This window comes from Pezoporus occidentalis, unplaced genomic scaffold (assembly GCF_034315485.1).
Source record: "Pezoporus occidentalis ecotype Australia unplaced genomic scaffold, CSIRO_AGI_Poc_V1 ctg3, whole genome shotgun sequence".
Taxonomy (NCBI): Eukaryota; Metazoa; Chordata; class Aves; order Psittaciformes; family Psittacidae; genus Pezoporus; species Pezoporus occidentalis.
The window spans coordinates 12767945-12825203 of NW_026914940.1; the positions used below are offsets into that span (position 1 = coordinate 12767945).

At 41.5% G+C, this 57259-nt stretch overlaps 1 protein-coding gene across 1 annotated transcript; it reads left to right on the plus strand.

The window, feature by feature from the left end:
- The first annotated feature begins 11083 nt into the window (after nt 1–11083).
- TNFRSF11B (TNF receptor superfamily member 11b) lies at nt 11084–27929 on the plus strand. Its single transcript, XM_062627124.1, has 5 exons — nt 11084–11465; nt 20950–21319; nt 24912–25106; nt 25417–25641; nt 26801–27929. Exons 1-5 carry the CDS (start codon nt 11436–11438, stop codon nt 27187–27189), a joined length of 1209 nt encoding a protein of 402 aa, XP_062483108.1. The 5' UTR covers nt 11084–11435; the 3' UTR covers nt 27190–27929.
- The last annotated feature ends 29330 nt before the right edge of the window (nt 27930–57259 follow it).

The following is a 57259-nucleotide window of genomic DNA, read 5'->3' on the forward strand; positions in this document are numbered from 1 at the left end:
AAGGGTGTTAGCATTTGTTAGCTTGAAAAATGTGAGGTATTATTTAATTTCCCGTAACTTGCAGTATAAAAATGAATTCAATAACAAGCGAGCTTTGCCAAGACAGCCATATATTTTTTCTGAGAAGTAATGTGGCTGTTTCAGACTAGCCCACATTTTACATGGCATTTGAATTAGTACTTTTTCCATGGATTTTAAAAGCCTTTTTCTCTGTTGTTCAACTGAATACTGACGTTTCAGTTCAGGGAGGTATTTCGTGGTGTGAGTAACTGTATTCAAAGCAGTGGGCTACCAACACACTTAGAGTTGGACATGCTTACATATCTCGGGAAGCAGGACTTGGCATACATTGAAACTAGCTGGTGTGTGTGAGACCTGCTCATGATTTGAGTCTCACCTTGTCACAGATGGAGGATGGAGTCACATACTTCACCCTCAGGAGAGGATCAACAATATATTTTGTTGATATAAGACAGCAAGTTAGCAAAGTTCAGTGCCAAATGCAGCTATGGTTTAACAAGATACAATGGGGGGTTGGAACTAGATGATCTTTAAGGTCCCTTCCGGCACAAACCATTCTGATTCTATGACTCTATGACTGACTTACAGTCACATTTGCATACCAGCGATATTTCAGTTGGTGCATACTTAACTGGCACTCAGCTGTTGAGCAAGACTAGGTACAGTGTTGTTACCAGTCTCCCCAGAGTCCAACTGCAGCCAGATGCAGCTATTACAACCACCACTAGTGGCTATTGCTTAAGCAGAAAAAGGGCAGGGGAGAAGCACACTGACACACACCTAAATTTTGATTTGATGTCTAAGATAGAACCTGCCAGTCTTAATTGGCATGTGGGATGCCACTGCCTCATGCTTGACCTTATCTTTGATCTTATTTATTCAGGTAACACTCAAGGTCACAGCCCCACTGTGAGTAGTGTAAAACAGGGAAATATAAAATGCAAATAATCCCAGGAGAAATGTCACAACACGCAAAGAAAATTAATAAGGCGGTAGCAGCAATCAACATCATAGTTTGATGCATCTTCCTTTATGTTGAAAGATGGGGTAACGTTGGGAAGGGAGGAGTGAGATGACGGAAGGCAGCAAGGCTGTTTGTAGATGTGGAGATGGGGATAAGGGATGGAAAAATCCAGCTATTCACTGTGGTGCAATGAAATCCACTCAAGAGTGCTCATAGGTCCTTGGTCTGGGCTCTGCTCTGAATGGATGGATTCACTGTTCCTTACTTGTTGAATCCATCCCCTACCACTGTGTGGCAGGGAGAAGGGAGATGGAGAGATAACCATCAGTGTCTGGCTTTTGCTGTTGCCAGAGTAGCTGATGAATCTCCTAAGACAACCTTCTCATCTTCATTGCTGGCTTTAGTTTCCTTTCCTCTTTTTTGTGCAGAGCTCTTGTGGAAGGCCATGGATTTTGACTCATTTGAACAGTCAGCTGACATATTCAACAGGGAGCTTATTTTGCTAAATAAACTACAAAGCAAAACACCAAGAAGCGTATTGCAATGAAATGAAATACAGACTCTAATTGACGCAGTAGTTTTGAATAAATCTTTCCATTGTCACAGTCAGCAAATAAAATGCCAAGTCCTGTCAGCACCACTCCGTAGTTACCTACCCAAGGTAATTATATAGCTCTTCTCACTGCAGAATCCAGCTGCATCCCAATTTGAGGTATTAATCTGCTAGTAATCCCAGTTTATGGCTTTTTACCCAAACAGAATATAAAGAAGCAAGTCAAAAACCAATGACAGGCTCCATCTTGCAAGATAGTAAGATCCCATCTCTGCTCGTGGAGCCAAAATAACTTGGAGATCACTGTAAATGTCTTGCTGGGAGTATGTGGGGGAGGCAGTGCCAGAGCGGAGAACTGAAGTCAGCTCTTTCAAGAGCCCCGCACTGGGCCACCAGTCCTTTTGTGGAGAAATGGCCTTGGGGAAGTAAACATTTGCAAACAGCCCATCCCACCCACATGTGAGGTTTATAAATAGTAAACATGCTGCGTTTAGTTATGGAACTGTGATGCTTTTCATCCCTTTACAACTTCAAACTGCATGTGAGCAGGAACAGCAGCTACTTTGTCCTCAGAGTTGCTCGAGTCTATATGGAAAAGAGGCATCCAGGGCTCACTTATGCTGAAACTTTACATCTGTCCTTCTGGGTGTTTCCATTATGAACATGTGAAATAATTTTATTGATGGAAGACAAGGAAAAATGAACCCCCAATTTATGGGAAATACGAGGCAGAGGGAACAGAAAAGAGGATGTCACAGATTGCAGTCCCTGCTATTGCAGGCCTCACATCACACGGTCCCTTTCACGGAACTAATGGTTTAGTGAAAAAAACAAATCTTGTGATACCAGCCTGGCCCCAGACTGTGTCCCGTGCACCTCACTGACTTCAGCTGGCATCTCTGGGCTGTATGTCAGACTGCAGTTAGGGCTTTGAAGTTAGAAGAAAACATTTGTGGCATTTTGTGCAGAACAGGTTTAAATGATTTCAGTATTTAGGCTTCCAGAACTGATATTACATTTGGGGAAAAAAAAGTCAATTTTAAATTTTCTCAGTTTTCTTCTGCTTTGCACAGGTGCCCCATTTCTGCTCTTCTCTTGCACTAAAGGGATAATATTTGTCCTGGTACATTCATCTGTTAAAAAACTATTTAGGTCAAGATTCTGCTATTGTGAAGAAATCACATTGTGTTTAACAAGAGGCGTTCAGGCAGGTCCTGTGAAAAAGTATTACTGTCCTGCAAAACCTGCCCTAAAACCTTTTAGAATTTATACATGATGGTCTGTAGGGGTTTTGTGGGTTTTTTCCCCCAAACTACTATACAGAGAGGTTGTAATTCTGCATTAAATTCTAGCAGCTCAAGAAGTGCATGAAAAGATTATAATTTTCTCTTAAATGCTGAAGGACTTTCCTCCATGAGGATATAAGCAAGCCCTCAGAATCTGGTAGTTATGCTGCAGAAGGATTTTTCAGGCTTAGAGAGCTTGCAGGAGGGCGTTTGAGGGCATTAGTATTCACTCCATGTTCTTGCCTGCTGTTCCACATGCACTGTTTTGTGCCTCCATAAACTGCTCTGGATGCAGATCAAAATTATTTAAAAGAATTCACAAGGAAAAAAAAACCCAGAGCAGCAGTTTCTGTGTATTTCCACATCGTCTTCATTTTCATTGACATTTAGTGTTAGCCTTTTTATAGCAATATGAAAAAGATGGCAGAAGCTGAGAAGGGAAAGGCTTTCTCTCCTAAGAAAGAGGTTTACATTTTAAGGAGAAGTTCTTGCAACAAATCAGAGCACTGTTAGCTTTCCCTTGTGCAGTCAGCATCAACAATTTAAAGCGGCAGCACTGAATTATTGAACTGAAAGGACACTTAAGGTTACTATTATTCTTTCTTGTTGGCAATATCTGCTTTTACACAGGAAGAAGTATGTTCATCCCTTCGGTGTTAATCCTTTTTAATAGGGTGAGCATTCACTTTCTCCCCTATTTTTCGCATCTCAAGACGCTTGAGTCCTAAGCCAGTCCAAGAGAAGACCTAGCCAGGGAGCTATGCTTTCATCTCCTTGAGTTAAAATCATAGCTGCAGGAACACTTACTGCAGGATTCCAAGGAACATCAGGGACCACCTGCAGTTCACGGCTTTATCAAGCAAGTTCTGCTTTGCTCCTGTTGAAAGAAGAATCTGCTTCTTAATAGCTTGGAGGGAGGAGCCTTTAATTTATTGTTGACTGAGACGAGCCTGGATCATGGCCCACCACCACTGACACTGGGCTCTGTCCTTAATATTTATCCTAGTGATATTCTTGAGCCCTGATTCAAAAGGAGCATGGTAATATGCAAACTTGCCACACAGGACAAAGATCTATTGCTTACTCAGATAGCAGGCCAGAAGAATTTTGTATCTCTTGAAATATGAATGTGTATGGAGATCTCCATGCAAAAAACAGAGCAGAGGCTAGAAAGCTGAGAAGCAAGAAAAGCAAAATCTCCCAAACACTGGGAGCAGACAAGCTTAGAAAAAAGCTGAGAGGGAAGCATTGAATTTTCTCAAAAAGCGGATAAAGGTGGATTCGGGAAGGAATGCATCATGCACGCACACACACACACACGGAGAAGTCAAATGTCCAATGTTTAAAATTCCTGTTGCATGAAACAGAGCAATTCTACAGCGCTGAGTGACAGTATCATAGATGCAAAATCTTTAAATGGACAGCATTCCCTTGTGGACAACATCCACTTGTCTCTGGGCAATCTCTTTAAAAGTCCTAGTCCCTGCTGGGAAAAGCGCTGGAATTTGTGCTATTCCTCTCAGGGTGCCACCCCGCTGTGCATATGCTGATGGAGAATAAATATGCATGAAGTCAACAGTTAGTTTGGCTTCCACCAAAGCTTAATTTAGCTCACTTCTTAGTGCTGAATAAGAGAAATTAATAACAATAATTAATAGTTCTTTAACACAGTGAGTAAAGAGCAGCATCTGATAAATATGCTAGATCTGGGGAAAATTCAGAGCTGGGAGAAAGGGATTGTGTGATGCATTCCACATTGCAGAGGAGGTACAACATACTTTGCAGGGCACTGATGGACTAAACAAGAGAAAATGTCTGGTCAGAGGGAACAAAGGAATGTGCTGGAGCATCCAAGTAGGATGTAGCTCAGTCCATGCCGGCTGGAATGCATCTCCTGAGGAGGCTGAAATTCTTTCCACCTTCTCCCCCCCTCCTGTTTTTGCTTTTCAACCTTCTCTGCCAAGAAAAGGACAAAAGTTTTATTATGCCTGAAGTTTGGCCACAAGAAAAAGTACCTAAAAGGTGCTTCAAAGCATTTAGTACATGAGAGTGTGCTATTTCTGCAGGGACGTGGCAAGCTTTCCGAGTGACTTTTGCCATCATCCACAAATTGCATATTCCTTCTGTGTTACTTCACAAAGGTCCCTCCTTTTTAACTTGGCTTGCACCACTGCCCTTCCTTTGAAGCCAGAAGCTGCAAAGCTGGCATCGTGCAAGGAATTCCAAATAAATTCTGATGATAGCCATTTTGGGGAGGAAACATTGGGTGTTTACTACTGATTTTGTTACTTTATTGTGACTGTTTCTTTGTATGGTCATAAGTGGGGCTTTTTGTGGGCGGTGCTGCACAAAATTCAAGGAAGAAAGCACATTTTCTGAAGGAATATTAAAATGTTTTTAAAGGTACATCAAGTAGATGGGAGAAGTAAATTTGGTGTTTACTATAGGTTTATACACATATATTACATACAGTTTAAAACAATCCTCCTGTATGCTAGCCTGGCCTGCCCCTCAGGCACTCATAGGTAGTGGGTTGCTCCCAGAGATGGTGTAGGGACTAGAAAGTAAAGGGTGTTCCAACTTCAGTCAAGGGTGACCTACGATCAGAGGACAGTACTGATGGAGACATATAGATGGTGGGAAAATGGGTGAGCTGAGGCTTGGTGGCATGGTGAAGGAAACAGAACCCACATGAAAAGAAACATGAAGACAATTAGGAAGGGAAAGGACCATGCGTCTCTCAAAGGTGTGGACAAGATGCTTTAACTCAGTGGGAAAAGGAGATGCTGTTGGAGAAATTCAAAGCAGCATGGTACTGATATGCCAGAGGGGAAGGTCAGACACTTTTTATAAATAAGGAGAAAGCATGTCTGAAATTACTCTATTTGTAATGTTATCTACATACCCCATATGTCTGACATGCAGATTGCTTGGTCTTTGAGCTAGAGGATACTGCTTTTTTTACCCAACATTTTTATTTTGCTTGGTTTCCTTTAAAGACTGCAATCTCTCTTAGTGCTTTTTTCTGTCCAATCTCAGTAATGTCTACAGTTGAGGTTCCAGTCTCTCATCGTACCTGTGTTTCAGATTCTTTAACATTCCAAGTCCCTTCTGTACCATAGAGGTTCACTGTCACAAGAAGCAGCCAAGGTCCTGTGCCAAGAAGCAGCCAGCTTCTTCTCGTAGATGATAACTGTCCTTAACTACTTTCCTGGTAGGAAGGGGAGAGTCTAGCAATCCACAGGTGGTGAAACCATTTGGATGTAAATTACACACCCTGTCCATCGAGCTTCACAAGCTAATAGCTGGTTCACAGCTGAATGAACTCGATGCCTGAGAGATTTAAATTCAGAGCATGTAGCAAAAGCACCTCAGATGTCCATGCAAAACTCATTGAAGGCTGAGCATAGCATCATTGCTGGCCTGACATCCTTGTGTATATGGAAAACCAGAAGGAGGGAAAATTGGTGCTATGTTAATACCACCCAAATATACACAATGAAGTCAGACTGAAAGCAATGAAATTACGGCTGCTCCTCATGAGCTAACAGGACCATTTTCCTTAACCAGTGACCTTCAATTACAGACTAGCAAGTAAATTAGTAGAGACAAAAAAGAAAAACCTGTTAGCCAGAAAATCTTACTGGCTAAAGCTTGTCTTGTTTCAGTTCCAGTTTCCGTAGCTTTCGGTAAAGTATGTGCTGTCTCTTTTGGAGTACTGGTGTTAACTGGAAAAGTTGATTCTGGGAACAATGAATTCCTTCTTATCAAATGGTTGGGGTTTGCAGCTGAGTTTTTCAGAAGATATTAAAGCTGTTTGAGTGCTCAAAGTGTCTGAATCATTGCAAGAAGCCCCTTGATGCCACAGGGCACTCCTTATGCTCATGGTTGGTTGCCTGTAGGTCGGGCTGAGAAGCAGGCTGGTATTTAAATTTACAGTGCAGCAGTTTGGTGGCCCCCACTCTGAGGTATGGGGCTTATTCTCAAGTACAGCCATCTGAAAATTAGGAGAGTGAGGAGTCTGATTCTACTTAGCTCAGGTTGCTTACATGTCCTGAAAAATTCACATATCCAGATGAGTGATGTGGTATGAATCCACTTTGAAAGGGAGCTAAAGAAGATAATGTTATCTGCAAGCTAAGGGTGTCCACACAGAGAACCAGCACTTCTCAGATTCACAAACTGACTTAATTCCCTAAGTAGCCAAGCCCAAACATATGGCCGTCTTCACTTTAATGTTGGAGGAGATGTTTGTATTCCATTGTTCACGGCTGGTAACTCTATACACATTCTGTGACTCTTAATTTTTCAGCTCCTCCATTGCAACCCTCAAATCCTATAATCCAAAACAAGTTTTGTTTTGGTAGGACAAGCTCCATCTTTCTTTCTCTGGATACACAGTTTGACAAGTGAGTTTCCCTTTTGGTACATTAGCACCTTGTATCTGCATCAGATTTATAAAATGAGCCAAGGCCTCAATCAAAAAAAAGAAAAATGACACAAAAGCATTTACAAGATAAAACAAGCCACACAGTTAAAACAAAGATAACCACTTGGCTATAAGTTTTCTTTTGACAACATTGTTAGCTAAATACCTTTTCCTTCAGTATATGTTGGCATGAAAGCTTTTCCCCAGGGATTCGGAGTTATATGAAAGGAAAGGGATGGGGAAATATCTGCAGGGGGTTTTCACCTACTTTGACAAAATCTGGAACATGCTTTCCTGCTACCTGCACCACTACACTGTGCAGATCATCAGGGTTAAGCCTCCATTTTCAAAGTTTTCCCAGGCTAGTTCAGATCATCAGCTCTCACAATTTAAAGAGAGAGATTAATTTCTAAGGGACTGCTGTAACAGCATGGCAGAATGCCAGATTGCTGCCTTCTTGCAGCTACTAATATGTTTGCTTTCAGATGCAATCGATCTTTTTGAGATCCCTCTTCCCCTTAGTTTGACAGAAATCTGTTAATGACGAAGCTCTGAGTGTTCTCTAAATGCAATGTGTGGTGAACTTCGAGTTCCGAGCCTGAAGCCACAGTCTTCCCACTGTTTGTTGCTTGGGTTCAATAAACATCACACTGATATATTGAGATGACTCAGCTACACAGCATTCACCTGCCAGCACCAACTCACTGGTCTGGACTTGTGAGTTTTTCCAGATAGCAGACAGGCTGAAAGAGCAAAGCCATTTATAGACCTGGTGATTATAATGATGCATGGGAACAAAAATAGATTTATAACAATCATAACATCCAGGACAGCAATACAAATAGCGAGGATAAAAAACAGGGAAAGATAAATACCTGTCTGGAAAAATGACCACTAACTGAATCAATAAGCTGATGTCCTACCAAAAGCACGTCATTACAGATTGAAAGCAATGTGGTTATCAGTAACTTTCAGTCTTCCCAATGAAAGCAGTCCTTTTTCTCCAGCTTTATGCACTGTTACAAGTTGCAGTGAACCATTTCTGTTAACTAGATGGCTGTTTCTGCATCACTCTTAACTACTGAGTTTTAAAACAAGCTAGTCATATTCCTGAAACATGGAATGGGCTTAACGCCTATATTCACCACTTTAGGTTTGTTAGTAAAAGAAGAAATCTTGATTTTTTTTATTATTTTATTTTCCTATTACATCTTGTAAATTCTATTATGGATAATGAATAACCAAAGGAACATAACTTTAACAAAATAACTTCAGGCTGTGTCCGTTCGCTGTTATGGCATATAGTCACAAACGTGGTTCTTTTAAACACTGCTGGGAACAGCTTGGTTGTAGCATGGACAAGTGTTTATTACAGGGTTTACTGCCTTGTCCTATGATTCCATGCTCTGGAAAGCACATCTTAACTAATTCCCAAAGGCAAAGTGGCAACGCTGTAAAGCACTTGTGAAAACATTCAAACTGCAGTTTAAAACTTGTTAAAGCACAGCTCTGCTCTGAAAAGTGACACTAAAAATGGCAGTGTGGGATCCTGTATTTATTGTCTATTTGTGATTTCCAGATCAAACATGCTAAGTACAACTCTATGGTTCCTTCCTGCCATCCGCAGCCAGCTCCACTGACTCCATAGAGATTAGATAGTTGAAACTTTCATGTTCATGTGTCATTAAGATGATGGTCTCCTTAGCATCTACCCAAACCTGATGTCTTCACTGAAACAGATACACCTTGGCCTCCTTCCACTGAACTGAATGAGCTCATGGAGGATCTGCTTTCTTCTCATTAAACTGTATCAGTTTTTTCACTGCTATGGGAGTAAAACATCTTTTCAGGCATCTTTTCAAACCTAACTCTGAACACAAATATACACAAAACAGATGTGTTGAAGAGAATGCCACTCTTAACCATAGCCACATTTTCAGCTGAAGAATCTTAATGGCTTTTTAATTTGTTTTCTGGTCTGTTTCATGGTATAAAATGTTTTGATCTCTAGAAAATTCTGATATGTACAATATTGTCACTTTAACCTGTCTAAACACAGGCTTATGAGCCACATTTTCATTACTTCAGAGAATCAGCTGTTGCGTATTTATGGCCAGTACCAGCAATGAGAAGACCCAGCCCAATCCAAGTTCTTCAATTAAACATGGGGAGCTTGCCATGAGCATGGTGCTTTTCTCTGTGTTGTAACCTAGCAGGAAGCAATCAGCCTCACCGATTTCCCAGGCACCTCTGAGCTGACAGTGGAGTCTGCTGTTCCCAATCAGGAGAAGTGACATATAGCTGTATCCAGCTCTTGGCCTCCAAGGGGTTAAAGCTAGTTTGGTTTAAATAAGTCCTGCTGAGGGACTTGCTGTAGCATTCTGGTTGACATTTAAAGTTGGTCCCTATATGGAGAATACCATACTCATGTACAACTACCCTGACATGGGCAATGACAGTCATTTCAAAACCAGTCCTTCTCCCTAACCCACGACAAAAATGCAGAAATGTAGGGGTAGGTCTTGTTTATTGGCACTCCTGTACCTGTATCTGGCCAGTATGTTCATAAATATATATAAGGATAGTGAAGTATTAAAAGCCTCTGAAAAGGTTACAGGAACAGTTACAGCATCCTTTCAAGGTTCAATACAAATCAAGTGGTGCCTACTACCCAACAGATGCCAGCAATACTCCACTGGTGGTAGGGTTTCCATGACAGTTTTCACATCACCTCTTACAAGGAACTCATCATTAATTCAAGTGTCTTGAATTTTTATCATCCTGACAAGTGTAATCAGCATCTGTTTTGATCTTAGGTTATGTTTAATGGGTGTTCAAACAGTTACAGATGTGTAAGGAGGAATGTGTGAGGCTGTCCTTGAAGACAATGGTTTCCTGACTTAGCATAGCTCAATTTCTGTGAAATGAGATGCAGGCTTTTTCCACCTCACTCTTTTGCCAATCCTGCACAGCCTTGTGACTTAAAGGGGCAAAACTGCACATCCCAGAGCCAGCGTGGGCCCCAGATTTCAAATGCTCAAGAGCTGGAATATCCAGACCTGAGGTTTTGGTCTGGCCTGTGAAAAGGGAGAGAAAACCATCTGTAAAATCTGAAGGCACTTCTGGGTTTGGCTTCTACCCCAGGATCCCACAAGCCTCCATAATCACTTTCTGAATATGTGTATGTTGGGAGGAGAAATCCTTTCTCCACACCTTGGAAAGCTGTGCTCAGCTTCACACCTGGTACACACAGGTTCCCCTGAGGTTTGATCCTTCAGGCTTTAGAAGAATGCCCTTTTCTAGCTGAAAGTGGGAGAAGGGGCCCTGATGGGTCTTCTCCCATGGCCAGGGAATTGCTGAAGGCAGTGAACATCACTGGCAAACCACAACTGCTCATGCAAAAGCCCCGTATCATTCCCACAAGGTGGCTCCTCCTTACAAAGCCCCTCAGGGCCAGTGATATCTGGTGGCCGCCCCAGGCAGCCGGACATCCATCCTGTTGCATAGGCCTGCCTTGGCAAGCGGCAAGGCCAGTGGGGCCATTCCTCGCATTCCTGCCTCAGCAGGGAAGGGAAACGAGCACGGATCCTCCTTCCCCTCACCCTCCCCTCCCTGGCCTTTGCTTCCCAGCCAGCCCCAATCCTGGAAACCCCTGGGGAGCAGAGCCAAAGGAGCTCTCTTCCTCCTGGGAAATGGCAGTGCCCTGGGGCTCAGGCTCCAGCAGTGATTTCTAACCCTGTCTCCCATGAGCCTGGGACTCCAAGGGAGCTGCTGTCATCCCGGGGTCATGGGTCTCCCCTCCAAGCCAGCTGCTCAGGGAAGAGGAGGGGGGGAACAGCCAGACAGCCAGACAGAGCCTAATTAAACCCTCCCCTGGCCAGCCCCTGACACTCCCTCCTGCATTTTCCAGTCTGTGGTTACAGCACTCAAAGGGTTCCATTAAGTCATCAAGTTTTACAGGTTCCTTAAAAAAAAGGGGGGGGGGAGAGCGCGCAAGAGAGAAAAGTTTGGTCATGGTAGGGAATGAGTGATCAAAGCTGAGCCAAGCTTCCTGTTACACCGGGACTATATATATATCGTGTCTTTAATGTTGGGCGATGTAAGCAGGCTGCTAGGAGACTGGAGAGGAGCTGACTCTCTGCCTGATTTCCCAGCTCGCTGAGGTTTCTTCCACTGACCACAATGAACAAGTTCCTGTGCTGCACGCTTGTGGTAAGTCCCTTCAGAGAGGTAGATAGGCTTTAAGATGCATTGCAGCTTCAGAGATCAGACTGTAAAGACATTCTTCTGGGGTTTCATTTTGTTTTTTTTTTTTTTGGGGGGGGGGGAATTCTTTTGTTTGGTGGGGGATTTTTTGCCTCCTCTCCATTTTCTTGGTAAACCCTTTTCATTTCATCACACCAAGCTTTCCTGGTGAGGTTTGGAGTGCGATGGACACGTCCAGCTCCAGAGAGGCAGCAGGGATTTTCATGCCATTCTTAAGGTAGTGGAATGATTTGCTTTTCTTTTGCCTTTTTTCCTGTTTTCCTCTCTCTTTTTGTGAGGCTTCATCAAACCAGGCTGACACAAAACCCTGACTCTAGGAACAGATTTAGAAGCTGTAGGCTGAGATGTTTGTTACAAAAGCTCCATCCCTGCCTGTCTCTGTAATCTCTGCTGCAGCAGCACTGATCAGTATCTCAAACACTGGGCTGGCTCTCTTACCCAGGAAAACTACTGTGAACTCCATTAAAGAAAGCACAGGCATGCGGTGCTTGTTTTGGCTTAGAAAATTCAGCTCCATGTGCAAGAAAGTGATGAATTAGTAGCTGTGTCAGTACCTATTACAGAAAAAGTTGTGTTATTAAATCTGGTATAAGCCCCTGCTTTAATAAGTTTTTGTTTACTTGGAGATTTAGCAAGATACTTCCAGATGCAAATACAGAGATGTTAGAAGTGCAGTAAATCTTTCAAAATGTCATTTAATCCATTTAGCCTTATGGAATTGTGTCTGATATCGGATTAATTAAAACCTGCGTACAGACAGATACTGTGCAACTTCTATTGGGAGGCAATTCATCTTCTGGATGAGAAAACATTCAAAGAAAAACATTCAAAAGAATATTCAGAGCAGTCTGTTCTGCATGCCTGCACAGTAACTTGCTCCTGGGTTGTTTTGGTGAGTACAGTGGCATTAATGTTGTGGCAGAGCATTAGAACTGAGATCCATTTATTTTGAAAGCTCTTTATAAATGCAATGAGATTTCCAGGATCCGATGAGTAATGCGGGTTTATTACTCTCTGCGCAACTTTCTGAAAGAGCTTTTTGAGAAACAAACCCAAAGTAATTAACAGTGCAAGGGAAGCAAAAATTGTCAGGCTCGTGGTCAGCAAACTGAAACACAGGAGAACTTCATCTCATGTATGATGTTGTGCCTTCTTTCATCTGTTTGAAAGCACAGGAAGTTAATCTGGGAATTTCAGCAATAGCCTGTTATCAGCTTGGCTTCTTCTCTATGGCTGTCCTAAAATAATCACATCAGGTTTTGATTTTGATTAAATGTAATGTGCCTGTTCATATTCTCCCATAAAGTAATAGTGTTAAGTGAAGTTCAGCATAATCCTCTGGCAGATGAGTCTCAGAGCTGAAATACGACTGCAGCAAGAGTACATACCAGAGAGCTTCATCATTCAAGTCCTTTTTTATTATTATTTAAAAACAATTTATTTGAAGTTATGGTGGAGTTTAAGTAGTATGAGTGAAGTTTAAGTAACTGTCAGATGTGCTAGAGCTCAGAAAAGTAGTTTTAGTACCTGTTGTGTAAGAACACTTGTAGGATGCACAACAGCAACTCAAAGTTGTATGTATTTGGCTCACATACCTTAAGCCTTGTTTGGAGACACCATAGCTAAAAAAGACTTTTTGGACATGATGTACTTTCAGTCTCGGCATCTTTGCTAAGGTTCCGGAAAGGGGACCTGCTGTGGTGGTGCACACATGTGCGTGTTGTTTGCTGGAACATTGGAACTGCTTACAAACAGACAAGCGTTATGAAATCAGACTGAATTGAAAGAAATTCCCCAGAGCTGACTCTTGTTACTTGTCACGTAACTATCTTGACCCTTAAACTTGACCTTTCTCTATTTTGATCTCCTGGTGCATGTGACTTGCTTTTTCTGGCCTGCCTGTTGGGTTTGCTATGTGTAGGCAGCAGTGGCTTTGCAGCCCGCGAGGGTAGGAGTTATCTTTCTGTCTGACTTTCTTTCTGACTGTCTGCATGTGTGTTGGTTAAAAATAAAGCACCAGGGTTACCAGAAGGATGTTTAAGAACTATTATCACAATTTAAAGAACACCCACTCTTCAAATCTCACAGAAACTTCCATCTTGTTCCTTCCGTATTGGACTTTTATGCTAGCAGATTTACTACTCCAGCTCTTCCTGGAGAAAAACACCTGTTTGCACATAATACTGGTCATACTGTTTCTCTACCTAAATAGTAACTCGTTAGTAATTCTGTTCAGTGCAAGGCAGACTGTAGTTAAGTCTGCCTTGCAGGTGGTACCAGCAGCTGGTAACATCCCATGTTTGGGTTAGCTCTAAATCTTGCTGTCATGCTGGCAAATAACGTTCCAAAATACGATTTACGGATAAGACCCCTCTTTTAGTGAGTAGCTGGTGTGTCTTTTCTGCTTTCTTCCTCCACAAGTTTCAAGGCAAATGTAACTTATATATATATCTCAAGACTTTCAGTTTAGTACATCTTTGGTAAGACATAAAACTGTTCCTCAGATGAATGTCATTTTCCTAGCACTGAAAATGAAGCACTAGTTTAGATTCCTAAATTGTTTTGCGAATGACAACTTTGTGCCTCATAAATTCTCTGTGAGGTTTGAGTTGTTGACATATTGCCTTACTGGCAGAGAAATGAAGTCTCGGTTGATAGCCTCAGTTTCAAATACAGAAGCATAGAACCATAGAAAAGGGAAGGGACCTCAAGGATCATCTGGTCCAACCTTCTTAGACTCAGGAGGTCAGTCAGAAGAGTCACTAGTCATATTCCTTATGTAAAAGAGAATCCTCCACTTTATAAAGCATCTTCCATACAAAAGTATGTCCTGTTATGTCCCAAGTGTGTGGATTGCATTGAAGCAATTGACAGAAAGGTGGAACAGCTTTATAAGCTAAACTCAAACCAGTCAAAACAGCTCCATTTCAGCTGTCATTGTGTTCCTGATGCTTAGCTGCCATCTGCCAAGAGGTGCTTTGTCTGGGCTGTGCTCTAAGTGAGTCTGCAGTAACTCACGGGACAAACAGTACTGCATGGCTGTTGGCCCAAAGAGGTTGAATTCTGTGATTGCATGGGGTGACCCAGAACAGTAAGAGGAGGAGAAGGATGAGAGCTGAGTATCTCCCAGATGGGTGGGAATCATTTCTCCCTCCTTGAAAAATATTTTACAGTGTTTATTTGCAGTAGACAGCTGTGGATCTGATCCAGCATGATGCTGTCATGAACTGGATCTAAAGATACTGTTTTGATATGACAAGTTATTGATTAGGATGCCATCATTAGTATCGTTAAGTGCTTTATTTTGCCACTGGGATTCCTCTGGGGTCTGTGCATGATTACTGTGAGGCATTCTGCCTAAGGGCTGAGGGTAAGCGAAGGCCTCCTGCCTTAACTTTGTTCAAATATTTTGTGTAGAAAGCAAAGTAGGAGAGTTGTGAGGTTTTACTTTGAACCCAAAGCAAACACAAGGAGCAATCTGACAGATGCCTTGAATGATTATTTATCACGCAGGAAAATATGCTTCGGAATACTTGTGGAATGCAAAACAGAAACAGATTTATCTTTCTCAGCAAATTAAACGTTCTCCTTTGGTCTACAACCAAAAACCACAAAGCCAAGCTATATAATAATATTTTCATATGCTAAAAAGCCACTTTCTTTTCTCTCACAAAGCAGTGATTTAAGTGGATGATGCTTGAAGGATTTTTACTTCATGCGCTTTGTCTTCCAGTTCATTTTAATTCAACAAGAAAAAGCAAGTGGCCCTTTGCCTTACATTTAAACATGAAAGAAAAGGGCGTGTACTTTTTCATGCCCAAGATCTGAAAGGAAATTTTACAATAACATTATTTCTCTTCCAAACACATCTTCTAAGGGCTCAGACAAATAGACTGCAAAGGCCTTTTATGTTAGCACTGTTTATACTGACATAAAGGTGGTATGGAATAATATAGCTTCAGGCTTAATGTGTTGAGTGTCACAATCAAAGAATTGCTTTTTAACCTTGGGTAACTCATTTTGAGTGAATTCTCACCATTTACTTGCATGACACTGACTTACACTAGATTTGTACTTCAGTAGTTATACAGAGACAGCCATCCCGAGCAGTACCCAGGGTTTGGTGCAGGGAGTTGGATCAGGACTGAGTTTTTCAGTCCTTTCAGAACTGAACCCATGACACTAGAACTGAATTTCACCCAACAGGTTGATAGCTGTAGTTAATGATACCAAATTTTGGTTTGGTTTTATTTTGTTGTGATTTTTTTGTTACTGATAGCATTTCATACTCATAGAATGTATGAACAAAAAAATTCAGCCTTTGGGATTGTTTTATTTTAACTGAGTCTTGCATTTCATTACCCCTAGGAAAACTATTTTCAATTGAGAGCACTTTGAATGAGACTAACAAACAGTTAAATTGTTGAGATGAACAAGCTATTGAGTATCACTGGCTTCCATCAGTGTTGGTTTATAAAAGGTTTGCTCAGGGTTTTAAACTGAAAGAAACTGCATAGATCTTTTCAGTCCATTCCTCAGCTCTTCCAGGAAACCAAATGTTGTATTTGCTTTCAGAAGTACATTAAGAGCTATATTTAAACTTCTTGGGTTTCTTGCACCTGCTTCTTAGTACAAAGCTGTTCCCAAACTTCCTCTGACGAGAGAATCCCCTTCTCATTTGCCGCCATTATCCTTTAATGGAGAAAGTTGTTCTTCCTTCGTATGTTCCCTATCTGTACTGATTCTATAGGTTCTGTTTTAACTTGCCAAGCTATTGAGCAAGATCCTCTTCAAGATGAAGCTCTCTAATTCCTTCTAAACATTCTCTGAACCTCTTACGGGCTGAATTAACCTTTGCTAAACAAGGACAAATGGGATTTCACTTAATTTTCTGAATGACAAATCCATGACTTTGGCAAGGTGTAGCATTGATAGACTTCAGCTTCAGTTTCTTAAGGGTTAAAGGGTGAACATGCTCATTGCCCCTACTGATTCCTGTAAACTGAAGCCAGACTTCTAGTTTCTTCCTCCTTTCAAACTGGAACATGCCTTCTTCTCCAAAAGAGCAAAACAGGCCAGTGCCAGCATGATTATAGGAGAAAGCCTTCTTTCTGTGAAGCTTTTGCGACATCCAATATTCAGAACTAGTAAGCTCTGATCAAGGCATTTCCGTGTGCTCAAATAGTGCTGTTTCTTTCACCAGAGATTCAGGTGTTCAGTACATAGCCTAACTTTAAGCACAAGTATTCAGGATTTATGTGGCTGACAGTATGCTACCAAGTTGGTCATAGCATAGTTCAGGAAAAAAAAACGTCAGGAATGACATAAAATGCATTTAATTACCATTTTAATTTGATTTGAGAATGTGATTTTGAAGGCTTTTCGTGACCGTCCTTATTTACTATATTTTAGTTTGCACATCAGGGCAGACTTGGAGTGCACAAAGAGGATTTACAAAAATAAACTGGGTTGATGAAAGTAAATCCAGAGACAGACTCCAGAGAGGCACCAGATGCACTGTAACCACTAATGCATGCTCAGTCAATGAGAGCAGACTGAAGTTAGTCCAAAATACCCCCTCTGAATCATGCATAATGTGGATGTCAGGTGCTTGGCACCATCTGTTTCACTCTACAAATCTGCTGTAGCAGGTGATCCAACTTGCTAATATAAGCACAAATTCAACATGTCTTAGGCCAGGAGAAAGAACAATTTAGTGACATTCCTGTCTAGCTTATTCTGTGAGCTGGGGGACAAAAATGGTCTTTTCATTCTGTTTGTGCCAAGATGCTGCAGTAAAACTATTAAAATTATACTTCATTAACTTCCACCATTCTTCCTTCATTTTTACAAACCTGAAAAATAGATTGTTTTCACTTTGGCAGTCGATGTAGGCTCAAGGATAACTTATGATTTGCAGGTGCATATTAATATTCAGAATACCCATGCATGGTAGGTGTTTTCAGTCGGACTGTCAGAAGACTATCCTGCAGGTCTATTCTCATAAGGATTACTAAGGGACCTACAGTAGTGTTATGATGAAGTGTGGTACTGCGGATTGGAGTCTGGAGATGTACTTGACAACATACTAATGGCTGTACTGGGTGCAAGAAAAAAAGGATCTAAAAAAAAAGCCCTAAAAAGACCCATATGCTGTCCATGGCAGGGGTTTATAACTGATGCATAGAGGAGATGGATAAAAAAGGCAGAAAAATAGTGATATTTTTTCAAAACACTCCTCCAGACTCAAGCAATTTGTGGTTTGGGATTTCCTGATCAAAAGGTGATGTTTATGTTTAATAACCCTTTATTATATTCCTCCATTACTATGTCAAATAACATTCTGGACTCAACCATTTACAATGACCTGTGGCAATGAGTTGCACAGATCACTGTACTAAGAGTATCCTAGTAGTCAAACAGTAACAGTAATGGTAATCTATGTTGAAAAGGGTGTATGAAATGTGCTGTTAAAATACTGAGGTATTGTTTTCATTTATAGCTTTAGTTTGACTGAAGAAACTTATGTCATAATTGTACAGTAAGTAGAGGAGCTGGATCCTGCATACATATGGCTCAGGCACTGATCTCTTTGATTACGGCAGCAACATAAGGTGTAGTTTTGGGAAAGAAGAGAAGACAGGTGTGATGTGCTTTTCTTTTAAAAACACAGTGAAAATATCAAATGCAAAGACTGATTTTAGTGATGTTGATTTATTAATCCTATTATTATGGTCATTGGTTATGCTCATTTAGATTAGTAGTATTCTGGTTGTCATTAATAGTTCATAGCTTTGGTACTTTCAAAGGCAAAACTTCGCATGGTTTCACACACGTATTGTTCACATATTTTTTTGCTCAATTTTTTAATCAGTTCCTCTCAAATTGTGTTGAATTGTTTTCAGATTTTATTGGCTTGCTTCACATAGCTGTAGATTCTTCAGGAAGTGAATGTCTCCATTTTTGTCAACAAAACCCCATGTTCTCACACTCTCATTATTGAATCTGAACTATTTTTAATGCTGAATCATCCCCTGCAGCAAAACTTCTCACTTGCCTCATATATGTTTTCCAATGTAAATAGTTGAGCAACAAAAACAGAGAAAATCTTCTTGTTCTTGCTCCTGCATGTTGTAGAGGGCAGCTGAACAGTCATGAAATGGTCCACCTGGTTCACCATCTGAAAACGTGTCACTAAAGGCAGAGGCATGACCTAGAGGAGCAGATTCTGCTGCAGTGATAGCTTAGGATTTGTTGTGAGCCGTGCATTGCAGAGCAGAAAAACTGGCATTTTCGTAGGAGGATGTGCTGCCTGCATGTCTGGTTGCTGTCCCTAATCATTTTCACATCAGTGATTTACATCAGTGTTGGGTGTTGTCTTGGGTTTTGACAGACATCTGCATGAAATGTGGGTTGATGCTTGTCTCTGTAGCATCTGCGCCACATGTTGCGGTCTGTTATGTTCTGTGAAGGAAGGGAATGCATGTGCCCATGAGAATCTTGGACTCTGGGATGCTGCTTTACCTATTACTGAATTAAAAACATCACAGAAAACCTGACTGTTCTCATCAACAATTAATGGGATTACCAGGACTTCCTTATTACTACAGTCAAAGCTGTAGATTTACTAAGGGTGGGTGCATTTTGCATCAGTAGAAAGCCATTCACTCTTTAAGAATGGGCTGCACCCTCTTGTTAAATAGATCATATGAAAGAGATACAGTCATTTAAGAAAAATGGAATGGTACATCAAACTTCTGTGACTAATAAGGTATTTCCCACAATGGAAGGGATTGTGCATCGAGACCACAAAGGAAAGTGGGATCTCCATGTGTAGAAATCACAGATTGGACAAGTTACAGGATTTAGTCAAGGCTAACTAGAAGAGGCCATGGGGAATATCCATACTATCTGCATTTCATTCTTCAGTGTATCTAAGTATAGATATATATCTAAGTGGATTCACAGACAGACAACAGGAGAATGCATTTAAGAATATTTGCTTAAGCATTAAGAGTTCCTAATTTAGGCATCTGCTATTACTTTGTGTGAACACCGAGAGGAATGATTAAACTGTACTTTCCAACATTAATAAGATTATCACTTGAGAAGTGCTATGCTGAGGCAGAAGTGAGGCCCGTAGATGAAGCCTCTTCAAGAAATACAGAGTCTGAATGAATAAAAAGAGTTCATCCCACTTATACTTCGAGGACATCTGCATTGGAAAAGAGGAAAATACATTCTTGAAATTGAATTGGCAACTCTGCATTAGCTCACTGGGATTAAAATAGCAACAAAGGCAAGTCAGTTGGATCTACAATTCGAATGGATACACAGAAAAAAATCTTTGTTTGAAGCCATTTTACTTCATCTTTATAAAACGTACAAGTTTTAGAAGAGAAGTGGCACATTGGTCACGTAGCACTGGGACAAAGCTGGGTTCTCAGTGGTGAGAGCAGACCCCATGGGGCTAAGGGTAGTACATGAGGAGTAAACCCAAGGGAATATTTTTTTATAGGCTGATGGAATCACAGAGCCAAGTTTTCAGTTGCGAGTCCAAAATGGTCTAATATGGAGGTTGTCTTTGCAAAAGGGCAGGTCATCCCAAATCACACCAGCAAAGCAGACTGTTGCAGGAAGCAGGAGTGTTATGATGTGTATCCATACCGAACAAGGTCCTCACAACAGCCGCAAGGCTGTGGTGTTCAATAGGAATTGAAAGCATTAGCCTGGCCTCTTCCAACTCTTGTGATTAAGACCTTAATGTATCCTTCGTAAACTGCAGAATTATTTTCCTCTGCCTGAAGCTGCATCTTCACAGTTGACCTAGCTGCCCCAGAACTCCTGTGTTTCAGTACAAGATTAAACAGAAGGCATTAAAAGTAATCTATATTGTTATAGCCATTCACTGCTGGTGGAAAGAAATATTGTAAGGAATCACCTTGAAATGTACCTGCAGTAATGGTGCAGCATGCTGCTCAGATTTCTATGGCCAGATACCATTTCTTTTACATCTGAAGTACCTGATGCCTAAGAATGCTGGAGTGCGTTATCCCAGCCTTGCTGTGCATCAGGCATGTTACCAATGAAAGTAACAGGCCAGTTTCTCTGGTGTCAGGTGGTAAAAAGTCATTGCCTAGTGATATTAATAGGGTGTAAATGAGAGAAGAATAGGATCTGCATCTCTGGGAGAACAAGGAACTACTTAGGTCTGGAAGATTTGCTGGATAAGATCCTACAATTTTCCCATTCTAAGACAGACTTGGGAGAGCCCGGAAGCTGGCTAATATTTTATAAATAGCTAACACAAACATTTTTTTGAATATAGCGATATGATTAGACTCATAAACTCATTAAAATGTGGGTTTCTTTGTGAGTCACGGTGTCCCCCAGCACTAAAGTGAGCAATGTTTTCTTTTCCTGTTGGTAGCTCTTGGACATTTCTGTTAAGTGGACCATCCAGGATGACTCTCCCCCCAAGTACTCCCATTACGACCCAGGGACGTCTCGCCAACTGCTGTGTGACCAGTGCCCTCCCGGGAGTTATGTGAAGCAGCACTGCACAGCCACCAGCCCGACGCAGTGTGCCCCGTGTCCGGACCAGTACTACACTGAAGAGTGGAACAGCAACGATGAATGCCAGTACTGCAACACCGTTTGCAAAGAGCTGCAGTACATCAAGCAGGAGTGCACCAGCACACAGAACCGCGTCTGTGAGTGCATCGAAGGCAGATACCTGGAGCTGGAGTTTTGTTTAAGGCACACAGAGTGTCCTCCCGGGTTTGGCGTTGCACAGCCAGGTACGTACCACTTGTCAATATGCACAGATTTAATTAGAGCTTGACCGCATGTCAGTGACTTGTGGTAGGTATAAGATTAGGAAAGAGGCTCATCCAGAAGAAATTACAGAACAGTAAATCGTAAAGCCAATTGAACCTGTTCCTAGCCTGCATCATTTGGGCTGTAGCCAATGGAACATTTCTCAGTGGAATACCCTGCTCCTACTGTAATATATAACTTAATGGCAGGAGCAAATGTAGCAAATTGCACTCTAATGAGAAACATGATGGATTGGTTCTTTTAAAGGAACATTATCTGGAATATGGTATTTGTGTGTGTGAATAATAACGTTTTTCATTTTGAAATCTGTTTCAAGCAACTGTGTATCTTGACAAACACCAGGAGCACTATGTGTTTGACACCAAGTGTATAATTATAACAATATTAATATAGCTCTAGCATCACAGCAATATGTGGTAATAATTAATTACCAGCATCCTAAGTGGAACTCTTAGGGAAACTGTTGCTATCAAACAAACAACCGTTTCATTGTCGACCAAGCTGGCGTTGTGCTGTATGTCTAGCAGGGCTCTTTTTAGTGGAGTGTATTCTTCATTTAAGACAACATACATTGTTGAACCAATAATAAGTTCTTCTCTCAAAACAAAACATGTCCTTTATCATTTGGTAAATGTCATGTCCCGGTTTAGCTCCAGTATTTAATATAGCCTGAAAGAATTGTATTCTGTCATTGTAACAGAGATTGCTAACTGCTCGGAGAAGAGCACTGAGGAAGGGAATACAGGAAACCAAAGTGTCTCGAACACAAACACATAGGCAACCAATCTCCAGACTACAGCATTACTTCCCTAGGAATTACATCTATACAGTGAGAAACACTAGGGCTGGCCTGCACGTCTTTCTTAAAGCTATGAAGAATGGCAGGTTGGGAGTTTTGGATTCTTGGGTTGTGAACATCTCATTGGAGAACAACTTGATGTAAGGAGTAACGTCACTGCTGTAGCTGCTCATTAGTCCCTGAGAAGTTGGTTAACTGAGCATTATCCTGATGCCCTGACCAACTGCTAAGCATTTCCACTGGCAGCTATCACATTTCTGTATTATAAACCTTCATTAACCTAAATTATAATGCCCAGGGGCTTGGATTAATGAGGTTCCACCACACCTCAGCAGCAAGTCAAAAGGGGCCAGAAACAAAGTTCCCAGAAAGACTGGGAGATGAACAAAGAAGTATAAATTGTGTGAGCAACCAGCAGGCTGCATCCCTGTGAGCACAGTGAAACTACGGCAGACAAATATGAATCCCTCAGTCCGAAATGAAACAAACTTTGGAAGACGATAAATTGTTGAATGGTGTCATTTATTGGAAAGTTGGTTTCCAAAAGACCATCAGAATGAACGAGCTAAACCCAAGCAGACCTCAAATGAGGAATGAAAACATTGTAAAAATAATTGCATCCCCCTGTGTCAATAGTCAGTTTTGAGGTAGGCATCTGCTGAGAATTTAATAAGCATGGACCATATTTTTATTTTGGCCATATGATAGCCTTGAACTTTCCAATGATGCAATTTCAGGTGAAATAAAACCTAACTGCATAAAATTATGCTTCCACTGCCACACAGGGAGATGGTGTGCTCCAGTGTCTCATTCAAAGCTTAAAGCATTAGCAGGCTCTTTCCCTACTGCTCATGATTACGTTGGGCAGATCACTTTACTTTGGTAGTCCCCTTTTGTGAGTGCAGATTAAGGCTTTGTTCTTTTCTGCCGCGGTTGGCCTGGCACATGGCTTTTTTTAGCAGCAATGTGCTGGGCAAACAGCACTGCTACCAGGCAGCGCCATTCCCAGATGCTGGTTCACTGGAGAGAAGGGCGGATTCCAGGCAAATTGGTGGGAGCGGTGCATGGGTGGAAGGGCTGCGGCAGTTTGCGCCCTTAACAAGAGCAGCCAGATAAGCAGCAAAGAAGAAGCTGGTAAAGCTGGGGGGTGACTTTATGCTCAACCCTGAGAACACTGATGGATTACCTGGTTTATTTCCCCCTTGTGCTGCAAAGGTTATAGAGGAAGCTCTGAGCAGAATGACTCACTGTTTGCAGGGACTCTCCTTTCTTCCCATTCCTCTCTGCCATGGCACAACAGCAGCGAGTCAGCAGCAGGGAAAAATGCTAAAAATTTCGATGTCCCAGAAAAGCTGATTGCTGCCGGCTCAGGTGCAGGTGTTGACTGGAGTTGGGTACAGCCCGGAGCCGCAGAAGTGCTCATTGTGCAATAGAGGGCAAGGGCAGACACTGGTGCTGCAGGTTGGACACTGCTGCTGAGTGCACAGGATTTGGGTGAGGGGGTAGCAAGCTACAGGGTCTCTGACTTTTCAGATGCCCAGCAACTAAAAACTGCTCCTTTGTTTTCACTTGTCTGATGAAGCAGTGCTAGGTCAGGTGTATGAAAGTATTATTCTTTATTTCACAGCTGGTTGAATACTTGAGATTTGTACCCTTTTTCTCTATGAAAATGCCCCAAATAAATAACATTTACTTAAAAGTTAGCATTAAAATAAGCATCCACATGTAAATACTTCCAAAATACACTAGATGGAGTCATTTTCTTATTCAAATATAGTTTCCAATTATTAAAAAAAAATATATTTAAGCATGTGCTTAAGTTCATGTTCAATAATGCAATATTAGATATTATACTTTAGGCATTTGCTTAAATGCTGGGTCAATAATGGTGAATTAAAAGTGACTATACAGCAATTACTGGGGCTCTTATTTTCCTGCCACTGGTGGTTAGACTGCGTTGTTTCAGAAGTCATGCCTTTATTTCCTTCCTCTTTGTCAATGTCATAGAACCATATGTTGTCATTCTATTGTTGTACCATACTAAAACTATGCATTATAAAAGCAAAACTCCAAGCAAAACATATATATGTATGTTAAGTATTTTTGCTCTATTGGATAATCTACTTTCTTTGCTTTTAATAATATTTTATTCAAGCCCAGAAAAAAGCTCAGAAATATAACCAGAATTACATTTTCTGGTATAATTTAATATTTGAGAAGGGAAATTAGTTTACAGAGGGCCTTTAGTTAATATATTAGGGCGTTATATTTTTAGCTAGAACTGAAGTAACCTGTTTGAGTAAGTTCTGGGCAGATGATCTGGAGTACAATTTAGAGTGGTTTCCTATGCCACTATTTTACATAATATTCATACAGTTGAAGGATGAAGGTCAGACATCATGTAATGTCTGAACAGATTCACAGAATCACTGACTTAAAGGTATCACTTTACTAGCTTACTGATTTAATCAGCAACTACTGACTTTAAAGTTGGTGTCAAGTGTATGTAAGTACTATTTACTCTGTGACACCAGCAGGAGCATCATACTCTTAAAGGATCTTTTTTGTCTTTAAAAATTAGAGTGAGGTTTGTTTCTTTTTGTCTAAATGTGATGCCTTCATAGACCAGAAACGTAAAAAGCAGAATGCCAATTTGGAGAAGAACATTTTGTTTTATTTTTGTATTCTTGGGGTTTTTTTTTCCACAGTTGAGGTTATATGTAATTGGATGCATTGTTTTCCTGTTCCCACAGGTACCCCGGAGAGTGACACTGTGTGTAAGAGATGTCCAGAAGGATTTTTCTCAAATGAAACATCATCCAAAGCAGCCTGTCTAAAGCACACAAACTGCAGTGCACTGGGTTTAAAAACAGCATTGAAGGGAAATGCAGTTCGTGACAACATCTGTCAGGAAAATACAGATACAACACCTCAGAAATGTGGAATAGGTATGTATCCTGTTAAGGAAGAGTGCTTTGAAAACATGCCTTTTAGTTAAAATGAATCCATCTGCATTTATGGCACAAATATCTAGCTTGCTTGCCGTTTGCCTGCTATGGTGATGGCCATAGTGGTTTTAATTATTGTAGGTCAGACTGAATCAAACTCAAGCACAGAGAGCAGCAGTGCTGTAAAGACCACTTAGTTCGGTTTTGAAATGTTTTTCCTTACCATTCTTGCTGCTTGCTCTTCCTTCTGAGACAGGGAAGGTAACAGGCTAGAGCATTTCATGCATTCTTTTTCCCTTTCTCATTTCAGATGTAACCCTGTGTGAGGAGGCTTTGTTCAGGTTTGCTGTTCCTACTCAGCTCACACCTAACTGGCTGAACATACTAGCAGAGAGTTTGCCCGGGACAAAGGTTAGCACAGAAAACATCGAAAGGATTAAACAAAGGCACAGTTCTCAAGAGCAGACCTTCCAGCTTTTGAAATTATGGAAGCAGCAAAACAAAGAACAGGATATGGTCAAGAAGATCATTCAAGGTACCTTATTTTGATAGCACGTATATTGAAAGAAATCCTCTAAATGGCATTTTAAAGATTGCTTGGGATCAAATACCTCCTGGTGGTGTGTTATGTTCTGAGGACCCGCAGGGCTTGGCTGAGCTTTATCAATGCAGTAAGCACAATGAAATTGAGGGGAAGCAGCAAGAGTTCAGCTTCCCCTGATCAGTCAAGGACTGAATTCTCTCTAGACTTGTAGCCCCCCTGGGACCATGTGTGGTGCCACAGCCAAGATCCCCTTTTGAGACTGAACAATGTAGGAAGAATTTTGATCAAGCAGGTAAATGTTTCCCACTATTATATCTGAGCAGTGGCTCTTGAGGTTAGAGGGAGCTGGATGCCTGCAACTGAGTGCAATTTGTTTTCTGTGGAGACCAACAGATCAGACTAGGACATCTATTCACCGAATGGGGTATGCATGAGAGTGAGGAACACACTGACAGGCTTCCCCTTCTTTTCCCCTGCTGGTACCTATTTCTCATGCCAGTTCACTGCTTGCTTTGTGCTGAATCTGCCAAGACAGGTGTCAAAGGTGAAATAGTGCTGCAATGTTAACACCAAGGGTTTTATGAGAGTCAGGCCAATTCTTTTCATGTAAGCTACCATCAAAAGCTGCCACATTCAAATGACCTTTTGTCCACTCAGAATAGATTTGGAAAATGCTGCAGAAATTGTTTGGTTTCTTCCCCTCTCCTGTTTAGTATGTATGTTCATGTGGGACTGTGAAGTGTCTGAAATACTTCAAAACCCAAACTGACTATTTTAGCAAAGCTTGCCTAGACTTCTGAAGAAGAACAGCAAAATTTTCATCCACTGGAACCAAATATTAGGAGTCTTATCACATATATAAAACATTTCACAAGATAGATGGAACTAGCATATAGCAATAAATACTTGCTATGAAGTTTGTTTGCAATTTGGGGCTGTTCGTATTGCAAAGGTAATTAAATCTCTGAGTGCTTTTCGTAATTGCACCATAAAAAAAAAAAAAAGCCTTGCTGACATAATTATTTGAAATAAAATAAAAAAAAAAAATTGGAAAGGAATCTTCACCTTGAAATTATGGAACCTTTTTGGCAGGCCGTGGCCAAGTTGTAAGGCATTGTACTTACATCTCTTTTCTTTTTACTTTCTATAGATATTGATCTTTGTGAAAACACTGTCTTAAAGCATATTGGCCACCCAAACCTCACCTTTGAACATCTCAACACACTGATGGCAAGCTTACCAGGCAAGAAAGTGGGAAAGGAAGATATCGAGCGCACAATGAAACTATGTCAACCTACAGAGCAAGTTCTGAAACTTCTCAATCTGTGGAGGATAAAGAATGGTGACCAAGACACCATTAAGGGTTTAATGTATGGACTGAAGCACTTGAAAACATATCACTTTCCAAAACGAACCATCCAAAGTCTGAAGAAGGTGATTAAGTTTCTGCACAGATTTACGATGTATAGATTATACCAGAAACTCTTTTTGGAAATGATAGGGAACCAAGTTAAATCAGTGAAAGTAAGATGTGTCTAATTCAAGATATTTTTCATCCTCCACTGACTATTTTTCCCTAATTACTGCCAGCAGTAATTAAACTGGAACGTTGTTTCCCTACGTTATGTCTTACTATTTATAGAAATGCCTGACTGGAATAGCTCTAAATCTTCTGCAGTGTTTTTGGAGGGTTTTTTTCTGTTAAACAAAATCACTTTTGTAAAAGCTATTAACCTGTTGGTAACACTAAGAGTCTGATTCTGCATTTTTGCACATTCAGAGTTGAAAAGCCCCACTACAGTCACCAGATGAGAAAAGAATGCCAGACCAGGCTCTACTCCAGTATTTGCTGTTTATATTCTTTGAGGAATAAACATTTTTGTTGTACATATTTATTAAGTTAAATGGAAATTGTATGAGACTGAATTCTAGGAAGAGAAATGCAAAGCACATTGTATATTTTCTAGCTAAACAAAAAGGATCCCATATATTTTTCTGGCAAAATTTTGTAGCATGCTCTAAGAGTTATTAATTTCTTTACATTTTGTATTTAAAAGAAGTATTATTGCTTAGTTTTATTTGTATAAGTTGTGGTATCTTTTGGTAGGGATGTTTTAATTTATCCAATGATTTTAACAAAAATACAGTGAAAATATAGCATAAGTGACCTGAATATTTAAATATTCTGTGAGGAAGTGAATGTACCATATTTAAGAAGCTGGATTTTTATATAGAATTTCATAATCTTATTTTATAAAACAATTAAATTTTTCAGTTTACTTTTTGACTGGTGTTTTACTCTTAGTTCTGAAGTAGGAACTAACAACAAAGACAGACCATGTGGGTTTCACACCTTATCTTGGACTTGGCTCTCTGCTACTCCCTGTCTGGTCTCGTAGTTAATATGTGAACCAAGTAAATATTGACCAGCACTGGCTTTCATGGTCACTGTACAGGTGTAAAAGAAGGTGAAAAGCACTAAAGGTTCTAGTTTAGAGGGCCCAGGCAGTTGTGATACAACCGACTACAAATCCATAGACACATTTGGCCCAGCATCACTCTTGGCCTGGTGTCATTCTTGGAGAGCTCAACAACCTTTGCCCTAACCACAGCTTGTAATTTCATGGAGGAAAGATGATGCAGAGCCCTTATGGGTTTGGAAAACCTCACATACTGCTACTATGAATAAAGGAAGGGAGCACATAGAGGTCACATAAGGAAAAAAAACATCATTTACCATTGCCCTCAGCTACAGAAAGAGGCACCTATGAAGAGATGGGCCCGAAAAAAAGGGAACAGGAATTGTATGAGTGTCTTTATCAAAAGCTCACATAACTTCAAGGACCAGTGATCATCCAAGGTGCAAGCCAAAGGCTTTGGTGGCTGCACAGACAGACTTTACTCTTGCTTTCTTCCTTTAAACCATGCGAACAAACTTGAGTATTCAACACATTCTTTTCCCTTGTGTATAGGAAAGAAAAAACATCAGCATTTAACCTTGTATGACAAATATCCCTTTTATTGCAGATGAGAGGATCTTAAGCAAAGAATGAGATTCCTAGTAGATATGATGGGTGCTCATCAGAAGTGCTCTCCTTACAGAGAGTACATATGGGACATACTGCTTTAAAATACTTGGGGTTCATTTTTCACTGAATTCTCACATCACTTTTTGTATCAAAAGGAATAAACTCCCTTTTATACTTCACATGTTATTAGCATCTCGTTTATCAGTGTAGCTGAGAAATGGTGCTGCACACACACAAAAAAATTCTAGTTTTGTTGATTCATTTGAAATAATTTGCATACTTTTATAACAGAAATGGAGTTTACATATAATTAAAAGATTATAACAACAGAATCTCAAATTTGCAAAATAGAGACCAGATGTTTCCGTGACTCTTCCAGGTGCGGAGGTTTGGGGTGTTGCAGGTATTAAAACAAGAATAGTCATCTTACTGCCAGCAAAATGAAGAGGATCCCACACACCTCTTATAAACATTTCCATCCTAATCCTTTCTACATTAGCTCTGTTTAATACAACACTTTAGCAAATGATAATAGTGTAGTTATAGTATTAAGTATTAATATAGTTAAAAATGTATCAGTGGAATCACTTTAGCAGCACTATTGGCTAGAGAAAAGCACAGTTCCTTCTTAGTACATGGTACTGGTTTTAATTTATACATCTATACTTCCATATTACAACTAATTATATGTAACTCTCATTATAAATAACATTAAATGTTTGTGATGCTTCTGGAATGACAATACTGAGGAAGGTGCTCAGAGCCACGTAGTACAGCTTATGCTATAGCCACCATAAGAACATGCTCTACTTCACTACAGTAGAGCATAGCCTTGACTGGATTTCCTGGGAAACTTTTGTATTAAACTATTACCTGTGCCTTTTAAAATTGGATTTTTTTTTTTCCCCTAAACATAAAGTTACACCTGTTTAAGGAATTACAGCTGTTAAAGCTGACTCAGCTAACCAGGTGCCCATGCTCAGGTAGACACTTCCCAGCCAATTTATGCCTCATTTATCTATCTGGCTTCACTCAGCTGGAAGGAATCCAACACTTCACATCCTGAGCAGGAAACACGTAAACTGTATTCTCACCCCCAAAGAGCCTCCAGCCCAAAATAGCCAAGACAAACAAAAGCGAGACCCAGGATAATGAGGGAGAGGGTGAGGCAAACACAAAGTGGGAGGGTTGATTGGAAAAAATGTGGGTTTGGGGGTGGTAGTTTGTTTTTCAGGGAAAGCTGCAGGAGGAAAGAGGAGATACGTGGCGGGCAGCACGTGGGAGAGGGTCCCCATGTCCGTGACACAGGAAATGCTGCTGTGGGGAGGCAGAAATGGGGGATGGAGGGAGGTGCAAGGGCTGGGGACAACCAGCCAGAGCTGGGCCCTATGGGTGATACAAAGAGGGATTCTGTGCTCTGGGTACCCTGACCTGCACTGGGAAAAGGAAAAGCAGCTTCAGGGATACTTGAGCAAGACGGTGAGAAGGTATATAAGGCAAGTTCTTCAGCTGTCATCTGTCCAGCTGTGCTCTCGGAGTGGAAACAACCCTCAGCTAACAAAAAATACATGGGTTTAAAGCAGAACCTACGGTTTCAAAATCTGCAGCAACCCTATTTTTTAGATCATTTTTATATACACATGTCCTTCAGGGAGGCAGTCTGCTGGGTCCCAGAAAACACACCAGGTTTTGGAGTAGGAAGGAAATTAAAGAAGGAACTAGATATTCAGCTCTTTAATCATCCTTTTTTTTCTTTTACATTGAGCACACCACCAAGCACAACAGATTCCTGGTCCCTGACGGTGATTCATGGATGCTTTCTTAGTAAAATTACTCGTCAATAGTATGGTCTGCTATAGACTGAACGTTTTAAAAACAAACGTTTGATTTTAAAACTTACCATAATGAACTGGGTATAAAAGGTTTAAAGAATTGGAATCTGCACGTCTGCAGCCGAACATGCACACAGTTGCACACACTCACACACACACCATACAGTGTGAGGACAGCTTGGACTGGGGACTTCAATAGGCTATGGTGATGAATTAATTTCAACCAGACCCTTCATCGTTCCCAGACACCTATCCTGCTCATCCTGGTACAGGTCACCTCCAAAGCAGAGCTACCTGGTTTCTTGTAAAGCATTTGCAAAGTTCCTAAATTTTCAGCCTTAAAGTAATTTAAAACCATGGCTCAGAAATAAGCAAATATCTTTTCTACAGAAAAAAAGAACCAGCAATTTCTGCAGATTGTCAGAAATGATTTAATTTTGGACAATATAGGAAATATTCACTCTCCAAAATATTTCTTTGTTGAAATAATATGAAGAAAAAAAAATGGACTTAAGAATAAAAAGAAATGAAGAAAAAAAGAAAGTTTTGCTTTTTTTTTTCCCTTCACCTTAATGAGATGGTAGAACCAATATTGGCAATAAGATGAGTAGTGAAGGGTAAAAATATCTACAAAGCTAAGCCTGTGGTTGTTGTGCAAGTGACGCACAAAGCTATGGGAAAGGGCTATAAGAATGGAGTCCGAATTGCAATGAATTGAGTAATTCTACTTTTATATTAGAGTTTTGAACCGAACAAAACTTGAGACAGAGCAAAGCAGGTGAACGCAACGTGGACTTAGTTTATTCCACTCATCCTCATCCTCATCCCTTGTATTTATGGCAAGTGTGCGTAGGAATCCTCTGTTTGTCTTTTTGCATTTAAAAAAAGTCCTTTCATACTACCAGGTTATTTTTTTTTTAATCACCCTGACCTTTAGTACCTAGGAGGGTGTTTAAAAGGAACCACATGATGAGAGATTGTGGCTTTGGCAATATTTCTTATATGAAGAGGACGGGGTGTGGTTCAATAATGGTGAAGACAGAGCTTTCTGGAGAGTATTTTTCTCCTTTTTCTTTCTTTATCTAAGAAGGGAAGTCTTCATCCACTTCTAAAGAAATAAACTTTCTGGCAACTAGGGCATACATCATTCTGGATGTAGAGCACTGCGTCAGCATACAAAATGAGATTTCTGCCTATTGATAGTATTGGTGGTTTGGTATTTGTGTCGTGCTTCAGCTCTATGGCACTTAAGATGAGTGAAATGATACGTACTAAAGGATGATTAGTCCCACCTAATGCAATGAAAACATTGCCAGTAAGAGACAGGTCAGGTCTTTGTGCTCTTCGAAGCAGAGACGTCAGAGATCCAGGTACCTAAATACGAGGAGGCTTGCAGGACCCGCAATCTTCTGGCCGCAGTTAGGGAAGACCAACATAGACCCAGGTTTTCGGGAAGGGTGTCCACACTCAGGAGATGTGTCAATGCTTGAAGAAGGGTGTGTGTTTTGGATTGCATCAAAATAAGCGGAGAGTGGCTGGCAGGCCAGTGAAGCCAGCGGGAAGCCAGGCTATTCCCGTCTCCTGGAGGTAGAGAGCTTGGTTTTATGCCGCGTGGGTTGAGAACCAGCACAGGCATACAAGGAATGGGTAGTTACTGCTGCTGAGACATGTTTTTGGAAGTCTAAGAAGACTGACATACTGAAACCTCAAGAAACCAGAAGAATGATGCAGGAAAATTACACTTGGTGCCTCAAAATCAGACTTTCTCTCTTGAAACAGTCACGAAACCCAAGTACTCAGAAAAGAAGAGGTTTCTTCAGCAGCTAATGACAAAGACCCTTCAGCAGCTAATGATGAAGACCCTAACTGGGTGATTTTGAGTTGGCAGAGGATGCTCACAGGCAACTGATGGCAGCACCAAAACAATTCACTGCCCAGCTGTAGAAGTAGTGATGCATTGATGCTTCTTGGCTCCCTCTGTACCCTGCAAGGACCTGGACGCATTAAACTCAGCACAAGGATACTCAACCCCACCAAGGAAATTGCTGCAAAGGTCTGTGTGTGCTGAAACTGGGTCCCTCTCTCCCCACCACATTGCTGACTCTGTGAAACGTGGTCCCTTAGCCTGGATCTCCTTGTGTGATCCACCCAAGCACCCTTTGTGTGCAGACAATTGCTTCACCTTCCTGGCACACCTGGAGCTGCTGGTGCCCACCTCTCCTTGCCCAACAGCACAGACAGGGAGGAGGCAGCGGGGTGGACTTCCTCCTCCCCAGCCTCAGGTGCTCCTGTTACACCCGCTGCCTGGAAGGGGCTCTGGCTCATCCTGGAGACAGGGCAGGACACACCAGCCTCCAGCCTGGAATGGGGCCGTGCCAGCAGCCAAGTACGTATTAAACACTCATAGAAAATGGGCTGGCAGGGACTGCATTTGCATCAAACAGGCATAGAAGGAAGTGCAGGCAGAGACTGTGTTTGTATTGACCAGGAACAGAAAAAGATACCTGCACAGACAGAAAGTGATGGCCAGGACCGACAGTGCTCTCCTCTTCTTCCCCAGGCTCTGAGGACAGCCACCGCATCTGCAGGCTATGAGATGTGCCTCCCTACAGAACCCATTATTTACCGCCTGTATTCCCTGCCTCCAAACAGAGGGCTGGAGGGCTGTGGCCATGACCCCATGGTAAAGGATGCAGCTTTCTATCCCTGTAGCCCAAGGATGGACTCAAGCCATAGGGCTGGTGGGTGCAAAATGAGCCTGTGTAGAGTTGGTGCATGGGGCGACATGTGCTCACCCAAAGCACTTTGCATCACAACAGCGCTGCTCACCGCTGGGTGCCTGCAGTGACCATGGGCCTGTTGTCCCCATGGTTTGTGTCTGCACAAATGTGGAGTGACTCCAAAGAGGTCAATGGGAAAAGAAAAGCATGTGAAGCAAAAATCTTATCCCAGACTGCCTGGGAAGTTCTTCAGAGGCAGGAAAGTTGTCTTTCACTCAAGGAAGGGTGGATTTATTATCAGCCAATAATTATCTCAGCTAATTTTGTAACGCTAATAAAACAATAAATCTGAAATTACCCCACATAGTCAATTTTTATTAATAATCCCCTGACATACAGCATATTCTTTTCAAGGGAGTCTGTGAAGTGTTACTCAACACACAGAGGAGTTCTTATTCTAACTCAGAGGTGTTAGCAGAGGAGCAAATGTTATATTTCACCCAGCTGCACAAATCTGAAGGATTTTAAGGCCATAAGTTTGCCTTTTTTCTTTCAAAGATAAAGAAAGAAACCCTTTTATTTCAAGCATAATAACCTCAGAATAACTCCAGAAAGTTCTTAGAAGAAGCAAATCTTTCCCTGCAGTCATCAAACTCCTATCAGCACACCTGCGGGGAGTTGTTTGACAGATTAAGCACGCAGCACTGCAAGAGGTTGCAATGGGGCCTGAGGTTTAATTGTCGTTCTGCCTGAGGAAGTATCAAAACCCCTTTGCAGAGGACTGTGAACTCAAACTCCAAGTCAGCTACCTTAATTTAGGGTTCTCTTCAGTTAAACTAATTGTAGTGCTTCTACACGTACAAAGAGAGGCATTTCGAAAAGAACATTGGGTGAGACACACACAGGTCTGAATGTTCACGTCCCATCATCCTTGTTCCCTTAAACCCATTCTGATCACACAATAGCTCTGTTACTGCTGTTTCTGTTTCCTTGCTGTTCATAGTTTACTGATGTAATTCCTTCCTTTGCTCTGGCAGGGTAAATGGCTCTGCTGTTACACTGCATTTTACCCTGCTCCCATCCAGCCATGCTGGAAACCTGCAAGGCACAAACTGAGACTGCAAGGAGCAGCATTAGCCCCAGAGCCACCCCACCTTAAATAACTTACGCTATGAAGTATATTTTGTCACTGCAGAGGCTCCATCAGCAATGAATAGGATGGCAAAGCACCATGCTATTGCTCTGAGCTACTCTGTATTTACAAGCTGCTTGGGAAGTGAAGAAATTGCACCTATTCCCACACAAATCTCCCTGTTCCTCTGACCCCATGGTAAGAGGGTGGTTACTAACATCCCGCAATGTAATCCCGAAGGGTATAGGACAAACTCAAACTCCCACAGAATACAGAATGAAACGACTCTGACAACCAAAAAGCCTGGATTATATGAAGGGTAATGACTAGGAAAACCCTTAAGCTAGGAAAATACAGTCCTGTGAAGAACCATCATTGTTCCCAAGGTGCAGGTATTATAAGACACACGCTTCAGTTTTGCTGGAGCAACAATAAACCTGACACACACACAAAAAAGCATCAGTCCTGTTGCCTGGTTAGCCTTCCTCGAGGCTAAAATACCTACAAGCCCATTCAGCACAGGAAGTTTCCTGGGTTTGCACTCATTGCCCAGAGATACCATTCCCATGGGCAATTTCACTGTAGAAATAAATGTATACTTCCAGAGCTGGCTAATTAAAAAGTAAATTAAAATAATTACAATAATAAGAATAAAGATGTCTACATTCTTTAATAGCCACCTGTGTTCCTCTTCTGTAGAAGAACACTGGATTTCAAATTCAGCCCTGGAGATACTATTCCCTGTTGCACCTGAGTAAGTTAATGTTCAGTTCAGAGATGCCTGGAAGGAACCTCTTGCCAGCACTGGGGGGAGGCTTAGAGTAATTTCCCTACCTCCTGAGCAGTTTACTGCCTTCTTGGTAAAGGTATCCTTTGGGGAGATAACGGCACCTTGGCCTTCATTTGCATACTGTTCAGTGGTGGGGGTTTTATGTTCCAAATGTAAGGTGTTTTCCAAAAAAATTCCCATTGAGGCATAACAAGCTGGCAGTGTTTCCCTGAAAAATCCCAGGTACTGAATCTTGTGAGAAAGGATGCTGACTCACTGATGGCTCAATACTGAGCTCTAATGCAAAGAAGTAGGCAGTTGCATTACTCGAGCAGGAAGAAGAAAGCTATAAACATGGTAAAGTAAGAGGAGGAAAAGACAATTTTATGTTTCCTTATGATTGAAGATGTACTGCATGAAGGGTGAGTTTAGATTCATTTGTCATACATCGGTTTAGCTGATCTGCATGAACTTGTTTTATTCAGGTTCTCTGTGCCTAAGAAATACAAATTCAATTTTAAATTGTGGGGCATCTTAGCCTATTCTTATCCCAAGCCATGAAGAAAGTTTCCCTCTTCTTTCTCTCCACCAGACTTTGCAGACCATGTAATCCTCCTTTCTCTGGGTAAAACCTGAAATGGATGAGAAACCACTTATTTAAAATGGGCATTTTAGAACTGCCCTTTTTGGGAGGGCATCTGATTTATGGTGTGGTACCACTCATGACTTCAGTTGAACAGCTTAATGCCCAGAAGTATCAGGTAATCTTCACTCCCATGTCAGGCATGAAGAGATGTGTCTTACTTTTCACATTTCTTTTTAATTGTGATTTAAGGTTTGTGCCTTGTATTTTTTGTATGTCCAAGCTTATTTGTTGCTCTTGGACTTGTAAATGCTTTGAAGAACTACTGAAAATATAAATTGCCACAGACAAGCAAAATAGAGTCAGTCTGCACCATTGCCAGCATAGTCAGTCACTTGCTGCGAAAGGAAATGCTTTCAGTATGACAGGTACAGTCTTCAGACAAAGAATTATAAGGAAGAACACTAATTTGGGGTTTATTCAGAGTAAGGAAATCTTGCTTCTGGAAAGATGGGTTGAAGAGAAATGGATAGAATTTAGTTTTAGTTCAGCCATACCATGCGGGATTACCCAAGCAATAGCCACAGGAGCTGGGAGTCAACCCAGCCACCCAACATCCTGTCTTGCAGGCATCTAATGCCCTGAAGGCAACACTCAGCACCAACCAGAGAAATTCTTGTGGAAGCTCAGATTTCAGATCCTCAGGCTTTTCACTTCTCCCTTCCAAGCAAGTTTTTGCTGGTTGTGCTGGAGGGGAATTTTGAGCCCACAGAAACAGGCACCTGATTGCCCAGAGACCTTCTGGGTTATGCTAACGTCTGGTTTCATTCTGGTCTCCGTAGATTTTCTGTGAACTCTGTTTTGGTTCCTCTTTTCTTGTGAATCAATCTGTGAAGAAAGAAACTGAATCTTTCAGTGGATGCCTGATTCTGGTCTTGCTTGGAGTGGTGCTGCACAGCTGTACATCCTGATCTGGAGTTGTATTTACTGAAAGCTTAAGAGAATGACTGGGCTCTGCAGCCTATCCCAGATCAACATCTGTCTTGATGCTGCTACTGATCCACCAGAGAATAGGGGCCACAGGCAATATGAAATACTAGCAAATGAGGTATCTAGTTCCTGGAGATGAGAAAACGGGTTACCACTAGGAGCAGCAATCTGGGAACTCCTATTGTTATTACTGGAAACAGCAGGAAGCTCAAGGGAAATGGTTAATGCCTGCTTGCTGATGGCAAGAGCAGGGAAAAAAAATAATCCCAAGTTATCTAAATCCATGGGTCACTTCACAAGTCTTACCAAGAGTCAACAGTTTGGTTTCCTTTTGAATGCTTGATTAAAATAGTATCAACATGCTACAAGTGGAGAAGCGAAGTATTTCATATTGTCTCTGTCAGCTCCTGTTAACACTTCACAATTCGCTGCTCAGTCCAATGCCTTTGTGCTCGGGAAGATTTGGCACTGAGGTTTGTTTGAATATGGCAAGAGAGTGAGCTTTGGCTTGGTTATTTGCCAGCTGCATCTGCCTGGCACGATGCTCTGCTCCAATCCCACAGCCACAAAGCCACCTCCCATGCAGAGCCCACTGCAGCCACAGATGGGCAGAACCTAAAGGGGTTCAAGCACTTCACCCGATGTGAATTTTCCCTTTGCTCTGACAGGAAGGGCTTAGGGAACCCCAGCTGTGAAAGTCAAAGGCTTTAGATCTTTCACAGGGAAAATCTGAAAGCACTCTCAAATTCAAAGCAAGGGGTTAAAATAAGCTTATCCTACTGAAGAAATTCATTTATTTGAAGACATGCAGGCAATTCTGTCTCCCCCCACCCCCAAACCAAACAAAAGCAAATGTGATATGTTCAATTTAAAGCATTTTAAATTAAAACAAAGGAGAAAAAAACAAACCCTTTCCATAATCCTGCTTTTATTTTCTAAGCATAAAAGAGCTGAGCTGAGCTGAGCTAAACTGAGCTAACATGGATGTCAACCCCACTTGACTGCAGCAAGTGGAATGGTTCCAGTTCACACAAAAGCTCTATATGCCTGTAAAATCACAAGAGGGGAGTGGGGAGGAAGGGGAGAAGTATTTAAACCTTCAGAAATAATTAAATCACATTTATGGTTAAACAATGGATAGTTAGATCTGATTGTTTAGAAGACCGGAGGACAGAAATTAAAGTGTTATCCTCAACTGTGTAAATATATTATGGATATCTTTTTGAGATTAATCAGATGCAGAAATCATTTCCTTCAGCAGGGACTATCACAAATGATTTGTGGGGCAGGGTTAGAACTACTTAGTTCCTCTGTGTAAAAAGGACAAAAAGTACTGGCATAAAACTGCCTCCTATGAAGAAAGACTAGAGAAAATGGGGACTGAAAACTTCTCTAGGTTCCTGACTAGAGCAGCTCTCTTCTGCTGCTGCCTCCAGCTCCTGACTGAGAAGGTGGTGGGGAACAAAACAAATCTTGGGTTTCCCTGTGGCTTAGATTCATTTTTTAAAGAGGCCCCAGTCTGTTACATTATGGTACCTGTAGGTCCCATGTCCTACTTTCTGCCCTGGGGCGTCCCTGTCTTTCTCTGGTTTTTGTGGGACAGATGTGTGCAGCCCCTTAATGAAGTCAGATTAGTACATCAAACCCACCAATCATCATATCCAAAACAAATAGGGCCCAAAGATGCAAAGTAAGAAGGATTTTTCCTGCAATCCTGCATCTCTTCAGAAGAGAAGCCAAACTTTTAGGAGACTTGGCAGGAGGCATTAAAAGGAGCTTTTCTTACCAAGTGAGAGCAACAACAGGGTGTTGAAGCGATTACCTTCAAAACAGCTCAAAGACAGACTTGCTTATTCAGCTTTTTTTTTCATCTGGGTTATCCATTACTTTATTTAAGACAAAAATTACTTGATTTGTGTTTAACAAACGGTGAAAGAGGGCTTTATTTGACATTGCATAAGATTGTCTATTACTCAGAAGTGTAGCTCTTTTTTATGGCACAACTGAATAATTGTGACTTCTGCAGAAATTCTGGAAAGAGCATGTCAGAAGGAAATCAGTTATTTAGCCCTTTCTGGAAGGTAGGCTCTTCATTTCTTAGTAATTGCTGATGTTCTTGCTTTAGCAGCCCATGTGCATTCATATGGCCCTGAATCAGAAAGGGCCTTTACACTTGGGGAGTGTAACTTGTCCTTCTCCCTGTGGCACAGGAATAGATGGTGAGGAATGATACAATGAGGAAAGGCTTCAAGCCGACACACTAAAGAGAAGTGAGTCCAGACCTGTATCCTAGCTCTTGATTCTGGCACAACTGTGATTAGGGTCCAGGCTTTCAGCTCTACCCCAGTGCCTATGACCAAATACACCAAACCTTTTCTCTCCCATCCATCTGCTCTTTAACATGGGGAAACAACAAAATCCATATTTCTAGTGTGAATTCTGATTGGATTAATGGACATGGAGAAGAAGCATGAGATGTGTCTTCTGCAAGTAGTTCATCCATTGCCCATGCTGAGCAGCAGCTCCATGGCTAAATAACCTCCTGCAATAAAATGCCCTAGAAGCAACAGAGGTCTGAGGTAAGTGGGGGAGAGTAGGACCACAAAAACAGGGATTCAGAAAGAGGAATGGTGAAGGAGTGAGTAGGATAAAATAGAAAACAGCATCATTAAGGAAGTGGTTTGGTGTAGCTCTCACAAGGCATATCTCAGGCACATTAAATACCCCGCATTACTATGTCTTCACTTATGTTGGTCATGAAAGAGCTGTTCCTAAGGGGGCTGCTGGTGACCTCCATGCTTAGAGGTGGAGACCGCGACTGCACCCTGAGAAGGAAAACCTGGAAGAAAGCAGAAGTGACACATACTGACAAACTGAACCAGAATCCAAGCAGAAGGAAGAAAGCGGAAAACTTCACCTTCTTTCACCAAAAATACACAAGATGAATATGCAGACTTTATACCTAACTCGTTTATGGTATGACTTCTGTTTTCTGAAGGTTTAGCATCCACTCAGGAGATCAGAAAAGCTGTTTATTACCCTTCAGTGTGTCAAAAATCAGGAATCACCTTCCATTAACATCTGAGATTACTCAAAGCCTTCACAACAGCAAAATACCAGACTGTCCCAACAGGCATAAATGGAAACCCAGGAGGTTCCCTCCGAAAGTCACCTTTCTTTACTGTGAAAGTGACTGCACCCCAGGACAGGTTATGCAGGCAGGTGATGAAGTCTGTTTTTAGAAACATATGAAACATGTCTGGACATGGTCCAGGGCAACTGGCCCTAAGTGACCCTGCTTGAATAGAGGCGGTTGGACCATGTGATGTCCAGAGGTCCCTTCCACCCTCAACCATCCTGTGAATCTGTGATTCTGTGAATGCCACAAGGTATGTTCATGCTATGAAACCTGTTGGACCTTGGACAGAGAAGCAGAGACAGTAAATGGTGTAGGGCTATGTCCCCAAGGCCCACATCACCTGGAACCATCTCCAGAGAGGTTGTGGTACATGGTGGAAGGCTTTTGTCCTTCCGTGGAAGCAATAGTATAACAAGGCGTTAAAGGCATCTGGTCTTGCTTTTCCTCTGCCTTGCTGGGACTGGTTTTCCCCTCCTCAGAAAAGCCACTTGCATTCACTTTTAAAGTCTGTACTTGAAATATTCATCTGTTTATTACAACAAAGTGGACTTGAAAATAGACGGCGTGCATGTATGCTTAGGTCAGAGGTGCACCTGCCTCAGCTGATAATTATTCTGTATTTTTAGCATCAGGGTGGACAAATCTTCTATTTTCTCCATTGGACAAAAAGAAAACCCAACACATTTATTTCCTTCCTGTTACACACCCAGAACTCACAAGGATTGCTATTCTGACAGCACTGTCCACTTCGTTAACACATGAGCCAAAGTTGCTTTAAAGCAGCCAGACAAATACAGCCTGGCTTTATTTTAGGCTTTTCACTTTTATACTAATGTGAAATTTTAGTTCAGTTGAAGTAATTGCTAAAGTTTGCAGTCCATGATTCCTCAGTTCAAATGCTGCAATTCTAACATACATCTAATACGTTCAGCTCAACATTCAGAAATACACTTAGGTACACTCAGAATTGTGCTATTGTTTGTCTTGATTTTGCTATGAAATAATCCTCAAATTTTCAGTTTTGGTAAGTTTAATTTACAAGAAAATCCCTCATTTACTTACATAAAACAAGCTTAAGTAAATATCTTTAAACTACTTTCATGTTTTCTTTGTTTTATTAAGATAAAGTAGTGATAAAAATGAATTACAAATTAAATAATTCCTCACAAAAACCTTTTTTCCAGACAGTAGAAGCTTCCAGATATTTAAGATGAAGGGATTCTACCTCATTAAGCAGCTAAGTCTTGTCAATCTGTTTACACAGAGAACAAATGAAATACAAGAATTAAAATGGTTTAAGAATTCAAGTGAAACAGCTCCGTAAAATGTTACAGAAAGCAATGCCATGGAGCTTTCATTGAAACTTCTATTTATTAAGATGTGACAAATCCTGTTGTCTGGAAAAGTGACCCCAAATCTCAAGGTCCCCAGTCTGCTGGTAGGAATTTCTCCCACTTAGCCCTCTGTGGCAAGTATGACCTTGACTGGACTGAAGCCCTTCTCAATGGCACTGAATGACCACAAGGCTTGTGCCAGCTGACTTGTGCCAGCTCTTTGATTGGCACCCACAGGCCAGGTGGATGTGGGAGCCTGGAGCTCTGGACTGTCCTGCCCACAGGTTTAGATATTGGAAGAGAATTAGATCACTTCCCCCTTCCCCTCTGTATGTTAGTCTTTCCTCCATTTCTCAGCACCTCTCTTTATGAGTTGCATTTAATAACACCCCTGGACGGTTTTTAAAAACATGCTGGTTTAATGTTTCTTTAACAAAACACAAATTCCCATCAGACAGAATTTTATGGCCTTACTGCTTATACAAATGTTGAATTCCCCTCATTATTTCTATTGACCTTGGCTTTACTTAAATCCTGTGGTTGTGCATTAGTGCTTCTGCATAATATAAAATCATTTCCCTTTGGTAAGATTTATACTACACTGCTTTAAAAATGATTGAATATCTCCTTGTTCTTGAAAGAAAGCAAATAAGGTGTCCTTTACCTGACTGTCTGTTCTTATTTGTTTCCAAATTAAACAGTCCTCTGATTATTTGCTTTTATGCTGTAGCGCTTTGCATAGCCCGTGAAGATCATTTGAAGATTAAAGTGGTGGAGTCACACAGAAGATGATGGAAATGGACTGGAGAGAGCTGAGTATGGAGGAGAAAGGTTACAACTGTCCATTCAAACTCTTTTTCCCTGTATGTTCTTTTGACATAATATTTGTTTCCAAGTGTCAGTGCATGCATGTCCCCTAACCTGAGCAGCAGGTAGCCTCCAGTGAGGAGGGTAGAGAAGCAGGGCAAAGAAAATTGGATCAGGATTTGCAAAACTGGGGAGGGGAGAAAGATCCGCTGCCTGCCTGGGGCAGAAGAATCTAAGGATCTGGTTACCCTGACAAATAAAGGTGGGAACAGATCAACACTGTATGAGATTTTGTTCATCAGAAGTGAGCATGAAATTCAGACAGAAATGTGACTTGTCACCTTGTCTTGCTGGTTGACAACAGTGCTCTTGGCTCTGCATGTTATGAATGCTGTGTCTGCAGTCCACTTTCATTTTGTCTTTTGGGGGCTGGGGCTATTTTTCTTCTCAATTTCTTGAGTTGCTGGGCACTACTGCACTGTCTAGTGAAGCAAACTGCACTTACACATCATCTCTGCAAGTTCAGAACCAGCATGGAATTTTCCATTTTGTTAGAAAGTGTGTATTTGTCAAAACCAGCCCATTTCAGTGGAGCACACATGCCAGCTTCCTCAGGAAGAGTTTTGCAGTGCCTAGCTGGAATTTCCACTGAGAACAGCCTGCTTGGTCTTCACGACAGTCTGTTTGTCAAAGCACATACTTGGGGTATGAGAGATCCAGAGTCGAGTTCTTGGCTCCAAGAAAGATACCACTGGTGGTGTAAAGCAAAATAGCTCTGAAAGGAGAGACTGAGAGTCTCATAACTGAAGAAAGACAAGAATGTGGCATGAAGGCACTCACAATGGAGAAGAACAAACTTCAAGGCCATAGTCTGAATACAAAATACAGACATCACTGAAATCTGCCACATTTAATGTGCATTCCTTAGGCTCCAAGCTGTTGAATTATGGTAGTCCATTTCAGTTAAAAACATTTTAAAAAATTCAACACCTCCTATAATTCTGAATTATAACCTTCCCCAATATTCCTTGGTAGTGGCCACCATGCACTTTGGGATTTAATGTCTTTTCTGTATAAGAATAGAACACAAGTGAGCAACAAAACAGACCAGTTGAGATTACTCCTCTCTGAGAAGGCAACATTTCAGAAACAGCATACACTGAGAGCCAAGAGCTAGATGTGTTTGTGATGATAAAACATTTATGTCAGCCTTGATGTTACTAGCATTGTCTTTTTAGGTAGGAAGTCTTTGAACCGTGTGTTCCACAAAAAACTGATTTAAATTTAACACAACGGCATAGCTGCCAATTAATAGTGATGTTCATTTAGTTTCTTTGAGATGCCCTCAAGAAATGTAGTATGGCTTAATTCATTGTGCCTGTCTCAGTCTGAGTTGGTTGTGCCTGCATGTTTCCAGCTCTTCCAAAAGATAATTCAGTCAGCTCTTCCAACAGCCAACCCGTCCAGGGGCCATGATGCTTTTCAAGCTTTTACTATTGTACAGTTCCCAATAAAGTACTGATGACTGTTGTCAAAGCACCACCTGCCTGCACGGAGATTTGTTGCAGCATTTTCTATGTTGCAGGGGGCAGTGTAGCATGGTTCCCAGCTCCATGCTTCCTCTCTTTACCGGAGACACTGAAGGGACTGAACATTTCTCATTACCTTTATGCGTTGAGTCCGTTGGCAATAACCATGGGCAGGTGCAAATACCAAGGGGTTTCTGTTAAATTAACAAACACCCTCGGCCTCCACCCAGACACCTGGGAAAATCAGATATTTTCCCCAGACACCATGCCAGTCTATACTTCCCCTCTCACAAGCTCTATACCTGACTGTAATCAAAAGGAATGCTTTTGAGGATGAAAAGGAACCAGAATTAATTTGGGAGAATAGAGTGGTGATAAACACATTTTCTACCAATGTTTCTTACATTCCCATCCTCCAGCATGTTTAGCAGTTGGCTTTCCCCCTGCTCCCACCAGACTGTGTTAATCCCCATTAGATAGGTCTCCTCTCAGATACTGTTTCTTGCCTTTCCACATACCATTCACTTTCTCATCAGATCCAAAAGATTTTATCTTCTATGGAAGTGGTGTCTAATCTATGACTGGTCCTTCATACCCTCCCCTGTCAAGCAATCACTGCCCAACTGTGTCTGGGGTCCTGAAGAATCTCATAATCCAGGTGGTAATTCAGCCTAAGAAACCAGATCGAAGGTAAAACCTCAGCTGCTGCCTCTAACTGCCAAGAGCAAGCCAGATTAAAGCTGTAGAGATGTGAACTAAAGGAAGTTCATAATTTCTACCCTGTTTCCCACCATGATGTCAAACTTCAATCATCTGGTTCCTAACTCAGCTGGGAAAAATGGCAAGTATTCACATCCTCACCAACACTCATGCAAGTGTCACCACCTTGTACAGGCACCATGTACAGGGAAGAAGAACCATTGTGTAGAGTCCCTGCATCAAAACTGCAACTATTGAAGTCTAACAAAGCTAAACAGTTAAAATAGTTGTGTGAACAGAAGGGGATGTCACCTCTTAAATGGAGGAGGATTCATTGTCCAGGGCAGCACAAGAAAACAGAAGAGTTCCTTTTTCTGTGAGTTCAAAAAAGGTCACTGAAGATGCATATTTTTTGCCAGATAACATACATTTCCAGGCAGCAGTAGAAGCAGACATGGCTCCACATCAGACACGAGAAACCTGGCTGTTCTTTGGAAGCATGTTTGTCTGCCGGTGCCTGCCACATTTCCCCTTCGCTCCTGTGTCCCTTTGACACAAATCAGCAGCAAAAGACCAGAGGAAAAGCAAAGCAATGAAAACATCCAAAACAATGAAGAACATACACCCGAACACCAAAGTCCATAGCCTGCCCTTCTGGGCCAGGCTCAGCCCTCCTGCTATCACCACAGCTGGTGGGCCCAGCCACAGCCCCAAGTCTTTCCTCAAGGTGGATGCCCCATACAGGCATGGTCTCTGGCACTGGTGGCCTCCAAGCTGCACCCTGGCCTCAGCTGGGCTGGTGACAGCCAGCCCTGGCTAACCCCAGCTGGAGACATCACAAGGAGTGGGAATAATGGGTGTCCAAGCCCAGCCCAAGGGTGTTCGGTGTTGCTGGTGCCGTGGCCTTTCCCTTCACATCCCCATTCACCCTGTCTCACCTGCACACCGTTTTTTCTTCCTCCCTGGCCTGTAGGCTGAGTACTTACTTGCAGAGTCAGACCCCAAGCCCAGATGAAACCCCCACACCTCACCGCTCCCACCTTCCTTTTTCCCCTTCCAACACACTACTTGTCAATCAGATACCCAGTCCCAGTGTTCTGAATAAACTAATCTCAGTTTGTGTTAATAGTGGTAAATAAGATAAACTAACCCAGATTTCCCCCAGAAATTTGTCTTTCCACATTTCTTATACCTCAGCTGCCTCTCTTGTCTACCACTGGTCCTTACTCTGCACTCTGCATTGCCACTGGATACCCTGCCGCCCCATGTGACCTCCTCTGGAATCAACATGAGGATGAGTAGTCAAACACCCCCAAGCAAACAGCCTTTTTAACATTCACTTCTCAATTCAGCCTAAATAGCCCCAAGGTGCCCAGTGAGCACCCCCCAGCAAGACAGGGTTGCTGTTTGGCCTTGGTTGGTGTCTGCTCTCCCCAGCATGCGGCATCCCACCATCCCCATCTTAGGGTTGTGCATGAGCATGGGGTCAGGATGAACAGAGGCACAGCACAAATGGACATTCGGGCTGCACAGCCAAAATCACCCCTTTCTGCAGAGCAGTGGTTATGGACGTATTTGGTCACCATGGCAGGGAGCTCACCTCTACAGACTCTGTAGGCCAAAATTCAAATGTTCCTACATTTGTGTTCCTACCTACAGCTGTGAAACATCTCTCTTGTTTCTTGTGTTCTACAAGGGACTGAACAATTGTTATTTGGGCCAAGATTTCATTCCACTGTTGGACAATGCACCATAATGACCTGAAGGTGTTCAGGGTTTGGATATTTTTCCGTAGCAAGCCAGATGGACAGAGAATAGTGATTTTTCCTTAAGGATCTCAAAGGGAAAATCAAATTTTATTAAAGATTCCATAGAGAATGATTTCTTCTTTCACATTTTATTGCTTCACTCCACAACAACAAAATATATGAAACTAGCCCAACCACATATCTAGTCATACAAAAGTAATAAAAAGCACATTACAAATAATATATGAGTCAACACAGTGCAATATCATTAATAATACAACTCTAATAATCCCAGAAAAAATGGAATTCCACAGCCTATGAGATTTTCCTGATCTGTGTGTAACAGCAATTGGACTCGTTTTCATCCAGCATTGTCTCTATGAGCTTGAAGCAAAACAATATTAAGTTCAAAGAGGAAGCAGGACTTACTTACTTAGAGTATGTGTCTCTGTATCTACACTTACTGTTGTAAATGAAGAACGATAAACTACACAAAAGTAAATTTAGAATCAAAAGAAAATTAACAGAATAAGGAGGCCTGACGGTAAATCAGCAAGTTTGGCGTTTTTGTAAGTCTGTGCAATAGCCCAACAAAATTGAAATCTGAAAGTGATGGAAAGTGTTCATTTTTGCCATCTGGCAAGTCTGGGGTCCAAAGACAATCCTAGACCTTATTAAAGTCAGTGGTCTGGCTGGATCATCTTCCAGGTACAACAGAAGAGAAATTAGAAGCTCTGAAATGCCTCATGTTTTCTTTGAACCAAGCAGTAAATTGAGACAACTCCTTACTTGACAAGTCTATGCTGCTCATTTCCCGTGCTGGCAAAAAAATCACTAATAGGCACAATTTAATGGCTATGCACCCATGACTGCATTTGAGCAACATCATACGCGACCTTTGGTTACAAAATCCTGTAGGGAACTGCCTTTAAAAATTGGGAAATGCGTGGCAGAGAATGGTGGTTCAGTAAGATGGATACACAGCATGAGCATGTGTTTGAGTAGAACTATGTTTAATGTCCAGTTCTATGAACTATTTGCTGATGGTACCAAACTGTGAGGCGCTGTTGACTCTCTCAAGGGACAAGATGCTCTGCAGAATGATCTAGATCGACTGGAGCACTGGGCTATCATTAATGGGATGAAATTTACAAGTCCAAATGCTGGACTCTGCACCTAGGACAGAGTAATGATGGGCATCAGTATAAAGTGGGAAAGGAGTGGCTGGAGAGCAGCACTGCAAGAAGGGATGGGGGGTGCTGATTGACAACAGGCTTCATATGGGTCAGCAGTGTGCCCTGGAAGGCAAGAGGGCAAACTGCATCCTGGGGATCATCAAACACAGCATAGCCAGCTGGTCAAAAGAGGTGATTATCCCACTGTATTCAGTGTTGGCACCTTGGATACTGTTTGAGCTCTGGGCCCCACCGTTTAAGAAGGATGTGAAAGTCCTTCAGTGTACCCAGATGAGGGCAACAAAGGTGATGAAAGGGGTGTAATGAATGTCCTGTGAGGAGCAGCTAAGGACTTTGGGCTTGTCTAGTTTGGAGAAAAAGAGGCTGAGGGGTGTCCTCATTGCTCTCTACAGCTTCCTGAGAAGGGGAAGCAGAGAGGGAGGTGCTGAGCTCTTCTCCATGGTATCCAGTGAGGACGCACAGGAGCAGTTCAAAGCTGTGCCAGGGGAAGTTCAGACAAGACATTAGGAACCATCTCTTTACTGAGAGGGTGGTCAAACACTGGAACAGGCTTCCTAGAGAGGTGGTCTGTGTCCCAAGCCTGTCAGTGTTTAGGAGGCATTTGGCCAATCCTCTCAATAACATGCTTTAACTTTTGGGCAACCTTGAATTTGTCAAGTAGTTGGACTAGACAATTACTGCAGGTACCTTCCAGTTGAAATAGTCCTGTTCTGTTCTGATGTGTTGTGTTCTCCTCTATGCTATGCTGTGCTATGCTACTCTATGCTATACTATGCTACACTAGACTGTTCTACCCAGTTGGGTGCACCAGTGGGAAGGATGCTCAAGTAACCTACCATGTGCTCTACCAGCAGTGTCCACATCCCCAGGTCGGACATTTTTTGGATGCAGTGATTCAGCATTTAAACACAAAAGCACTGTGAATATTTTTCATTGTCTCATTGCCAACCCAACTTCTGTGGTGGTGCAATGACTTGAAGGGATGAATTCTGGTGCAAACTGCAAGACTGGCTGTTATAGGCAATCAGCTGAATTCCACATCCTTAGTGTAAAGGGAAAAACCTGAAAGACAGAGTCTTAGACCAGAGAGATGGAGGGAAAATAGTAGCAGAAGGCAGGAGCTGAAGGGAAAGTTGAAACGCAGCCAACCTTTGCTGAAAGACAGATCAGTGATCCCTACAACCTCTAAAAACTTCCCAACATGTTGCTTCAGGCTACAGTTGGATCCAGCAGAGTCCACAGTGTCTGCAGCAGTGACGCAGCTGGACTGAGGCCCACGTGCAGGAGCATGTGGGTGCCAAGCTGGGATGAGGTGGTGGGGGTAGGTGTGGGTAACATTTGTGGCTGGCTGGAGGGCCCCATTTCATTTTTTGTGCCAAGGCCCACACCAACTGTGCTGCAAGACTACCCGGAAAATTATATTTTGAAGCAAGAACAGAGCCTGCTTAATCCTGGTTAATGCAAAGCCTCTGTTAAAAATGATGTGCACATTTTTAAGAGTTTGTTTCAAGCTGACTAAACCATGAAAAAGGGACGTTCATTATTACCATTTCTCTTGAAGCAGATTAATTTCCATTCCCCCTGAAGCAAACCTTAAGGGAGTGAGGAAGAATCACAAGAGCTAATGGGGAAGGCGTCGTCTATGTAACACCACCAAAAATATTCAGTTACTCTGTCCCCACAAAGCCACTGGGTAATTTAAAATAATAAAGCATCAGAAAACAGGGCAGCTTGCTTCTCTGTAATTTAGGAGCATAAAAGGGAACTGATGCTGTAATTACAGACTGAAAAACCAAAAGCCCCATTTTTTAAAGTTGTTTCAGTGGACTTTTTTTTTAATTGCTATTAGTTCCTCCAAAGCAGAGGCAGAACCTCCAGTCCAAGGCTTTGTTCAGATTTTAATAGACCAAGAAAAAGCAATATACCCCAAGAGGTGCTGGAGAGAACCCTGGCAGACCAGAAGTGGCTAGTACGCCACAAGGCAGACATCCATGCTGAGACTAGGATTTGCTGCAGGCAGAAGTAAGCAAACAAGAGGAGATTTAGCGTGTCTATGGTATTTTCATCAGGCCACATCAGTATCTTCACAGATCAGCCACTAGAGGCACAGAAATAAGATGATTGATAAAGAAAGGCTGTCGAAGAGACAAAGCCAGAGCTAAGTTAACATGACTTCTGCATTTTTCTTAAAACTACAAATCCTTTGGGTTCTGATGTAGTTAGTAGATATAGTGTGGTTAGTTCTATATGCACAATGTAGTTAGTTATACGTATGCATATATAGTACAGTTGTTATTCTGCAAAATTAGCCAATTTAAGCTCAAATGTTGTATGACCATGGCATCCACGTAAGAGATCAGATGCCACCTCTTCAAACAAAGGGAAGGAAACTCACAGAGGGAGATACTTTTTCAGTGAGTGTTTTAAGGGAAATGAAGAGAGACAACATAACTTCAAGAGCAGCGTGTCTTTTCCAATGAAGTTCCTTGTTCTGAGGTAAGAGGAAGCCACTTCCAGCAGCTGTGTGTCTCTTCTTGGCAATTCAGGCTGATGGCATTGGTCATTGTCCATTCCACTTGTAAGGTCAAAAGAGGTGGTCTCCTCCCTTGCCTTCAGAACACTCTGTCTCCTGCATATGCCAAAACACATTTGCAGGCAAGTTTTCCTACTCCCATTTCCTTTCCTTTGTTGTGCAGGGATTTTAAGCTCTTGGCTTCTAAACTCTCTTTTTATAGGCCTTTTGCCTTTGTTTATTGTCATTTAGTTTCTAGTTGTTTTTGTTAAGATGCCTAGTATCCTTCAGGCATGGATGCCCATAAATTCAAATGCATTATTATCATGATAAAGTTGCGTCACTGCTGAGAGCCAGATGGTCAACACAGGCCTCTAAATGTAGAGCTAAGTGAGAAGTTGGATGGTATTGATCTCTACAATGAGCAACACAGCAGAAAGTATGTAATCTTGGAGGTGGAAAATATGGAGAGGAGATGTACAAAGCAGTGTTCATGTAAGTTTCTGGTGGCCTGAAAGGTTTATCTTTGAAAACTGGGATGACCATGAAAATCCCTAAAACTTTCCTAGGGAACTGAAATGAATTATATGCTTATAAAACTGTGGTTCTTCTAAACTATTGGGATTAAATTATAAAACAGGCAGCATGCTTTGACTTGCATCTCAAATGAGCCAACCAGCTTGAGAGAGCAGTGACTGCACTACCACAATTACAGGGAGTTTGCATCTTGCAGCAGCCACCTATGAAATGAAGAGTTCCATGATCAAATAAACCAGGCTGCTCTTCTTTCAACCTTTTCTTTGAATACTCAAATGAAAAGTTTTCACTTCAGAGCTTTGAATAAAAAAAATAATACTCTACGTGTTTCTGTAGATCATTCCTCTCCTGTGACCAGCCCAACTTACAAACAAAGACATAGCAGTTCTCTTTGTAAGGATGAAAACACTAGTTAGGATCCCTTGTGCACAACCAGGAAAACTTGAAATTGTGCTAATAAATGTAGTACTTCAAAAAGCTGTTCCTTAAGTGCCTACGTTGTTCATGAAGTAAAGGAGATGCCTTGGAAGGCTTCCAGAAGAAAATTCTTATGTCTAATATAGATGCATAAGATCTCCAAGGAAGGAGATCTTTCTCCAAGAAAGATCTACATCCAAGGAATCTTCTAAAAGCTGCTTCTCTCCATTTACTGTACAGGGAATGTTGTAATCTAAAAGGTATTAGATTTGAAAATTTAGCCACCAGTTACTTTCCAAAGTTAGTTGAGGTGGATCCAACTCATGAACATTTCTCTTTCTATGTAAGCTTTTACTTTAAAGTGCCTCCCATATTAAAATTGCAAAGGTGTTTTTATATATAAGGATGCACCACTCTCCTGTGAAGAAAGCAAACATTATTTCGATTTCTCCCTAAGAAAGCGACTCACAGAAAAAGGACAAAATGGCTTACATTAGATACACAATGCATACTTGAACTCAAGTTGTACCTTGTCCTTCATTTACAGGACTGCAAAGGAATAAAATCTACACCTGTGGTCAAAAGCCACCTGCAAAAGGCTGAAAACACAACTGCTAAAATACATCCTCCAAGCTCATACCAAACTATTTTAGTGAAAAAATACCTCCTAGAGACTAAGTTCTACTGCCCACAATCTTTCATGTTAATGTGTCTTTTTAATTTATAGTTTGTTAGTCTTATTCAGGTTCCTCTACTTTATGTAAAAATCCATGAATTACCAGTAATTTCTGCCTTCATCCCTTAAATGTTTTATTACAATTTCTTGGCTGGTTTGATTGCTTAGCCTTTTCCAGTTGAAAAATTACAGGTCCTGGTATTTGCTTTGTTTTGTTTGTAAAGTAGATGATGATCTAATAAACAGAAAATCTCACAAGAAAAATCTTCCCTTGGAAAGAAATTCGAACAGTCATGTCTTATTTGTCATAGGTTTTTCCCTGGATATAAATAACATTTATTTTAACCAGTAGGAATCAATGCAACAGATATTAGAGGGCTGATCAAAACCTGTATGATAATGACATTTGAACCCCTGCTGTCGTTCCTTTAATGGAAAAGTCCTACTTTCAGTTTTGTTAACCAGGAAACAGGCAGAACTAGATACTTCTTTAAAAGCCACAGCTGCAAAATTTCTACATGAGTAAGTCCATTTTCTGTTTTCATTTGTGATTAACATACAGTGTCATTCATGCACACATGGATGCCATGTATCGCCATATTATGGGAGAGAATCATAGAATAAGTAGGGTTGGAAAGGACCTCAAGATCATCTAGTTCCAACCCCCCTGCCATGAGCAGGGACACCTCACATTAAGCCATGTCACAATGACAGTAAGCATCCCTTTTTGCTTAGATGGGAAAAGTTGGAGCACCAGCAGTCCCTCATTTCAGATTTTTAACATAAAAGCAACAGTGTGTTATTATTAAAACAGATATTAAAAGTGACTGGAAGAAAGCAGTAGCTTCTTCAAGAGAAATGAGAATCATGGCTGATTTTACTGTTTCTCATTCTGTTACATGCAGCTCTCAGGAGTTTGCCTGTAGGTTTCTGTCAGAACCTGGCCATAGATCAAAGTCAAAGGGTCTGTCCTTCTGATTACTATTAACTTCGATGCAAGTCTGGCCAGCTTGCTGTCGCCCTCCCTCCCCCATTGCAAAGGGATCTGAAATGTGCAGTAGATTTCACACTTGAATTGCTCCTTCCCTCTGGACCACTGCTTCTGAGTGGGTCCTACTGAAGTGTAGCTAGAAGCTGGAAGAATTGGAGGTCTATGGTCCTGCCTCTGATCTGGTTAAACTCACACAAAGTTCATCAGGGTTAAATTTATTATAAATATTTTGGGGTAAGATAATTTGGGCCACATTAACTGACTCTTCTGCCATATTTCCCCATTCTACTGAAGTACAATTCAGTTATTCATCTGTGTTAATTAATGAACCTTCAAGAGCCAAAGCATTAGTACATCATTTATTCCTTGCTGCCAGGAAAATTATACAAGGGACTTTGTATTCATTGCTCTGCTGCCAGAAGAACTGTACCAAAGAAATGGAAAATCAGGAAAAGACAGACTGCTCATTCTGTAAAAGCATCGAAGGCATAAATCAGACTTTCCTTATCATCTCCTTGAACAAAAACACACAGCCCTGATGGTCAAGAGGGAGATTTCAACAAACAAATCTCATACAAACTGCCAACTCATTTGGGAAAAAAAGGAGTCCTTCCCAGGGTACTTTTCTTTCTTATCTGGTATCAGAGCTTTATAACTGCTCTGTTCTTTTAACCACAAGACTCCTTAATGAAGACTACTCGGCAATGGCTACATCAGAGCTTTGAGATAATGTCCCCAGCTGTGATTTAACGAGGGAAAACACCTCCCTCCTGCAAAGATAAACAATATGAAACTTTCCCAGCAGTATCTGTTCCAGTCTGGTGAAGAGGGCATAGTTCAGTGCCCAAGACACTGCTCCTCTGCTGCAACCACCTCTCCAATGCAGCCACTAAGCTGAGCACACAGTGCCCAAGGTGGTCAGAAAGCTTCCCTTTATACCCAACAGACAACATTTAGGTGAGTTCATTTAATTGTTCTCATCTAACCATTCTTAAACAGTGGTTGGTTGTATTTTTATATTACTCTAAATGGCCTGTTTGTTTAATACACACCTCTTCCGCCCATTTGTCACTGCAAAATTAATCAAATTGAGAACGCTTACACATTTATTAATACATTCATTCTTATTCAGCAAAGCTATCTATTTATCAGAGTAACCTATTTTCTCATATGGAATGGTCTTATCCATCCACATGAGGAGCCCTAAGAGATAGTGAAACATAATTAATGTAGAGGTTTATGAATTCATTATATAAAATTCTTGCCTGTCAAGAAAAGTTCACTCCCATTCTAAGATGTGTATTTCTGTCTCCCTTGTCTCCAGATAAGGGAAAAAGATAGTATTTGATGTGAGAAAGTTTTGCTTTTATGTCCAAGTGATGACTTGAATAAATAAATACATGGGTCGTTCCTCAAGAAAACAGTTTCTCCAACAAGATTGTGTAGTATTTGGAAAGTACCCAAGTAAGATCTTCCTAAAACTGTCTGGTTTTCTGGTGGTTTTGTCCTCAAACAAAACAGATGTGCTCAGGTTTTGCTGTCCTCTGCCAGTGCAGGCACAAGTACTGTGGTAAAGAAAAAAAAATCTGGTAACCAAGCCTTTGATATAGAAAAACCACACGGAGTTGAGTCATAAACTGTGGACACAAGACAACTAATTATGGGTTATGTTAGGCATGGGGAACAGGTTAACTGCTACATAATTACAATTGAGATTGCTGTGGACACAGTCAAGGAAACCCAGTTAATAGAAAGAAGCAAATGAAAGTATCTTGGTATCTATGAGGGAAAACAAGTCCTTTCTGTTTTCTTTAGCTTCTTCGGTGATTTCAGACGTTCTTGATGCTTTACCGCTACGTAAGTTTATGCTTATGAAGCCTAAACAGGGGTTTCTCTTTCATGCTGTGCTATTTTTCATGAGAACAGCAGGGAAGGAGTTACTGAAGGTTTCTTTAATAAGCGCCCTGCACAGGCTGCATTGCCAGTTGAGTGAAACTCCAGATACAAGTAACACCATACAAACTGGAAATATGTGAAACAGCAATTCCTGTGAAACAGATCATCAAGTGGTGGAAGGGAGATGGGTGGTCATACCAAAAGGGTTGTCCAAGGGCTATGGGGAAAGGAGGAGCAGTGGAAATGGGACTCACTGGAGGACGCTGTGGGCAGCAGAGCCCTGCGGCTGCCCGGCTGTCTGCTCCAGGGCCACCTTTTCTGGATAAAACCTTCTTCTGACAACAACAAAGGAGCAAGAAAAGTGAGGTGAGAGTCCAGACAGACTGCATCCACAAGGCTTCCCTGAAGGCTTGACTCAGACCCGTTTGCAGGCTTCCCCGTTCCCTCCTGGCTTGGTGGAAACTTTTATCCTGGTTCCTTGAACTCGTCCTCCAAAAGAACACACCATTTCTGAGTATACACCTATATATAGCCTCCTTCTGCAGTGCCACCTCATCGTCGAGAGGCTGTTTCCCGTTGACACCACCTAAATGTGGTATTGAAGTTTGAGGCTGAGGTGGTGGATCTCCACCTGAATAAGTAGGCAGGCAGCCAAATGGACATCCAGTTTGCTTGACCTTACTGTGGCATCACGACTTGAACAGTGAAGTTGCAGGCAAACACTGTGGCTCTTTGGGTTTCTCTGTTTGCCACAATGACTCTGCTTCTGGTGCCATTGCGGGGATGCCGTGGGTAAGCCCGGGTGCTGTGGTGCATGTCAGCAGCCACCAGCACAGGACATCCCTCTGTCCCACCAGGCATTTCCTTCCAGCTCTGTGGCTGGGGCATATGCTTGTGCAAGAGACCCAGGTGTGCTCCTGGTCTTTCAGCCATGCAGGCACTCATCCTGGGTTTGATCTGAAGCTGTAAAGACACAGGTCTCCTCTTCAGATCATCAAGGAGGATGTCACAATGTCCTGGAGATTTGCCATGCAAATGTTCAGTTCCTGGGTCCTTTATGTACTGGAGAAGGTGTTTTTGTTTAAAGCACACAGGCATCAATATATTTACAGAAGTTCATCACTTGGGAAATTTCCAATGTGTATAAATCCATTTAGCATCTCACAAGCCTCCACAGTTTTTACTACTGAAAACAACTTAGTCATCAGTAGACTAATTGCTGGCTGCCTGCTTCCTCCTGCAGATTGTCAATGCCCGAGATACCCCTGGTCCCACAAATGATCCCTGGCTTTACACCACAATTCATTTCTTTTCTGCGCTAAGAAATAGACTTCCCCCTGTGTAATCATTTCCAAGTCTTTGCCAAGACTTTGTTTCTTGTCTTATGCTTACTTCTACACCAGTCATTTGCACAGTGGATATTTAGAGTTTCTATTAAAAAATTATGAAGAGCTCTTTTGAACACTAATGTAAATGGTGTTTTCCAGATCACCTTTTCTGCTGCTCACCTACAGGCCATACTATTCCAGACACTGAGAAATTGCTGCTCCCCACTCACCAAACCTATGATTTAGAAATACAGAAGCACTTGTGATTCTCTCCACACAAAGAAACGTGCTGTCTCAAGACCTCAACCGTGAGTTATGAGCATGTAGAGTTTTGCAGCCACTGTGTATTAGAAATAACAACTAATTACAAAACTGCAAACTGAAACATAATTACTAAGGAAGAGTATTTAAATGACACCATAGTTTATTTTGACAGATGGGCCTGTCTTGGAAATGAAGGATTTCCCACAGGAGAAATAAAGGTTTTCAAGTTGCTTTTTGATCTAAAGGCAATTTCTATACTTTTTATCACCTTCTTTGAAGGGAATCATGACTCAGAGAGGCACAGGGTTAAGGGTGCAATGACCATTAAAGGCTCCTGTCACTGCAGCAAGACTCTGGAAAAGATTTTCAGAGACTCCAAATCTATGATATTTTTTTCTGCTGTTTCTCCTGGCAGTGGTGTGATAGGATTTAAAGCAAATTTAGGCCCTGATGGATGAAAATTGCTGCTCCTGGAGAAAAAATAGAAGAGATGATTTTAGAAAGCCTTTATATATCACCAAGCAAGGACCACATACATCAAGGTTTGGGGATCCATTTCCAAGTAATCTGACTAGAAAAAAACAGGGGAAAAGGTGAAAGAAAACCAAGAAAGCCAGTACTCTGGGGCACCTGGGAGATGTTATTCAGGCTACTTACTATACAAGAAGGGGAAAACAACAGTGTAGTTTTGGTGATTGCTATGGTTATTTCTACAGCTCAAGTACCTGCCTATCTGTGTATCCATCTGGGGTTTGCTGGGCAAGTTATTCAACTTTTTGAGATGTGTATATGGTTGAGTGTCATTCCAAGAGTTTTTGCCAGGAGAAGAGCAGTACAGATCTTGAAATGCCACTCAACCATATACACACACTTTTTATTTCATTATTTTAGGGCCCTGAGGCAGTTTATAGGCCATTCCATGTCTTGACTGAACTAGTGCACGCTAACACATTGGTGTCAACTGACATGGACATCCATCCCTAAACATCTAAAACTGAACTCCTAGGTTTATGCCATGGACCAGCTCTCCCCTGACAGTTCACAGAAGTTAAACTTGGAAGATTCATATCCACTTAAGAAATCCTCATACATTTGACATTCAAGGCACTGTCTAATGCACAAGCATTGTCCCCATTGTCCTTTTATTTTTCTTTAACTTTCAACTTTCTCTCCTTTTACAGTCTTATTTTGGTTGCAGGCACCCATTTCCTTCATGTCCAATTTAGGTATGGGCCACTTTCCCAGAATTAAAATGAAGGCATGAGTAAGGAAAATGGCATGCAGAGTATGAGCTCTGGTGAGCAGTAGATGCCCTCCATTACTACCAGTGAAACCTTATTATCAACATGATGAGCCAGCTCAGAGCTGCCATTAAGGCAGCTTTATTTTGCCACAGGAGGAAATAATCTATCATTTTTAAAACTGAGTTTTAACTTTATAAACTCAACACCAAGAAGTATTTATTTGGGCTGGACACATGG

What these genes read in the sequence shown, in the direction of transcription:
- TNFRSF11B (XM_062627124.1), top strand. Translation starts at nt 11,436, where the DNA reads ATGAACAAGTTCCTGTGCTGCACGCTTGTG. An exon ending in TCCTGTGCTGCACGCTTGTG is followed by an intron (nt 11,466 to 20,949) that starts GTAAGTCCCTTC and finishes TCCTGTTGGTAG; the next exon opens with CTCTTGGACATTTCTGTTAA. An exon ending in ACCTCAGAAATGTGGAATAG is followed by an intron (nt 25,107 to 25,416) that starts GTATGTATCCTG and finishes TTCTCATTTCAG; the next exon opens with ATGTAACCCTGTGTGAGGAG.